The 67,531-nt window shown below is 63.9% G+C and overlaps 1 protein-coding gene across 2 annotated transcripts; it reads left to right on the forward strand.

Moving 5' to 3' along the window:
- Positions 1-13,811: 13,811 nt before the first annotated feature.
- Sh3tc1 (SH3 domain and tetratricopeptide repeats 1) lies at positions 13,812-46,725 on the forward strand. Of its 2 annotated transcripts, none has more exons than XM_026395343.2 (17): positions 13,812-13,922; positions 18,729-18,946; positions 25,170-25,297; positions 26,089-26,194; positions 27,202-27,348; positions 27,966-28,173; positions 29,157-29,233; positions 29,971-30,166; positions 31,991-32,124; positions 33,832-33,873; positions 35,303-36,991; positions 38,830-39,010; positions 40,064-40,214; positions 41,962-42,084; positions 42,682-42,832; positions 43,631-43,827; positions 46,371-46,725. In XM_026395343.2, exons 2-17 carry the CDS (start codon positions 18,775-18,777, stop codon positions 46,626-46,628), a joined length of 3,960 nt encoding a protein of 1,319 aa, XP_026251128.2. In that variant the 5' UTR covers positions 13,812-13,922; positions 18,729-18,774; the 3' UTR covers positions 46,629-46,725. The 2 variants fall into 2 exon arrangements, with proteins under 2 accessions (XP_026251128.2, XP_077659324.1); XM_077803198.1 differs by lacking the exon at positions 13,812-13,922 and adding an exon at positions 14,771-15,024.
- The last annotated feature ends 20,806 nt before the right edge of the window (positions 46,726-67,531 follow it).

Here is a 67,531-nt window from a genome sequence, read left to right on the forward strand (position 1 = left end):
TGTTTGTTTTGTTTTGGGTCCTGGGGGTTGAGCCCAGGTGCTCCACCGCTGAGCCACATCCCCAGTCTTTTATTTTTTGAGACAGAGTCTCAATAAGATGCTGAGGCTGGTTCTGAACTCACGATCCTCTTGCTTCAGCCTCCTGAGTCACTGGGATTACAGGCGTCACCACTGAGCCCAGCCAGGAGCGTTTTTTAATTCCACCAACTGAGTGTTGATAAAATGCCACCTCTGAGTCGGGCACAGAGGCACCTGCTTGTAATCCCAGCTATTAGGGAGACTGAGGCAGGAGGATTGCAAATTAGAGGCCAGCCTCAGCCCTTCAGTGAGATCTTGCTTCAAAATAAAAATAAAAACAGCTGGGGGTGTGACTCAGTGGTAGAGCACTCCAGGGTGTGGATGCTGCAAAAAGATGTGAATAAATAAATAAACACACACCTGTCCTGACACAGTGTTTGCTTTGGGCTGGGTGCGAGGTCACCTCGGGGTGCTCTCCAGCTCTTAGGAGGACATGTGGGTTCTGTGAGATGCTGGGCGGGGGGGGCTCAGGAGGGCCTGGCCCAGTCCCCATGGACAGGAGGCAAGAGGACTGTCCAGGGAGATTGTTTCCCACACAGCTCCCTGGGGCGTGCTGCTGGCCCTGAGGCTGGGTCCACCTGGGGCATGGAGGCCCAGCCCTGTGGGAGCCCAGGCTGTGGTGGGGGCCCCCTCAGCCAAGTCCCCGGGACTAAGTTCAGGTCCTGGGTGGCCCTGAGCGTCACCCAGTCAGGGCCCTTCTCCTCTGTGTGAAGCTGCAGTGCTCAGCTCGGCCCCACCTGTCCCCACTCTGCCCACTGCCCGCCCTTTCTGGGTCTCGCTGCGGCCTTGGGGAACACACTCACCAGGAAGAAGCAGGGAGGCCAGCCATCCCCCAGGAGGAAGCAGGGAGGCCAGCCGTCCTGGGCCCTCGCCTCCCTGCTGTGTTGGCCTCTGGCCCAATCACTACCTGGGATTTCCTGGCCTCTCCTGGGCAGCTCACCACTCAGAGTGGACAGGCCAGTCCTAGGGGCCACCTTTCGCTTCCCATGGGCTCCTCTTTTAATGTGAGACTTGCTTCATAGGGCTCTTGGTGGCCTGATGGCCCCACTGTGACCTGGGCTGGCCAGAGGAAGCGATGCTTGGCTTTATTCGCTTAAGCAAGGTTCTAAAATGGCCTTTAAAAGGCCAAGACATGGAATTCAGCTCTCAGGAGATGGGTGTTTCTTGTTTTTGGTCCCAGGGATGGAGCCCAGGGGCACTTGGCCACTGAGCCACACCCCAGCCCTGTTTTGCATTTTATTTGGACACAGGGTCTCACTGAGTTGCTTAGTGCCTCCCTGTTGCTGAGGCTGGCTTGGAACTCCTGATCCTCCTGCCTCAGCCTCCCGCCTGCCTGTCTTTGTTTTTGCTGGGGATTGAGCCCGCGTGCTCTGCCACCGAGCCACACCCCGGCCATTCTCTTTTTTTGAGACAGAGCCTGAGTTGCCCAGGCTGGCCCTGAACTTGCCATCCTCCTGCCTCAGCCTCCCAAGTCACTGGGGTGACAGGAGGATTTGTGTGTCTTCAAGTAACTCTGGGCCCCACTGTGCCAGTCCCCACCAGGCCCAGCGATGAAGCCCTCATTCTTTTGGGTGAGTTCTGGGCCCAGGAAGCTACCTGAAAAGGGGCCGTGTCAGGCTGCGGTGTCAAAGCTTCTGCCGCTGAGGTGGCGTGAACCCTGGGAAGGACAGACCCTGGATCACAGACTCGTGGCCCCAGTCGTGGCCCTGGGCCCACAGTGCCCTGGGGAGGAAGATGGCATCCCCAGCCTCGCTGGCAGGGGGCACCTGCTCCCGTGCCTGAGCTCGGGTCCTGTCGGAAGCTCGCCCAGACCAGCCCCTTCCAGTTTGAGGTGGAGAAACTGAGGCCCAGAGAGGCCTGCAGACTTCTGGGGTAGGAGCCCAAGCGCAGGCCCCCTGCCAGCCAGTGCTTCAGCTGGTGACCAGCGCTGCTCCAGGGCCCCCAAAGGCCGTCCTAAAGGTCAGCCCAGGGTGGAGCCCGGCCTGCTGAGCTGAGACCTGCGGGAAGGCATGGTGGGGCTCCGGGAATCCCAGGGCTCTGGTGGCCCGGGAGGGAGCCGCAGGGCCTCTGTCACAACAGAGCCCGCAGGGGTCAGCCAGCAGGGCCGGCTGTGGCCTCCTGAAGGGAGTAGCAGCCCTCAGCTCCTGCCCTGTGGGCAGGGTGGGAACGCCACCTGGCCCGGCCTTCTGGATCTTCCAGAGCAGCCAGATGCCTGGTTTGGTTGTGAAATCTCCCCCTCATCACACCAACAGCAGAGGAGGCCTGGCGTGGCCACAATCCCTGGTCCCAGATCGGCTCTGGACCCACGGGTATGTGCACAAGGAGCACCACAGGCAGGAAGACCTGTCGGGCCTGTGGTCATCGCAGCAGGCGTCGGTGAGCAGGGCTCCGTGGGGCAAACACAATGCTCTCAGAAGCAAAAACAGAGAAATAGAGGCGGTGTTCACCCCACTCACGGGTGGGCAGCTCCTGCCCAGTACTGAAGTCCAGCCCAGGCCCCATGGCCAGCATGTCCCACTTCCAGACAGAACTGGCCCTTCCCCCAGGCCCCCACAAACCCCCTTTGGGGACCGAGAGTCAGCACCACCAGGATGCCTGATGTGTGTGCGGGCGCTGTTTCAACATTTATTAACTGTCCCTTCCTCCTTCATATCCCGAGGTTGACGGGTACCTACCTCTTCCCTTTTAAAGGAGGCACAGGGAGGCTGAGAGACCTGCCTGGTGTCACACAGCCAGTCAGCAGACAGCGGCCCCACCCTGTGCTCCGTGGGCCCCCGGTGACGCCCACCTGTTGACATAGGAAGGGACAAGTGCCATTTGGCACTGGATTGTCCCACAGTCTTGGCCTCTTTCCTCCAGGCAGGCAGGTGATGCCTATCCCCCCTGTCCACCTCCCCACTCAGCCCCTGGAAGCCTGGCGGGGCCTGGAGCTCCATTCTGCGCTCCCTGGGGCAGCTTCTCCCCGCCCTGCTCGGGAATGCTGGCCAGAGCTGATAAGGAGGAGGTCAGGAGGTTGGCCCTGCCCAGGGGCGGGCCCTCCACCCCCCCACCCCCAGCTCCAGCCATCCTGGGAGCCAGGGCGGGTGCTGCTCCGCACGACTGAGGGCTGCGAGGGCCTCCGGAGCAGGTGAGGACCTGGAGCCTGCCCCTCGGTGCTCCCCGCCTGGGTGGCACTGTCCTGTGGCGGGTAAGTTCCCGACCTCTGGGCTGAGACCTCTGTGCTGGGCGTCCTGAGGGCCTGACACTCAGGGTCACCTGTGGGGACAGGTGAGGCCGGGGATGGTGTGCATAGGGGGGTGCGCCTGGAACCCCCTGGCCGCGACGAGGGAGGGCTGCAGAAGGGCAGCGGGTGTCCCGTGTCTGAGAAGTGAGGGGACTGTGTGCTGTGGGGGTGGTAGGTGCGACCTCCTGGGACCCAAGGACCCGGGCCGTGGAGAGGGGAGGATCTGGGGGCTCCCTTTCCTGGCTGAGTGCCTTGGGCCCGTGGCTTGCTTCGGAGCCTCGGTCTTCTTGTCTGTAAGGTGGGAGCATCTTGCGTGCTCAGAACAATGTCCACAGCAGCTGCAGGGGACCCTGCAGTGGGGTGGCCCTAGAGAGGATCAGGAGCCCTGGGTGGGGGTCAAGGCTGTGCCCACCTCCAGGGCTGCCAGCCTCCCTGGATGCCAGCACCAGGGTCTTAGGGAATCCAGAGCTCCCCCAGCCCCCAGCAGAGCCCTCCCCTGCTCTCAGGCCAAAGTCCCTGGTGTGGCAGGGGACAGCCCCTCCTTCCTTGGGTGGGCCCTAGAGTGGGTCTACAGGAGGGAGGGTCTGCAGCAGGCCTGAGCAGAGGGGCCTGGCCCGGAGGGTGGAGGATCTCTAAGGCTGGCCCTCGCAGGAGCCTGTGGACTCTGGCAGGAGGCCCTGAGGGTGAGTAGAGCAGCCTGGTGGCCAGAGGGGAAGCGCTGGCCTTCTCTGAGCCTGTTGATCCTGGTGCCCAGTGAGCCTGGGGCCCAGGGCTGGGCCTGAGCTGGGAGGATCTCTGTGTGGACCTGGGTGTGGACTGCATGGGCCCAGGGGCAGATTGGTGTACCTTGAGGGAACATACCCTCCGTCCCAGGCAGGAGTGGCCTAGGCTGTCTGCAGCAGCTGGAGCTGGGGGTTGTTCCAAAGGCCTCTTTCCGTCTCCTCGTCCTGCAGGGCCATGAGGAGACCCGCAGGCTCATCGCAGAAGGAGGTGTGGCGGGGGCTCCTGGGTGGTTCCAAGGCTGGGCACGCAGGTGGCCTGGGGTGTCAGCCTAGGCAGTGAGCTCCAGCCTGGCCCTGTCCCCAGCGCCGTCTCCTTGGGCCTTACTGATCTGCCCTCCAATCTTGTCCAGCTTGCTCCGCGTTGCTGGGTCTTTGTTATTATCATTATTCTGCTGTATCAGGATGGAACCCCGGGGTGCCCTACCACCGAGCCACAGCCCTATTTATTTTATTTTGAGACAGGGTTGGGCTGAGTTGCTTAGGGTCTCACTAAGTTGCTGAAGCTGGCTTTGAACTTGCGATCCCCCTGCCTCGGCCTCCGGAGCTGCTGGGATCACAGTGTGTGCCACTGGGCCTCTTTTGTAGGTTTCATTTGGTGGAATGTGTTTGGTTCAGAAGGCAAGGAAGAGGGGGCGGAGTTCCCACACCCCTGCCCAGGACCCTGTGCTTCCACCTAGTGTCCTTTTCTGTCCCGGGGTCCTCCCTCCCTGTCCCCCTCCTCCTCCTATGGACTGTCCACACATCTAAAAGGCAGGTGAGGAGTGGTCTTGTCCACCTGTACCTCCCGGGACTCCGGCCCTTCCAAGTGTTCTTCTGAACTTTGGTGGGTCAAAGTTCACATGTGCCACAGCGTTCAGGGTCCTTGGTGCCTTGAGCCTGCACCCATGTGATCCAGAAAGTCCCACACCCCAGCCCTCTGCATTTCACAGGCACGTCCGTCCGTCTGTCCGGGCTGGGACGTGGGCGACCCTCCTGGGCTCTTTTACCCTGAAGCCCTGCAGGGGAGGGGGGCTGTGGTCATCTTCGGCTCCTTTCTTTCCGCTCAGCCGTCCCGAGGTCTTTCCTTGCTGGCCCACAAGTCCACCCTCTCTACCACCGCAGCCTGCTGGGCGGGACAGAGCTGGTGAGACGACCTGACACCTCAGTGACTTCCAGGTGTTGTCACTGTCCACAGAGCCTTGCAACCTCCCACACCTGCAGCAATCTGCAGAGCGGGCGGGCGGGGCAGCCGCTGGTCAAAGGGTGAACACAGTTGTGGTTTTCCAGGTGCTGGTCACCTGCACGCCATTGACACCCTGCTCTCTGCAGCTGCCCGGGGTGTGCCGAGGGACACGGGTTGAGGAGGGTCTGCACCGCCAGCCAGCCCTCCCTCACCGCCGAGGGGAGGAGACACCAAGAGCCCAATTGGGAGGTGACAAAGGGTGTCTTGGGGTCAGGTCATGCTCCTTCTAAGGGAAGGACGGAGCCTCATTTCTCATCTTTCAAGACAGTAGGAGGAATGGACAGTCTTCGTGCTCATCTGGGCTCTGTTGGCCACACGTGGACGCCTGTCCTCTCCTGGGTCCCTCCCATCGGCCCTGTCCTCCGTCTCGGTGGTGGGGAGGCCTGGCTGGAGGCTCAGACCCTGCTCACAGGGCTTTGTCCACCCTCCCCCACCACCCCGTCCAGCTCCAGCCCGCGTCCCTCCCAGGACACAACCTCCCTGCCCCTCCGACACCTGCCGAGCACCCAGGCCCTGCTCAGGTGTCACACCTCCAGGAAGAGCCTTCCCTGACTGCCGAGCAGAGTTCATGTCCTCACTTGTCACCGTGCCACCCTGCCACACCTGTCCCCACACAGCTGGGTTTGGGGAGGAAGCCAGGGTGAGGTGCCATCCCTGCCACACGGCACCAAGGCCACACACTAGTGCAGGACTCTCCCTGTGACGCACCAGCCCTGGCAGGAGGGCTGGCCAGGATGGCGGAGCTGGCTCTGCTCCCACACCACAGGGAGGTGGCCCCTCAGTCCACAGGGAGGTGGCCTGCACTGCCTCACATCAGTGTGGCCAGGCCACCTATGCCGTCCCAGGGCTGGGGTGGACACTACCTTATTTTGTTGTTCCAGTTGTCCCAGCGCAGGCCACTGGGAGCCCCAGTGTTTGTGTCGGAGGTGCTGGGGACAGCACCCAGGGCCTCACACATGCGAGAGCTACCCCCAGCTCTTTTATTATTTTCTTATTTATTTTGCAGTACTGGGAATGGAACCCAGGGCCGAGAGCATGCTAGGGACTGCTCTCCCACTGAGCCACATCCCGGCCCTTTTAAAAAATGTTACATTGTCTCACAAACTGGCCCAGCCTGGCCTGGAATTTGCAGTCTCCTGCCCCAGCCTCCTGAGTAGCTGGGTCTACAGGTGTGTGCCACCACACTGGGTGTTGGGAGTTCTTTTATGAGCTCCTACATCCTTAGAAAGACACAGGCTTATCATTTTAGGGAAAATTGATCCATCCATCAATCATCTGGCCTACCATCCCTCCCTCCCTCCCCGCCGTCTGTCTGTCCACTGTGCTTCCTTACTTCCTGCGCTGCCTGCGGACGCCCCAGGCCCCTGCTGGGAGTTTCCACCCAGGGACTGCGTCTGTTGAACCTCTTGTGCTCTGAGGCTGGCTCACAGCACCTCCTCCAGACAGCCCCCTGGCTGACCCCAGCAGATGGGTGGTGCTTGCTGCGCAGTCCCTCTGCCTGCCCTGTCGGCCACCCTGGCTGAGCTGTCTGTCTCCGTCTGTCTCCTTGCCTGTCTGTCCCTTGGGTGTCTGGTTCAGCGATGCCCTGGGTGCTCAGTGCTGGGCCTGGCCCAGAGTAGGGATGGACGAGGCCACTGCCGGTCCTGTCCCTGTGGAAGGCCAACGACAGTAGGTGCCTTCCCTGGTGGAGTCCCCTGTCTCCACGTGGGGCAGTGCAGGGCCCGGGCAGACGGCCAAGGCAGAGCGGAGGAGCAGCCCTCCTGGGGATTCCGGCCTGGCGGCTGCTCCAGAACACTCTCCATCTCCAAGCCACACCTGGGTACCGTGTCAGCCAGTGGAGGTGTGCCACTGCCACCTGTCCTCTGAGTCCTGGGGTGGAGGGCATGCCCCGCCCTGCAGCAGGCAAGGCAGCCTGGGGGCTCATTCCTGGCCTGGCATCAAAGCAGCGCCCTCTGGCCACGCCCCTGTAATGTCACCTGGGAAGCGTCACAGCTGGGCGCCAGGGCTGTGAAGGGTGCAGGTGTGGGTGTTGCCCGCCCAGGGGGCGGAGGACGCCACCCAGTCCCTCTCTCCAGACTCCCAGTGGGCACAGCAGGGGTTGGAGGCCAGATGCTGCCAGGAACTGTCCACTCGCCTCATCCTGGGCCTCACGGAGGCTCCCATGCCTTGTGAGCCCCCACACCTGAGTGACTCCCCCAGCAGCTGCCGAGGAGCAGGAGGGACGTGTGGGGAGGAGGGGCCTGCCTGCACGGCTGGCCTGCAGAGGAGGGGGTTAGTGGGGCCTGACCCACGCCTGCCTGGGGCTGCCGTCCTGTCCAGAGCACATGGGCCCTCTGCTCTCACTACTTGGTGGCCTGTGTGCACTGACATGGCCAGGCCCCCTTGCTGGCACCTCTGCTTATTGGTCATTCAGTGAACACCTGCAGAGTGCCATGCCGGGTCTGGCCAGCACCTCCCTGGAGGACCGCGGAGGAGGCAGGTGTGGCCCCCGATGGAGGTCCTGGATGTGGGCCTTGGGGTGCTGGGCACTGGCTGGTCTTGCATCAGGGGAGGCCTGGAGAAGCGAGGCAGGTACAGGGGACACCATGGGACAGCCAGGTGAGGTTGTGGGGGCAGCTGGATGGACCTGGTGGGGAGAAGGGCCCCGAGCTGGCTGCGTCCTGGGGCTGTGGACCTTGCCCAAGTCCGCTGAGATGTCTTTCTGGGCTAGAGACCGATGGAGAGGAAGCCCAGATGGTACAGCCTCCAGCCCTTGGTCTGAGCCAGAGCCCTGGCAAAGCCAGCAGGGTAGGTAGAAGCTTCTAGAAGTTCCAAGGAGCAAGAACCCTAGAAGGTGACTCTGTGACAAGGTGAGGGAGGAGGTGTCCAGCCGGGGCTGCAGTCGGCAGGGCAGACCCTTGACAGGCAGATGCAGTCAGGTCAGGGAGGGACAGGCTGAGGCAGCATGGACGGTGCTGGGGACCGAGGCAAGACAACTCGGGGGCGCGTGGGGTGGGTGGGTGGCACCAGCTGGCAGGGGTCATGGCACTGGCCGGAGCAGACAGCACTGAGGTTTTGCTGGGTGGAAGCAGTTGAGGGAGTAGGACGGGCAGTGCCCACGCAGGCCAAGGTCACCAGGGTGACCAGCAGCCCAGCCTGTGTTGGCCGCAGCTTGAGGTGGGGTGAGGAGGCAGGGCTGCGGGAATCGGCCTGAGCCCTCGGGCCCAGCTGGCAGGTAGTGCACTGGCTGGGAGCCTGTCTCCAGGGAGAGGGGCCTGGCCAGGAGGACTTGGCTCCCCAGGGAGGGGTCTGGGTGGGGAGGGCTGGCAGGTTAATGTTTGCACAAGCCAAGGTCAAGATCAACCAGGATGACTGCGCTCCAGGGAATGTCAGGAATTCCAGCCAAGCTCTCACCCCTGAGTCAGGAATGTTGGGGCCCCGGGAGTGAGGGTCCTTGGGATTGGGGTGTCAGGATCTTGTCTATGATCTGGGGCCTTCTTTCTCGTGTTCTTGGGAGAACGGCAGCCATGAAGCCCCCAACGTGGCCCCGTTGGGAGCCTCCTACTCCCGCCTCTTCTGTGCACCCCACAACCCACAGGTCGGGTGGCCCGTGGGGTACTCTGCGAGCTGTGAGCTGGGCCTCAGGGACCTGGCCCGCAGGGCTGTCCAGGGCATAGCCTGGCCTGCTCCCTGGGCGGGAAGGAGGCCCTTCTGCTCCTCCTCCTCTGTGGCCAAGCCTCTTTATTGGGGTGTGAGGAGGCCATGTCCCTCTTCTACATGCCCTGCCCACGGAACAGCCCTGTCACCCCAGGGAAGAGCACTGTGCCCAGGGTCCCTGTCATGCAGGAATGGCTGGGCTGTAGAGTCCTCCATCTCCCAGGCTGGGGACACACCTGCCCTGACAGAGCTGGCAGGCCACTGTCCTGTGGTGTTGTAGGGACAGACGAGGCAGGACACCAAAGATAGCAGGAAACCGTTTTATTTGGCTGCAGCCAGGCTCAGAGGGCACAGCATTGGCTGGACTCAGTTAATCCCCTGAACCCCGAGTTCAGGGAGTTTCAGAACTTTATACCCAGCGTGTAAGGGGAGGGGCTCAGAAGTTCACAGTCTGCAGAAGTTCACATAAAAGCAGCTTTTTCTTTCAGTGTTAATCCTTCAAGGACAGCACCTGAGGAGGGGGGAGCTTCTTCTCCCCTTTCTCCCGTCCCCGGCCAGCTGTTACCATGGAGCCCAGTTGTAACTTCTCTTATCTTAGGAATGTGGACATCTCTGTGAAGCCCAGCTCAAGGCCAGAGGCCTGTTTGCACATTTCTACCAACTACTATACTGGATACATTTGTGAAAAACTAGTGAGGGGGTGTCCAGCACCTGGAGTGCTGATTTCTTCCCTGCTAGTGGCCAAGTAAACAGGGGACAGGACAATAGGAAGCTTATCTACATTGGACTCTTTGCTGACAGTCCTAAAATCAGCCCAGTTAAGACTTTTCTGTGGAGAAAGGGGGTGTCACTACAGTGGCTGCTCCAGGTTCGGCCAGACTGCGGAGGGCACCCTTCGCCGCAGGCCTGGGACGTGCTGTCTGCTTCCTGTCAGCCGGGGGCCCGCGCCCAGCCACTCATCCGGGTCCCGGGGGCCATGGGTCATCTGGGAAGCCTGTTTACTCCTGCAGCCTTGTTTTTGCAGAGGAGTTCCTGAAATTCCGGGGCCGGTGCACATTTTTGCTGGTTTCAGTGATAACCACAGACATTACAAACAGACCCCCTGTGCCGGCAGGGGCTGTCCAGTCCTTCCTGTGTGGACCCGGCAGCAGGCACCTGCTCTTCTGGTGCCGAGGCTCCCAGCACTGTCCCTGGGGGTACAGGTGGGAGCCTGGGAGGCAGTCTCTGGGCACGTTTCTCCCCCGACCTCAGGTCTGCCAGGGCTTGGGAACGCGTGTTCCTTGGAAGGTGGGCCTGGCCTCTTTGCCATTCTGGGGAACCCCCTGTTCAGAACCTGGGCAGGGGCTGGTCACTTAGGTCACCTTTAAAATGTAAGGCCCACATAGACCCCAGGAGCTCTCCTCCCGGTGCATGTGGCTGAACTGTCCCCATTTGTTGGTGGAGGCTGGGCTCTTCCTTGCATGGCCAAGGCCAGTGTCTCAGGGGCCCTCGCTGTGCCAGTCACTGGCCCGTCACCAGACGAGGTTCAGTGCTGCCTCCCATCATCTCGGCCCACTCCCATGTCCAAAGCCGGGTCCACAGACCACACCGCGGGCCTTCCAGCCCCGGAGCTGTGGAGTCGTCCTGGCGGCTGCCTCGCCCACCTGTTGACCCTCGTCTGTCCGTCTCCACGCTGGCTCGGCAGAGATGTGAGGGCCCGACAGCCAGAGAGGACAGCACCTTCTCTCTGACCCCCACAGGGGTAGGGGATAGGGGTGGTCACCTGTTCAAGGACAACCAGAGGCTCCGGCAGACAGCGTTTGCCTGGACAGGCCCTGGTGAGGCCTGGGCTGGAATTTCCCCGGGGCCCTGCACTCTTGGGGTCACTGTTGATGGCCTGCTGCAGATCAGCCCTCAGGGCCAGTGTGCCAGGCCTCTCCTTAGCCGCCAGCATCCCGTTGCAGAGTGGCCATGGAGGCTCCGGCCTGTGTGTGTCTGGCTGTCGTGAGCTGCTGCTGGGCTATGTGCTCTCCTGAGCATCCCTATCCCCTGGGGTGCCCTGGGCCCGCCCTCTTTGTCTTTCTCCTTCTAAGAGTTTGTCCAGGAGCCTCCACTTCCAGGAAGCCTCCAGGATTTCGCCCTCTCTTCCTCTCTCCCTGGCTTCCCTCTTCCCACCTGCCTATGGACCTGGTGGGTAGGGACCAGGGGCAGGGCTGGGATAGTAGGGCCATCATCACACGAGGCAGGTGTCGCTCCAAACCCCAGGGAGCTGAGGTACCTGGAGGTGGAGAGGCAGGCCATGGGGGGACGGCAGCATGCATGGGGGTCTGGACCCTCCCCAGCTCGACCCTTCACAGCTGTCCCGAGAACTGATGCTGCTCTAAATGACACAATTAGGAAAGCCATTGTCTTGACTGACCACAGTGGTCACTGTTTTCCCTACTGGACTCAAAACATAAACACAAGAGCCCTCCGCAGCAGGAGGGGGACTGGCACCCCACCTGCCTTGGGTCCAGCAAGGGGTCCCTGTCTGGGGAGTCCTGGGGGTGCTCAGCCACTGGGCCCTCCACAGGAGGGAACCTGCTGCCCACGGGCAGGGTAGACCCCAGGCCGACTGAGGGCAGGAGGGTCCACCAAAGGCGTCCCCAGGAAGCCACGGCTAAGGGCTTGGCTAGGGACTTTGGAGGCCATAACTGGGCCCTGGTGGTGGCTGGGGCTTCCCCGCAGGATGGACTAGGGACAGGTGTGGGCCCTCTCCGGTGCTCCCCAGGCTGGCAAGTCCGTCTCTGAGGAAACCTCCGAGCGTGCTCCAGGTGGAGGACCGGGCGAGATGGGACGGGCAGGAGTGTGCCCTGGAGGAGGCCCCGAGTGTGCCGGGGCAGCTCAAAGCCACGTGGGCCCCCTGCAGGAGGCCCTGCCGGCAGAGGCCTTTCCTGTGTCCTGGTGGGACTTGGAGGCCACCTCCCAGGTGAGCCGTGCTCCCATCCTGGGTGAGTCCTGCCCTTGCATTTTAGCCTTAGGAGACATCCAGGGCGCCCGGGTGGAGCTGTGGCTTCTGCACTGGCTGGACAAGGCCCCCCCCTGGCCTGGAGTACTGGACCCTGTGGCCTCCGGCAGGCAGATGATGCTCCCCAGAGGGTGCTGCTCCTCACAGGAGCAAGTCCCTCCAGGGCCTGTCACTCTGCCCAGCTCCACTGCTTCTGGGGCCTCCCTCCTGCAGCAAGGAGACAGGGACTCCAGAGCCTCTGGGTCCTGCCTGCAGGTCACTGGCTGCCAGGCCCGTAGAGTTGCTAGCGCCGGCTGGCCTCTCTGACGAGGGAAAAGGGACGAGGGGTTGTGGCTTTGGGGTTTGGTGATTGAAGGCCTGGGTATCTGGTTACCTGCAAAGCCCTGCACTCTGGGCAAGGGTGGCCTCCTAGGCTCCCGGGCAGGGCCTGCTGTTTTTCCTCTGCTGGACTTCAGCACCTGAGAGCCTCTGGCTGGGAGGGAGGGTGGGGACATGGGCTGGGCTTCGGCTGGTCAGTCCAACAGGAGTCACGGGAACGTTTGGTCAGGCTGTTTTGACCACCCACAGGGTGAGGGTCACCTGGAGGGTTGTGGCGTCTTCCTGACCAGTGTCAGCTTGTTCTCTTCCCCTGCGCCAGGGTCAGAACCACTGAGCTGGGAGGGCACTTAGTGGTCTCCACAAGGGGGAAACCGAGGCTCTGGGAAGGGACAGGTGGCCCCAGGAACACCAGCTGGGCTGGGCTTCAGGAGGCCGGGCAGGCAGGGCCGTCCATCCAGCAGCCCCAGGAGGGCCCTGGTGGGAAAGTCCTGGACCCAGAACACACCTGCTCCTTCCTCAGCGGCTGGAGCTGGGAGGAGGCGGGTCCCGCACACAGTGTGTGTGTGTGTGTGGGGGGGGGGGTCCTGGAAAAGCCCTGGGCTGCGGCCAAGAGCTCAGCTGTAGACAAACAGGATGCCGGGTCTTGGGCTCCGCCTGGGACAATGGCTGGGAGAGGAAACGCCTCCTGACCCTTGTGTGGACAGGGGGCCATCCAGGACCTCTTTCAGCAGAGCTCTCAGGTACACAGGCCCAGGGAAGCCAGAATGTCGGGGGTCTTCACCCTCCAGAGTCTGGGCAGAGAGCGGGTGGCAAGTGCACCCACGGTCAGCCCCTCACAGAGGGAGACAGGATGGGGGGTGCTCCCAGGGCGTGGAGCAGGCCAGCCCCAGCCTGAGGGGCAGGCACAGAGGGCCGGGGCAGGAGGCTGGCCCATGTTCAGTCCTGCTTCTTTCTGAGTCCCAGGGGGCCAGGCCAGGGGTTCCCTGTCACGGCCGCAGTCTTGGCCAGCTGGGAGATCTCCCGTCCCAACCCCAGGTGGGGCTGCAGCCAGAAGGCAGGTAAAGAGGTGACAGTTCTGGCCAGTCTCCCAGGTGGGACACACTGGCCAGCTGAGGAGCAGGACGTCCCCCTCCTCCCCCAGAATGTTCCTATGACCTGGGCGCAGGAGTGAGGAACTGTCTGTGTGTCCACAAGTGTGTGTATGTCCTTATGCCCACACGTGTGTGCCCACGTGTGTGTGTCCTTAGGCCCACACGTGTGTGCCCACGTGCACAGAACTGGAAGGGGAACAGAGAGCAGAGCCCGAGGGCCGCTATTTGGTGGACTTCCCCAATCCCAGTGCCAAACGGGAGCCTGGGTGCCCCCTGGCCTCCACCCCAGAGCCTGGGGGCTGGCAGTGGGCGGGCGGGGACAGGGCCTGGCACCCACCCAGGAAGGGGCTAATGATCAATCGCGGCCAGTGCTGGCCTCTCATTGCTGCCCCGGGCTCCGGGAGGAAGTGGGGCAGGAAGCAGGGGCGGTGGTGGCTGCTCTGCAGTCAGCCTCTGTGGGCGGCCTCTGCCTGCCCCGGCCAGCTGCAGACAGCCCCGTAGACAGCCAGCACCAAGCAGAGTTGGGACAGGCCACCTGCGCCCTGGGCCTGGTGGGCCTGAGAGGTGTCTCGGGAGCAGAGCTCAGGTACGGCGGGCTCTGGGGCAGGAGGGAGGGCGGTGGACCGCCAGGCGGCTGGGTTGGCAGACGCACAGTGGCCGTCCTTGTGTCTAGTAATAGCCTCCCACCTTCCACTTTCTGGAACATTCTTCAGACTGTCAGCAGTGGGGGTGGGGCAGGACTGCTGTAGGCCAAGGGAGGCTGTCACCAGGCCCCCCAGGGTGCTGCCAGACCCTCTCAGGGATTCTCATGTGATCTGACGTGAGAATTCATTTACAAGCGCCTCACAGTGACCTCATAGCCACACTGACCTCGGGGTGTGCCCCCAGGGTCTGGATGAGACGTGGGAACCGAGCCAGGAACAAGGGGTTCTGGGCCAGTGTGTCCCAAGTGTGGCCAGCCCTGGGTTATCGCAGGCCACATTGGCATGACCGCTGATGCAGCACCTCCGCAGAGCCTGCAGTGCCACTGTGGGTGTGACCAGGCCACTCCGAAGTCACCCTGGGTCTTTTGACATCAAATAACAAGATAAAGTGGCTGGACCAGGGCCACCAACCGAAAATTCCTGGGCCCGCCTTCCAGCCTCACGTCCTGCCCAGGACACGTGGCCTCAGAAGCCCCATGGAGACCTTCTGCAGGCCTAGGGTGACCTCCCCAGGGACCCAGGACCCCCCCACCCCAGTCTGGGATGCGACAACGGCAGGCGGAGCCAGGGCGTGGGAGCATGGGGTTGTAGGGCCCTGTGCAGCGTGTCACGTGAGAGGTCACCGCCCCCCACAAACTCCATGACGTGGGCACCGGCAGCCCCGCCACACAGAAAGGGACGAGTGGTCATGTCCTCGGCTGCCCTGACAGTGACCCTTGGTGGCCCGCAGTGACACTGTGTTCTCAGAGTTCTGGAGGCTGGAGCTGCAGACAGGCTGGGCAGGGCCAGGCTGCACCCAGAGGCCCCACGCGGGTCCTGCTCTTCCTGCCCTGGAGCCCAGGGCTGCTGGGCCTGTGGTCAGGTCACCCCGGCTCTGGCTCTGCATTCCCAGGGCCTCTCCATGGGTCCGCCTCTCTTTCTCATGAGGACACCGGGCACTGGGTGAGGGCCACCCTTGTCCAGCAGGACTCAGCTCAGCTGAAGGTGAGTTCCATATGAAGCTCAGCCCGTGGTCCCTGGGGGGGCATGGTTGGGGGACATGAGCGTTCCCTTACCATCCAGGGAGCAGGACTGGACCACCCTCCGGCTTGCTTCTTGGCAAAGAGCCGAGGTCTGGTGTCCCTAGGGGTCTGCCCAGTCCGAGCCCGGGGGAGCTCCAGCCAGAGCCCCCGCCAGTCAGGGCTTGTGGGCTCCATCTCCCGCTAGCAGCCCAGCTCCCTGGACACTGAGCCACAGGGCCACCTGCTCCAACCACGAGACCCCTCGCGGGCATTTTATTCTCATTTTCTGGGTGGTAACGGAGCACGGAGCACCTCCACCCACTGAAATTGAACCTCGTCTCTGGGTGCTGGCAGCAAACTCTGGGATTGGGTGCTGGACGGGGCCTGGGGCATGTGGTTCAGCCAGCTGACCTCAGGGAGTACGGGACATCTGCTAGAGACCTCTCTCTGGGGTGCCACGCCTGCTGCCCTGGGCAGGACCCAGAAGGCCCGAGGCCGGAAGAGGCTGCTTGTTGCAGGCCGGGAGGGAAGTGTCCTGCAGAGATTGAGCCCACTTCCTCCTCTGAGCAGGAGCCCATGTGTGCAGCTGTCCCGCATCCCTCACCAGCGGGCGGGAAGTCCCCTGAGCCGGGGAAGCCTTCCCTTTTTCTCGGGGACCTGCCCCTGAGCACCAGCTTTGTGCCAGGCCCATGAGGCCCCGGGCACCTCCCCAAATGGGCCACTTCCTGTGCCGGGAGGCGGGTGGGAAGGGAGGCAGACAGCCAGGGCCTCGGCAGGTGGTCCAGTCGCCGCCTGGGCTGCTGAGACACCAGCGCTGCCTGCAGGGAAGGCAGTGACCTGGCTTTTGAAGGAAGAAGTGACTCAGAGGCCAGGACCCTGGGGGGGGCTGGGGTAGAAGCTACAGCCCACCCCCCATCAAAGGGCTGGAGTCGAGCTCTATGGACGTGCCTCTGCGTGCCTCCACCAGGGGGCAGCAAGACAGCCAGCCCTCCACGGTGGGCTTCCTGCGCCTGGCAGACCTGGGCCAGCCAGTGGGCATCACCCTGGCAGGAGCCAGTGTGGCAGCTGGGCAAGGGGGACAGGGGACGGGAGCAGACTCTGAGGCTGGGCTGGACTCAGCACTGGGGGAGGTGGCCAGGGTGCCCAGCTGCATCCTGAATGTGCTAAGGAGCCCCTTGGGCATCCCCAGGTGGGGCAACCTTCCAGGCCGAGGCTCAACCTGGTGGACCCCGCACTGTTGACAGTTCTGCCACCTCCTTGGCACTCTGTGCTCCCGGGGTCCAGGTCCACTTGCCTCTTTGCTAGGGAGTGGGTGTTCTCAGGCCTGCGCTGACCTCCTGGGTTGAGCAGCTCCCTTGGGAGGGGAAAGGGTCTCTTCAGGCACCAGGGACCCTCATTGGAGGCCCTCTGACTTGCTGCCCCCTTCCCATCTACCCAGCATGGTCCCCGTCCCTGTCCCTCAGAGGTGGTTGGGGCTGGGAAGGATTTGGCCATAAACTGACCATCGAGTTTCACAGGGAAAAGGCAGGCAGAGGGCAGTCAGTTGGGCAGGGAACTGGACGAGGCCCTTCACCATGAGCACCTCCTCCAGGGAGCCCTCCCTGCAGTCCACTTCCCTTCCCTCCACCTCCGGGTCAAGGTGACCCTCAGTTCCCGTTGTAGAATTCCCACCTGGAACCATCCAGGACCAAAAGACAGGGACAGGGTCTGCAAGAACCTGGTGTGAGATGACACCTGTGCTGTGACTACTGGGAGCTCAGCTGCCTTTGTTTTGGTGACAAGCCCCCGCACCCCACCACCCACCTCCTTCGGGGACTCTTCAGTACATTCTGTTTTGCAGTATTAGGAACTGAACCCCTGGGTGCTCCACCACTGGGCCACGCCCCCAACCCTTTTTAATTATTTTGAGTCAGGGTCTCACTAAATTGCCCAGGCAGATCTTGCACTTGAGATCCTCCTGCCTCAGCCTCTCGAGTCACTGGGATTACAGGTGTGGCCACTGCACCCAGCTTCTCTAGTCTGTTCTGCACAGATATTAAAACAAACTTTCAGACATTGAGGAATGGCCCCTTCTCCTGGTTAGAGGCTTTGGTGGCCCCTCTGCCCTTGGGGGTACACTGCCTCATCTGTTAGCCTACGTCCTGCATCCTAGAGCCCAGACCCAGGTGCCTCTGCAGCTGCCCTGTCTGATTCTCTGTCTGTCCTCTGCTGATTTCTTGCCCGGGATGAGGGTGGAGGCCAGAGACTCGGGAGCACAGCTAGCTGGCCCTGGCTGGGCACACCTGGGCCCAGCCCAGGCAGCTGGCCACAGTATGACCCAGGTCTGCCTCCAACGTCTGCCAAGAAAGGGGGCAGGTCCGGGGAGACCAGACTTGCACCTTGGTGGATGGAGAGGGGTCAGGGGTTGTTGCCTTGTCCCCCTGAGTGCTCTGGGCAGAGGAGTCCTGGGGAGTTCTGCACCCGCAGGATGGAAGGTTCCCTGCTCACAACCAGCAGATGGTCAGGCTTGAAATTGCAGCCTTCAGGCTGGGCATGCCACCCAGGTGGCTCCCGCCTTCCCTGTGAGCAAGCACGGCTGTCGTTGGGGGTCTGCCCCATGCTCAGCAGCCTTGCCTGAGGGGAGAGCTGAGCCATGTCTCTTGTGCTTGTGTTTGATTCATGAAAGGGGACAATGTGTCCTCAGATGAGTGACAGAGCCACGGACCTGGGCCCAGGAAAGTGTGAGGCCAGCGAGCAGCGCCTGGCCAGGGCTCTGCCTCACCTACCTCCCGCTCCTCCTCCCCCCGCTTCCTTCCCCTCCCAGGGGCCCCTGGGTCCTGGCTCCCGGCCACTGGAAGCCTCAAGATGGGAGGGACCCAGGGACCGTCCAGCTGATTGCACAGGCCTCTGTTGGGGGAGAGACTGAGCCCACGTGGTCCAGCTCCAGTAGGGAGGGGACATCATTAGGAGCATCGGGACCCAGGGCCAGATTCCCCATGCAGCTGAGGTGGACCCCAGGCACAGGCCAGGCCAAGTCCCCTTCCCGGAGGAGGTGGGCTGTGGCGGGGAAGCAGGCTGTGGCGGGAAGCAGCCAGCTGCCTCGGAGAGGAGAGCTGGGAACTCTGCTGTGAGGGGCGGCCAGAGGAGAGCCAGCCCCAGATTCCGAGCCCTGATCCGCAGTTTCCTCGACACTCACAGGCCCTCGTCTCAGGCCCGTCCTATCACTGGGCTTCTCTCCTCTTTAAAACATTCCTAGTCTAGAGGCTGAAGCCGTGCAGGGCCTCTGACCTGGAGGTGCTCACAGAGACGGATGGGAGGACCCGCTCTGCTCACAGGCATCGCCCACGTCCAGGGGGCGCCGTCAGAGCCCAGGGCATCATCCAGCCCCCAAAGGTGGGGACGTGGTCCCTCAGGCTTCCTGGAGAAAGGCTGGGGGGACTGACCCCTCCCCAGGCCCAGGCTTCTTACCACAGTGGTTCTGTGCTTTCACGTCACAACCAGGTCTGGTTTGGCCATCACAGGCCAGACCCTGGCCCCAGCGCTGGGGACACAGGCTGCAAGCAGGGCCACGGCTAGGCCTTGGAGGTGCCGGACACTCTGCCCCGTTGGCTTCTCTCCCCGTCCCTCACCCCTGGCAGAGAGGCCCCTGATGGTCTGGCAGCTCCACCCTGGAGGGGCCTCTGCTGACGCCCACTGCTCTCCCCACAGGCCACCTGGGCATGCCGAGCCCTCAGCACTGGGGCCGGGGCAGGTCATGAAGAGCCCCAAGGAGGAGACCACTGGGGAGCCAGCGGAGATGGGCTGGGGGCCTGCAAGGCCCTCTGGAGGCCACAGCAGCGGGCACGAGGTCCAGAGTGGGGCCATGCACTCACCCTGTGGCCGGGAGCAGGCGGTGCCTGAGGAGGCCAAGGCGCCAGTCCGAGGTGGTGAGTGCAGCTTTGGGGCCACCGCTGTCCAGTCCACCTCACCCCCGCCGTCCACCCCACCCGACCCCCCCCCCCCGTCCATGCCTTCCCCTACCCTGCACACAGGCCCCAGCTCTGGTGTCGGCTCGGGCGTGTTAAGACAAGAGCTGACCCAGCAAGTCATGCTCCTGACCAGGGCCCCGCTCCTATTTGGGGCCTGTCATGATGGCAAAACCAGAGGGGAAGGACCCAGAAGCCGCCCACTCCTCCAGAGGCTGCCCTGAGACTCTGGGTGGCCAGCCTGCGCAGCCCCTCCTTGTTCTCATACCCTGCTCCACAGGGTGTCCCTTGCTCCTGAGGGGCAAGCCGAGGTCCAGAGACAGGGAGGAACTGGCCAGGCCACAGGGGACAGTGGCTGCATCTCCTGAGGAACAGTGACAGGGCAGCCAGCTGAGTGTCATGGGCCACTGCTTAACCTGGGCCTATTTGCCCTCTTGGAAATCTGAGGGGCAGCCTCAGGACCTCCAGGACCCTCCCTCCACCGTCCCAGCAGAGGGGGCAGGGAGAGGTGGACACCAGCTAGTGCAGGGCTCTCCTCTCTCCTACCGAGGGTCCCCAGAGCGTGGCTCACGGTAGAGACTCAAAGGCCATCTGAGGGGTCAGTGGGTGAATGGCACAGTGGGAGAGCGGAATGGAGACCCCCTGAGCTCCTGCTGGGTCCAGTCCCAGTCACTGCGGCCCTGGGCTCCCAGTGTGTCACGCTGTCATCTCAGTCCTCCTGCTTGTGGGTGGACATGGGGAGGGACCAGGTGGGCTTTGCACACTGATTCAAAAGGGGAGGAGGTCCTGCTGGGAGGGGTGGCCTAGAGGGCTGGGGACGGGGCCTGGCAGCCCACCCTCCACCGTGGATCCGTCAGCAGGGGTTGGGTCCTGCCCAGGCCCGCAGAGTGCACAGAAGTCCGGACTTAGATGGGCCAGACGAGCAGCAGGAGAGTGCCCACCCAGGAGTGGCTTTGGACCTCAGGGGGAGTCAGGTGTCCCCAGCCCTGTGGCTGCCAGGGGCTTCCTCTGGAGATGTGCAGGCACGCTGCCTCCGGGTCGGGTCCGCATGGGGACCTCTGAGCCCAGCTGGCTGAGTCCATGGACTTCTGTCTGAGGAGGCTCAACTGGCCGCCAGCAGCAAGGCCGGCTCGGGGGAGAGGACTCCACATTGATTCCCCACCTCCTCGTCTTCCTTGGACAATTTCAAGTTGCAAGAAATAGCAGAAACGATTCCCATTTACCCTTCCAACGCTGACATTCTCTATATTTGCTTTATCTCTCCATCCATCCATCCATCATCTACCTACTTACACACTTTTTTTTTCTGAACTGTTTAAGAGCAAACAGGATTCCCTCATCCCAAAGGAATCCAGGATTCCCACAACCAGGGTATTCTCCTACAAAACCTCAGTATGGGTATTTAACGGTAGCCTGTAACCCCAGACACTCAGGAGGCTGAGGCAGGAGGATTGTGCATTCAAGGTCAGCCTCCACAACTTGGCAAGGACTTGAGCAAGTTAGTGAGACCCTGTCTCAAAAAAAAGGCCAGGGATGTGGGTCGGTGGTGAAGTGTCCCGGGTTCAATCCCTGGTACCAAAACCAAACCCCAGCTGAGCTAAACGACTCCTCCTGAGGCAGTGGGCTTACAGAGGGAGGTTCATTCCAGTCCGCTCGGCTGCCCCATGGCTTTTGGGCCAGTGTGGCGCATCCCAGCCAGAACAGGAGCAGACCAAGCTACCCACCTCACAGCCAGAAGTCAAAACAGAAAGGGAGAGACTGGGGTCCCACAGTCCCTTCAAGGGCACATCCCAGTGACAGACCTCCCACTGGGCCCCCCTCCTAAAGGTCCCAGGGGACCAAGCCCTCAACACAGGACCTGGGGGGACAGGGGGGGTCCCATGCCTGTGTGGCGCCCTCCCAAGACTCCTCTGCCTGGCTCCTACTTCCTGCCTCAACGTGGCTGCTGGACACAGCTGCTCAGGCCCCAGCCCAGAGGTTCTGACTCTGGGGGCTGGGGGTCAGCTCTGGACTCTGCCTCTACCTGCAGCTGGAGGACTGGGGCCGGCCAGCCACCACCTTTCCTGGAAAACTGCCCACCTGGGAGAGGCTGGCCCATGACCCTCAAGGAGGACTGCCCAGGTGGGGCGAGGCAAGAGGAGGAGGGTGCCCGCTGCGTTGTGGGGGTGCAGAGGGCAGAAAGGGTTCCCGAGGAGGAACCTCCAAGGACCCCCGCATCTGCCTGGGGTGGTGGGGAGCAGCCTTGGGAGCACAGAAAGACCCCAGCCTGTGCAGCCCCATCCCCAGATACCTGTCCCTGCTCTGAGCTGCAGGGAGAAGATCCCAGCTCTGGGGCTGGACTCCTGCTGTCGCCTTGCCCCCCAGCTGTCCTCGGGCTGTCCCTCCGGGTGGGAGCGCTGCCTGCCTTGGCTCAGGGTGGCCGGGATGTTGGGCAGTGGACACATTATCTGGGACTTGAAGATGCACAGTCCTCCCTCTGTGTGGGAAGGGATTCAGGAGCTGCCAAAGCCCAGGGTGTTGTGACACACTGGGAGGGCAACTCCACCTGAAGTGGCCCTGCTCCAGATTCCAGAAGTCTCCACACTGCTCACACAGGGCCCTTCCCCAGGCACAGGAGGAAAGGTGCTCCAGCTTATCCCAGGGGTGAGGCCCCCTCCACCTTTCCCTCCCTCCTCCTTCCTTCCCCTCCTCCTTCCCCCCTCCTTTCCCTCCCTCCTCCTTCCCTCCCTCCTCCTTCCTTCCCCCCTCCTTTCCCTCCCCTCCTCCTTCCTTCCCCTCCTCCTCTCCCTCCCCTCCTCCTCTCCCTCCCCTCCTCCTTTCCCTCCCTCCTCCTTCCCTCCCTCCTCCTTCCCTCCTCCTCCTCTCCCTCCCCTCCTCCTCTCCCTCCCCTCCTCCTCTCCCTCCTCCTCTCCCTCCCCTCCTCCTCTCTCTCCTTCTCCTCCTCTCCCTCCCCTCCTCCTTTCTCTCCTTCTCCTCCTCTCCCTCCCCTCCTCCTCTCTCTCCTTCTCCTCCTCTCCCTCCCCTCCTCCTCTCCCTCCCCTCCTCCTTTCTCTCCTTCTCCTCCTCTCCCTCCCCTCCTCCTCTCCCTCCCCTCCTCCTCTCCCTCCCCTCCTCCTCTCCCTCCCCTCCTCCTTTCTCTCCTTCTCCTCCTCCTCTCCCTCCCCTCCTCCTCTCTCTCCTTCTCCTCCTCTCCCTCCCCTCCTCCTCTCCCTCCCTCCTCCTCTCCCTCCCCTCCTCCTTTCTCTCCTTCTCCTCCTCTCCCTCCCCTCCTCCTCTCTCTCCTTCTCCTCCTCTCCCTCCCCTCCTCCTCTCCCTCCCCTCCTCCTCTCTCTCCTTCTCCTCCTCTCCCTCCCCTCCTCCTTTCTCTCCTTCACCTCCTCCTCTTCCTCCCCTCCTCCTTTCTCTCCTTCTCCTCCTCTCCCTCCCCTCCTCCTCTCCCTCCCCTCCTCCTCTCCCTCCCCTCCTCCTCTCCCTCCCCTCCTCCTTTCTCTCCTTCTCCTCCTCTCCCTCCCCTCCTCCTTTCTCTCCTTCTCCTCCTCTCCCTCCTTCTCCTCCTCTCCCTCCCCTCCTCCTCTCCCTCCCCTCCTCCTCTCCCTCCCCTCCTCCTCTCCCTCCCCTCCTCCTCTCCCTCCCCTCCTCCTCTCCCTCCCCTCCTCCTTTCTCTCCTTCTCCTCCTCTCCTTCTCCTCCTCTCCCTTTCTCCTCCTTTCCCTCCCTCTCCTCCTTTCCCTCTTCCTCCTCCTTTCCCTCCCCTCCCCCTTTGCTCCTCCTCTCCCTCCCCTCCTCCTTTCTCTCCTTCTCCTCCTCTCCCTCCCCTCCTCCTCTCCCTCCCCTCCTCCTCTCCCTCCCCTCCTCCTTTCTCTCCTTCTCCTCCTCTCCCTCCCCTCCTCCTCTCCCTCCCCTCCTCCTCTCCCTCCCCTCCTCCTCTCCCTCCCCTCCTCCTCTCCCTCCCCTCCTCCTTTCTCTCCTTCACCTCCTCCTCTCCCTCCCCTCCTCCTTTCTCTCCTTCTCCTCCTCTCCCTCCCCTCCTCCTCTCCCTCCCCTCCTCCTCTCCCTCCCCTCCTCCTCTCCCTCCCCTCCTCCTCTCCCTCCCCTCCTCCTTTCTCTCCTTCTCCTCCTCTCCCTCCCCTCCTCCTCTCCCTCCCCTCCTCCTTTCTCTCCTTCTCCTCCTCTCCCTTTCTCCTCCTTTCCCTCCCTCTCCTCCTTTCCCTCTTCCTCCTCCTTTCCCTCCCCTCCCCCTTTGCTCCTCCTCTCCCTCCCCTCCTCCTCTCTCTCCCCCTCCTCCTTTCCCTCCCCTCCCCCTTTGCTCCTCCTCTCCCTCCCCTCCTCCTCTCTCTCCCCCTCCTCCTTTCAATCCCCTCCCTCCTTTCCCTCTCTCCCTCCTTCCTGATCATCTGAGGGTTGCCCCATTCTGTAGAGGGCTGGCAGTAGGGAGGAGAGGGCATCTGCTGGAGATCTCTAGCTGACCTTGACCCCAGGGGTTAGGTGGGGCTGATTGTCTTAGAGTTTCAGCCTCAGAACAGGTGAGGGGGCTGTCCCAGGAGCCTGGATTCTGGTGGCAGCAGGAGCCTTAGAAAGAAAAGGCTGTTGCTTCAGGGTCCCTGTGAGCTGGGTGCACCTAGAGCAGGGCCCAGGGTCCTGGTCCAGGTTCTCAGCCTGCGGAGCAAGGAACTGAGCAAGACTGGAGAGACTGGGGACAAGGAGAGGTGTATTGAGAGGGGAGTGACTCGGAGGAGCGAACACGGGGAGGCAGAAGGTGGAGCTGTGGAGGGCTGGACCTCTGCACAGGGGCTTTCACTGGGCTCTTAGTCTCCCCTCTTCTCCCTGGGGGGCCTGGGGGTCCACTGATACCTTGATGGGCAGCTGAACCTCCCAGGACTTCTTTTATTGCCCACATGTGACCTCCTCCCCGGTATCCTGCCCAGGGGGAGCAAGCCGCGATGCTGGTGACCAGCAACCAGCTAACTTCAGGTGGTCCCTGGAGCCCGTGCAGGACGGGGCTCCTCCTTCCTGGGCTCAAATTCCCTTTTAGGTGGAGCTGAGCTCCCTAAGGGGTGGCCCCTTTCCGTGCCCTGTCTCCTACCTGGCTTTAGGGCCTGGGGTGGTGTCGGAGCTGGGAGCTATCAGGCAACAGCCCCAGGGCAGGGCCTGGTTTGGGAGGCCCTGGGTGCCTGGAGTCTTGGGCAGCAGAGAACCGGCAGGGCCCGGGGAGGGGATCTGCGTTTCATTCTATCTGGGGTGGGAGACTACCGCTGCCCCTCCCACAGGGAAGCCCTGGCCACACGTGGAGATTTTGCTTTCTTGTTGGTGCCTGTGAGCTGTGCAGAGGGGGCGGGCTCCACGGAGGCACATTCACACGCACATCAAAACCCAGTCAGATCAACCTCACCCAAAGACCTCCCCGACATGGACAGGGTTGATGGAAAGCCGGGCCCCTCGTGTGCTCGGCCAGCTCTCCAGAACTCTGCGGCCCCCACACTGCTGGCCATTTCCTGTAATAGTGTAGACAGGCCATGTCCATCTGCAGAAGTTCAGTGTTACCCTAGAGGGTCCAGAGCCAGGCCAGGTCGGGGGTGCTCTCTTGGGGCCTCTGGCTCTGCATGGGCCAGAGGGCCGACTAGGGCAGGGCCTGGCCAGACAGTTGTCCCTCGGCTCTGCTGCCCTGAGCCGTGGGCAGGGGCTGAGGACAGGGCCAACAGGACAGGCTGGTGGGCCCATGCCATGTGTGACGGGGGAATGGAGTGGGCACAGGGTCCCCCAGGAGATAAGGAAGAGGGGACAGGAGCCAGGGTAGAATTGAGGCCTCTGTGATGCCTGGGGGTGTCCCAGGAGGCTGGGTGCCACATCTGGAGATGGGGGCCGGGGGAGAGGTGGGGCTGCAGGTCATGGTGACCCAGGCCGCTAGCTGAATGTCAGCTCCTTGCTGACCTGCTGCAGGGTAAAACGAAAGTCCACCTTTCCATCCCCGCAGGGGCCGGGCCTGAGGATGAACAGGCAGGTCTTTGCAGCTGAGCTGGGCGTCTGTGACTGGAGGTCAAGCTGGTCTCTGGGTCTGGGCGCCACAGTGCTGGCCCAGCCTCCAGCACCAGTTTTGTGACTTGGAGGCTCAGTGGGGGTGGGGGGAGCACTCCACAGACCCAGGTCTGGGCCAGCAGGACCTCCTGACTTCCATCTGCACCTTCCAGACCTGGCTCTGCAGCTGCTGGCCGTGCGGAGCAAGAGTGGACAGCCAGACCCCGGCCTGCAGCAGGCCCTGCGGGGACGGCTGCGCCTGCTGGAGAACGAGAGCCAGGAGGTGGCCCGCGTGCTGGGGGTGAGTCAGCCTGGAGCCTGGGAGCAGGGGAGAGGGGCTCCCTCGAGTAAAGAGAATAGGCACAGAGGGGGACGTCACAGAATGAGGACAGTTCAGGAGACAGGGCCCCCTCTGCCACAGGGCTGGGATGGGGGCAGCACGGACTTGGGGTCAGACTGCCCTGACGGTGGCCTCCTAGCCTGTGTGAAGGCACCTTCGTCCGCCACACTGGAGACGCCCAGAGGTGGGGACCAGGTGAATACCTCACCAAGTGCCCGGCACAGAGACTGGCTCAGACTGCTCAACAAACGGGACTCCGCCCGGGATCTGGGCCACAGAGGAGGGCCGTGGTGGGCTCTGGGGTCCAGTCAGTGGCACCACCTGCCCAGGGTCTGAGCTCAGAATCAGGCCTGGCTTCCTTTGTCAGATGGAGGGGTGTTGGCCGCCCCCGCTTTAGTCAGAAGAGCTCCCGGATGGTGTGATTGTTCCCAACACTGTCACCGTCACCCCAGAGGACAGGGGCAGGAGTGCACTGAGCCTCGGTGGGAGCTGCAGGTGCAGCGAGGCAAGGCGGGTCCCAAGGCAGCGCTGTGGCCGGGCTGAGGGCAGCTGCTGATGGCAGTGGCCGGGGGGAGGCTTGGAGGGCGAGAGAGCAGCGTGGGTGGCCCCTGGGCTCTGGCAGGAGCTGGGCTGTATTCTGCAGGTGCCGGAGCTCCGGTCGGCTTGTGAGCAGGAGAGGATCAGCCGGGGCTGCAAGGAACCGCGCTGCAGGCCACTGGGACTGTCCCTAAATTCTATTTCTTTCCTTCAAGGAATTGTCAGCCAGACTGTTGTCTATCCACAGTGACCAGGATCGGATCATGGTGACGTTTAAGACTTTTGAAGAAATCTGGAAGTTTTCCACCTACCACGCTCTTGGTAAAGCGGCCACCCTCCCAGGGCTGACCCCAGGGCCCCCTCAGAGGACCCGCAACTCACCCTGTGTCCCTGGCACCAATCGGGGCTGGAGAATAGGTTGCTTCACAGCGGCCTCTCCAGAAAAACAGGGAGGGCCCAGGGTCCACCTTGTTCTGGGGGTGGGAGGGCGCTGTGCTGGGCTGTGCTGGCTACAGCCGAGGTGGACAGTCTTGCTGGGGGCTGTGGTGCCTGAGCTCCCAGGTCCCTTCCCTACGGCTTGGTCCTGACCTCTGTGGGGCGGGAGCTGGGCTCCCACTGGCTCTGGAGGCCCAAGGAGCCCAGACAGGAGGCCAGCAGCCTGGGGTGGGGCCCAGCTAGGGGAGCCTTGTGAGCCCACCCCCGTTTGAGGGCCGAGAAGCTGGAGGAGGAGACCCCTTGTTGGAACCCTTGGCAGGACTTGTTGATGCACTGTCCTGTCTCCTGGGAGGAGACGGTTCTCAGAGGAGCCAGTTTGTCCTCAGTCCTCCCTGCAGGACAGCCGTGGGTACTGTGGTGCTCAGAAGGCAGCGTCCTCTGGCCCTGTCCTCGAATGTCCACCTTCAGCTAGAGTAATGAAGGACTTGCTCGCTATCTGCTGTGGCCCTGATGGGGAGCCAGGCTGGTGCTGCCTGCTGGCCAGGCGTGGGGGTGTCACAAGCACCCTGATGGCAAAGCACTGTCTCCATGGAAACAGATAACATGGGCCAGTAGCGCCAGGCCAGGGCTCCCTGGCCTGTTCTGTGTCCATCCTATTGATGGTCAACGTGGCCCTGTAACCTCTGACTTAAGAATGCAAACACAGAGGCACACAGAGGCCCTTAACTTGACTATGGTGGTGGTGGGTGGGTGAGGGTCTGGACACAGCCACTGGTAGCCAGGATGGTCAGACCAGTGGACCGTGCACAGGTAGGCTCCCAGGGCAGGTGGCCCACGCTGGAGCCTTCCCTGCCCCTTCCAGAGCCTGTGGGTGACCAGACCTGGCCTTGCAGGCTTCACACATCACTGCTTGGAAAACCTGTTGGTGGACCGGGCCTTCTGGCTGCTCTGGCCAGGCGAGGAGGAGGAGACGGCCATCCAGGTGCACGTGGAGGAGGACGCCTTGAGGCGGACCCACCAGAGCCTGCTGGCCCAGGAAGGTGGGTGCCGTGCGTGGCGACGGTGACCTTGGTCTGGGGCTGTGGCAGGAGGCAGCTCTGGAGCCAGGAGGTCTGCTCCAGGCGGTGGCTACCTGGCGCCCCCTGGCACACCCTGGCAGTTAGCGGGCCAGGGCAGCAAAGACCCTGGTTGGCCCCCTGGGAGATGAGGTGTCTGGGAAGTGACAGAAGAGGCTGTCTGGTGTCCCCACCTCCAGCCCTGATTCTTGCTGGGCTTCGAGGCCCGATTCTAGAGGAGGGAGGGTAAAACGGCCTTCCCCACGGCTCTCAGGCTGAGCTGCCGGGGCTGGACTCCCAGTGGCCGTCCAAGCAGGAAGTGCTGGGGACCACCCGTCTGGCCTTCGTGGTACAGGGAGGACACTGAGGCCCAGAGAGAGTCTGAGTTTGAGCAGGCCTCAGAGGCCAGTGGAGGCAGAGCTGGGGCCCACCCTGGGTGCTGGCCTCCTGTCTGGGCTCCACTGGTTCCTGGGGCTGAAGCAGCTGATGGGGCCTCCCCCGGGCTGCCTTCACTGTGGGTCCTGTAGGGGCGGGTGGTCCTGCTGGCAGAGTGTCAGCTGCCCGGTCCAGCCACCTGGATGACCACCTTTTTCCTTTCAAAGGGCCTTTCTTTGTCCTGTGTCCTGACCACCATGTGAGACTGACGACGGGCCGCCAGAGTGTGGGGAAGGGCCCCCAGGTCCCCAGGAAGGCTTCGGGGCACTCCCTGGGGGACGTGGCCCTGGAAGCGGACTCTTCAAGCCCCATTCCCACCATGTCTGGGGCGGCAGCAGCAGCGGCGGCCCCGGAGCCCTTGATTCCGTTCCATCAGTAGGTACCGGACTCTCTGTCGTCCCTGTGGTGCTGGGTGGTGCTGGGCCCCACAGATGGTCCCTGGGCCTGGCAGGTCGACTGCCCAGTGGGGTGGGAGGACAGGCAAGGTGGGCACCTCTTCTGCTGCTTCCTCTCTGGGCCTCAGGCAGCGCCTCGACGGGGCCCGTGGGCTCTCCCTGGCAGGGCTGCCCGGGCCTCAGGGCACAGGAGTGTGCAGCACACAGCCCTCATCAGGCCCACTCGGAAGCCGGCCAGGGAGGCTCAGGACAGTTGCACCTGCAGGAAGGAGGCAGACGGAGATCTGCACACACAGAAACTGAGTGCAGGTAAAGCTAGTGAGGACGGTCACCCAGAAGATCCTGCTGGCTTGCTGAATGGCTCATAGACTAGGCTGGGAGCTTCCTAGAAGCCAAAGCAAAGAGAGAAACTCAACCTCCTGATTGACAGCGATGGTGGGGTGGCAGTCAGTGGCCGCTCATGTCTCCTACGAAGACCAGAGGAGTTTCTAGTTTCTCCAAGAAACTCCCCTGTTTGCTGTGCCCAGTGAGGTCCTGGCAGGTGACACAGAGCACGTCCATAGGCCATCCTCCAGGGTCAGGTTCCAGAGGTTAGATGGAGAAGGAGGACGGTCAGTCTCCACTACAGTGTTCTTGCTGTCTGTCTGAGGAGCAGAGGCCCGGACAGGCTCATTTGTGCAGGCCCATGGTGACGGACAGTAGGGTCAGGGCCGGAGGCCAGACTCCTGCGGCCCCACAGCACTGAGCTGCTCCTGGAAGCAGTGGGGGCAGGTGCTTATGGGGGGTGGTCTGCAGGGGTCCAAAGCAGTGATGCAGTCCCTGGGCTGGGTAGTGCCACCGGCCCCAGCAGGTACCTGTGACCAGGAGGTGAGGGATCTGCTCAGGTTGCTGGGGCTGGACCCCTGCCCAGAAGGCGTCTGCCCGTCTGAGGTCCACGGCACAGACCTCCTCTCTCCACTCTAGGTGGGCCCTTAGGGCCCCCTGGGGCCCCGTGGACGACTCCGTGGGTGGACCTGTGACATCTGACAGCTCACTGATGGGTAAGAGTTTCCACCGGCCTCTCTTTCCTGGGGGAGAGGTAGCCCATGAGTCATGGGCACCAGCATTCTGGAAGTTTCTGTGTTTGCCCTGAACCCTCCCCAAGCCCAGGGACAAGGCTGTGGTCCCCTCCTGTCTGCAAGAGGAAGGCTGAGGCTCAGAGAACTCCAGGGCTGATCCCAACTTCACAGCCCTGGGAAGGTGGCTGGCATCCTGTCATCATCCCCAGGAGGCTGGGATGTGGCTCACAGACACCTCAATGAGCTGTCCCAGGTCTCAACGCCCTGGAGGACCTGGGAGGAGGCGGCCAGCCTCTGGCTGAACCTGCTGTGGGTGCCAAGGAGACCCCGAGGCTCAGCCTGGCCCCGTCTTGGGTCTTTGTGAAAAGCTGCCTGCAGCTCCCGGGCTCAGGGGCACCAGAGCTCTCTGCTTGACGCCCAGTGGCTGGTGTTTGCTTGGCTTCTGTGCCAGCTACGTGGACAGAGGCCCTGGGGGCAGGAGGGACAGGTCACAGTCTCCTGGAGGCTGACCCCCCGGCTGAGCGAGAGTCATGGCCGCCATTTCCCATGTTTAGTTTAGGGATAAAAGCGCCCATCTCTGGGGTCCACTTAGATGTCCAGCCCCACACTGCAGGGCCCGGGCTTCCCTTCTCCTCCCCCAGGGGCAAGGCATATTTTCTGCCAGAAGTCCCGGCCTCTGCCCACCGGCCCCAGCTCTGACCGCATGGTCTCCTTCCCAGGGCGTGGCCAAGCCTCAGCGGTGGCGGACTTCCAGGGCTCAGGGCCTGAAGAGGTGTCCTTCCATGCCGGCGACCTCATCGAGATCCTGGGTGCCCAGGTGCCCAGCCTGCCCTGGTGCGTGGGCCGGCACGTGGCCTCAGGCCAGGTGGGCTTCGTGCGGACCAGCCACATCAGCATGCAGGGCCCGGTGTCTGAGTGAGTGGACCAGGCCCCCTTTTCTAGGCTGATCCCCACCACTCCCAGGGGACCCTGCCACCACCTCCACAGAGCTTCCCAGGTGACCACCTGGATGCTGGCCTGGACAGCTCCTTCCCCCTGCTGGGCTCAGGTCACCATGGCCTCTGCCCCAGCACCTCTCCAAGATGCTGCCAGGAGGGCATCCTCTGAGAGGTGACGTGCCCCGACACCTCCTGGTGCTTGTCCCACAGGCGGCTGGCCCTCAGGCCTGGAGCCAGGGGCAGAGAGCAAGGTGCGGGCAACCCCAGGCTGCCTCCCCAGCTCGGGGCCCTCGTGCCCTCCAAGCTTCGGCTGCCAGCAGCGCCCCTTGGCTGGTGGCTGTGTCCCTCCAGCCCCGCCCAGTGTCCACAAGGCCTCCTCCCCTGTGTCTGTGACTGTGTTCTCTAAGAAGGACACTTGCTGTCATGTACACCCCCCTCCAGTGGGTCCCACCTCAACCAGTTACATCTGCAAAGACCTCATTTCCAAAAATGTCACCTTCCAAGGTTCCTTTGAGTTTGGAGTTTGGAGGGTCACTCCTTAACTCAGCACCCCAAGTCACTCCCCTCCATGAACCCCTTTCAAGGTTCAGCCATGGACTTCGAGGCCCCTTACAACCCTGGTGCCTCCCATTCCAAGGGCCACCGCTTGCCTTGAGTCCCCCAGAGTCCAGCTGTGGGGAGGCTGGCTCCTGGTTCCTTGGTTCTCACGGGTTCTGAGTCTTGTCTGTCATGGCTTTTCCCGGGGACACTCTTCCTGTCCCCTAGCCCCCAACCCCAGCCAAAGGACTCCCAGGGACAGATGCTGGTCAATTCTGTGTCGCTGCTGTCCAGCCCTGGCAACAGTGAGGGTCCTTGGGGAGTGTCAGTGGGCACAGCTGTGCCTGTCCTTGTGGTCTCTTCCCTGGACTTGGCCTCTCATTGTTAGAACCCAGTTCAGAGCCTGGAGAATGTGGGTGTGAGGAAAGTGTCCTCCGCTTCCATCCTGTCCCCTCTGTGGGCTCACCTCCACTCCCACAGGTGAGACACATTTTTGGTGGCCCTGTTCTGGGCTGGGCGCTGAGACTGACCAGTAAGCTATACCCAGAGGTCCATGTCCTACAGGCCGTTTAGTCCGGTAGCTACCTCCCCGCTCCTGCCTCCTTCCTGTCCCCCTCCGGGACTTGGTGGCCGCCCGCCAGCCCTGTCCCTGGCTGAGCACTGTGGGACCCTGCAGAGGCTGCGTAAGGACCATGGTTGGCACAGCAGCTGCAGGGGACATTGGATGGGGCTTTGAAAGCTGCGGGGAGCCCCCTTCCCAGGCCCAGTGGTTTGGCGCTGGCCTCCCCGTCTTCGCTGCCGTGCGTGGGGACTGTCTCAAATGAGGGAGTAGAAACGGTCTGACTGTGAAATGTCACTGTCAAAAGACACAGTCACAACCAATTCAGCTGAAGATCCAGTTGGCTGTGTCCATGAGTCACACGTCAGGTGGCCGAGTCCAGCAGGGGCGGGACAGCGGCGGGTGTTGTCAGGTGGGACTAGGGAACCGCGCTGCAGCGGAAGAGCCTTCCCGTTGGCGCCAGGTCCCTGCAGGTCACTGTTTTGTAAGGGGTAAGGCAGCGGGGCCTCGTCCTCACCCTGCCCCTAAAACTGGCCCATTGAGACATGGCCTTCTCTCGCTGGTGTCCTCAGAGGCCAGCGGAGCCATCCCAGCATGGTGATGCAGAACCGCTGTGCCGGGCCTTTGGTGGGGTCCTTGGGGCCCTGCAGAGCAGCCCCGGTCAGCGGCCTCCTGTTTGATTGACACCTGCGTCATGGCTCCCAGGTTGGAGAGCGTGGTCTTCCTGGACGAGGGAGAGAGGGTGTTCTTCAGCAGCGAGGGGCACCTTTCGGAGGACACTGCGCAGCGCTTGCTGAGCAGGATGGCGGGCACCGAGGTCTGCTCCGTGCACAGTCTGGGTAGGTGTGGGGCCTGGCTGACTGTCCCTGCAGGGGACCTGGGAGAGTGCTGGGTGGATTCCTGGAAGCACGGTGACTGCGCCCACGGTGGAGATAAAGGCTTGGGACTGGGTGAACCGGGTGGCATCCGGCCAGTGCTGAGGCCACCCGTCCCCCACCCTATTGGCACTGGGTTTGTAGGTCTCCCAGTGAGTCCTTGGGGGCAGGTGTTTCTGCTCCCCCTCCTTTCCCAGCAGCCCCCAGCTGCCCACTCCTCATGCCTTCATGTGGGCAGAGAAGGCCAAGCCCTGGGTGCCCAAAGGTGAGCAGGCGACAGACGGCCACTGCCTCTGGGCATGTGGGGTAGGCACAGAGAGAGAGGTGTGACGAGCTGGGGACGCAGGAGGTGCTGGGGCCCCCGAGCCCAAGGTCATGAGGAAGCCTTTCCTCACTGGTCTCAGCCCAAGGCATAGGCACCCTTGGCCTTGGCTGGGACATGGAGCTTGGCTGGGCTCTAGGGGGACAAGCTCCAGGAGGGTCCCACCCTGGCGGCCTCTGCGCAGCCTTGCCAACCCCCTGTGGAGAAGGAGCTGGAGCTCTGCCACTGTGGAGGGCTACCCAGCCTGGCTGCTGGGGAGGCAGGCAGGAGCCAGGGTGCCCACCTACGGAGCAGTGCCACTCCCCACCTCCCCACAGAAAGCATCTCCCTGAGGCCCAAGGTGCAGTGCAGCGGAGGAAGCCAGCCGTCCACACCAAGAGCAGCGAGGCTGAGCCAGGGACATGTGCACGCCCACTGGTGGGCCCTGATGCCCGAGCCCAGCAGAGGCATGCACACCCACGCACATACTCACACTCACACTCATGAGGTACGGGTATACACATACACACGCACGCCCCGTGCATACGCAACCACACGTGTACACACTCACATGTATGCACAAACACACTCATGCACACACACCCACATGTACTTGTGTGTAGCATGTGCACACGCACACAGACGTTTCTTCCCATATTTTTCTTCCTGCTCAATGACAGGCATCGAAACACCTTCCCGCCCACATTAGGTTGAAGCTTTCTAGGCCTACAGAAGAACGTCCTCCTGAACAGCTGCCCCTTGGCCCTGGCCTCTCCGGGCTCCAGCCCCCAACATGGCTGTCTTTCTCGGGGAGCAGACGCTGTGGGCTGGGGCACCGCAGTGACCTCTGTGCCCTCCCTGCCGGGCACCCAGGAGCACGTGCCTGCCATGTCAGGTCCAGGCACCCTCACGTGCCAGTGGTCACAGCTGTCTTCATCCCTGCCCGCTGTGGTCCCGGCCAGGGGGTGTCAGCCCCTTCTAAGGAGGTGGCAGCTGAGGCCAGGAGGTGCCTGCCCCAGTCTGAACAGGGACGTGCCCACAGTGGGTGGCTCCGCCCCAGCCTGTGGGACTTAGGGCTGCTGTGGCTCCATCCACCCTGCTCCCCAGTGGAGCTCACAGGGCCAGGGCACCCCTCCGTGGCCACGGTCCCTGTCCAGAGGGCAGGCTGGAGTTCTGCGTGGGCAGGGGAGGGCAGGGGCAGACCACCATGCTCTGTCCCTGTCTGTAGGTCCTGGGGGACGTGGACTCCTGGCTCCTGAGCCACACCTCTCCCTCATGGGTGCTGGTGGCCAGAGGGTCCCTGCCTGGACATGGCCTGGGACCACAGGGCACTGTCTGGAGTCCTGATGACCTCTCTTCCTCCCTCCCAGACCGCCTGGCAGAAGCAGAGGGTGTGCAGCCTGAGGAGCGAGGTGGGTGCTGCCCACAGCTTGGGGTCCGGGGACTTGTGGTCAGAGGCGGGCTCCGTGGCAGGAGGGCAGGGCAGAGGTGGCAGTGCTGGGCACCAGGTACTGGGCGGGGGTGCCACTCCTCTGCCGTGAGGGTGCAGGCGGGTGTGGGGGGCTTATGGGGTGGGCCTGAACCCCCCTTGCACCTCGAGGCGCTGGGCCCCACACTTCCTCTGAGGGATGTGTCAGCCCCACTGGGCCCCACGGGGCAGACGTCCTGCCCACGGCCTGAGCCCACTCTGGGCTACGGCTTCCTCTGGGTGACTCAGAGCAGCTGAGGCCTGTCCTGCTCTGTGCCAGGCGGCCAGGTCACACTGCCCGCAGGGAGCGGGGACAAGGAGGGTGGAGCTGGAACATTGCTCTGGGGAGGAAGCCCTCCCCCAGTGAGGTCCCTGCAGGTCCTTCCTGAGGGCCTTCTTGGTTCAGGAACACCCTCTTTTCGCCCGTCTGCAGCTCAGCTGGCTCCCTGCGCCCCTCCCCAGGGGTCTGAGTGGCAGGGCTGGGGCATTTGGAAATTCCCTGGAGAACCAAGCACCAACTCACAATGCAGACAGGGAGGCCCTGAGATGGGGCCTGTGGGAGGCTGGTGCGGGAGGCTGGGCCTGCCTCCTTCCCACCTGGAGCCTCAGCAGACCCTCCTGGCTCCTGAGCCAAGGTCCCGTGGGCCCCTTAGCTGCCTGCGCTGGGCTGGAGTGGAGGCCAGCCACGGGGGCTCTGTGGGGGGCAGATTCCTAGATAATCCAGGGCAGTCGGGTCGGCAGGACCTCTGCCCCTAAACTGAGTTTAATTTTTTCTTGTTCTAAGTCTTTGCCAACTGACAAAGAGTTTGCTCTGGGAGCCATTCCCGATCCCTCTGGCCAGAGATGGTCCCTTTCCTGTGGCGGGGAAGGGCAGATGGCCAGCCCTCCTCTCCAGCTGGCTGGCTCCTGGGGATGGAGCCGGCCTGCCTCCCCCTCGGAGCTGCACCCGGCTGTTCTGCCCGTTCTGCATGAGGACTTCAGTGGGCAGATCAGCAGTTCTGACTGGCAGTTGGGGCTTCCTGGATGGGCGAGCCCAGCAGGCTGAGCAAATCACACCTTTGGGGATAGCCCAGAGGGTGGACAGGGCTCCTTATGTGGCTTCGATTATTTCTGAAGGGAAAGGGACCCGCCAGTCACTGCTGAGCTCTGAAGCACGGATCTCTCATGATGGTGCTCTCAAGAGGGCGGAGATGGAGGGAAGAGGGTCACGGGGAAGGAACATGGAGCCACCAGACCCTGCTGTCCCTGGAGCAGCCTGGGGGGAGGGTCACCTGGGTGGTGCTGCTCCAGGGCCGGCGGGGGAGGGGAGAACTATGCAGGCCAGTGGCCTTCACACTGGACGCTAATCCACTGGGCCTTTTTGTGACTTGCAGAAATGCCTCTACCCGGCCTCAACCCCGAGCCCCAGGAGACCCTGCGGACAGTGAAGGATGTTCTAGAACAATGCAAGACCTTCCCAGGCTGCCCTGAGGAGGAGCCCGAGGCCAGGGGTCTCCAGGAGGCTTCTGGCAGTGTGAGCTCCCCCGACACCGCCGAGCCCCCCTTCTGCCTGCTTCCCGAGGACAGTGGGACGGACCCAGAGGCCCTGGGCTCGCTGCTGCAGACCCTGAACGCCCCTGGGTACCAGGCCTGCTTCCGTGGCCTATATGACGCCTGTCTGCCGTGGCTGGGCAGCGTGTTCTGCAGCTTTGCTGATGAGGAGGAGCTGGCCGGGCTCCTGGCACGGGCCCGGGAGATGGCCAAGAAGGCTGGCCTGGGCATGGCACTGGCCAGACTCTGCTTCCTCCTGGGACGGCTGTGTGCCCGGAAGCTCAAGCTCTCCCAGGCCCGCGTGTACTTTGAGGAAGCCCTGAGGGCCCGCGGGGGCTGCTTTGAGGACCTCTTCCTGGTGGTGGCCGTGTATGCAAACCTGGCCACCATCTACCTGAAGCAGAAATCCAGGGAGAAGTGTGCCCAGGTGGTGCCCAAAGCTGCGGCCCTGCTCCTGGGCACGCCCAGCCACATCTGTAGCACCGAGGCAGAGGCGGAGCTCCTGCGGTTCGCGCTGCGGAGGGCCATCAGTGGCGGGAGCCCACAGGCCGAGGCCCGGGCCTGCTTCCTGCTGGCCAGGCACCACACCCACCTCAAGCAGCCGGAGGAGGCCCTGCCCTACCTGGAGAGGCTGCTGCTGCTGCACAGGGACCTGGGCGCCCCGCCCTCCGCCTGGCCTCTGAGCTGCTACCTGCTCCTGGCCGACACCTACAGCAGGAAGTGCCTGCCCCACCTGGCTCTGAGCTGCATCAGGGTGGCCTCGCTGCGGACCCCAGGCTCGCTGGCCAGCTCCCTGAGGAGCGTGGACCTGGTCCTCTGGAACGCCCCCCGGCTGCACGGCCAGAGGACGGCAGCTCACAGCCTCCCTGCCCAGGCTGCCCACTACCTCAGGCAGGCGCTGGCCTCCACGGCCACAGGCACGGGGCGGGCCCTTCGCAGCCTGCTGTATGCCAGCCTGGCCCAGCTGCACAGCCACCATGAGCAGCACGGGCAGGCCATCGCCTTCATGATGCGGGCGGTGGAGGCCGACGCCACGGCCGGTGCGCGCCCCGTGGTGGACCGCCTGGTGGTGCTGGCCTGGTTGCACCTGCTCCACGGGCAGAGCCTGGTGGCCCTGGACATCCTGCAGTCCATCCTGGATGCAGATGTGGCCAGCGAGGACCAGGAGGGTGTGATTGTCAACATGGCGGCCATCGCCCTGAAGAGGACGGGCAGGACCCGGCAGGCGGCCGAGGGCTACTACCGCGCCCTGCGCCTGGCTCGGGGCCTGGGCCAGCTTCGGAACCAGGCAGTGGTCCTGGCCAACTTCGGGGCGCTGTGTCTGCAGGCCAGTGCCGTCGGGCTGGCCCAGCACTACCTCCTGGAGGCCATCAGACTCTTCTCACAGCTGCCCGTCGGGGAGTGTGGTCAGGACTTCACCCAGGTGCTCCTGTGGACGGGCCACCTGTGCACCCGCCGGGCCCTCGCCCAGCAGGGCAAGTGTTACTACCAGTGGGCCTTTCTGGTCGCCGTGGAGACTGGCCACCTGGAGAGTAAGTGGTGACCGCAAGTGCCACCCGCGTCCCTCCTCCATGCCTCCCCGGCGTGCTTTGGCAAGCCGGCGTCCTGGAAAGAAAACTTTCCATCTCTGTTCAGAGCGCCTGGGCGTGAGTCCGAGGCCCGGGGGGGGGGGGGGGGGGCTGGTCCCACCGGGAGAATGCTGAGTGCGGACACCGCGGGTTCCCACGCTGGGCCGGACCAAACGTCCAAGAAGGCGGGCGGGTGGCACCCAGGGCTGCCAGGTGCATACTCGGGCCAGGTTTGAGCCAAGTGGGTGTCAGAGGTGTCCCTCCTGGAGCCAGCGCCTCCCAGGGTCATCTGACTTGCTGGCACAGCGCTCCTTACAGCCTTCCTCTCTCGGAGGTTGGCAGGAGGTTCGCCGCCACATCCCCTCTTCAATTCTGATTTTAGTAATTTCCATCTTCTTCGATTTTCTTTGTCAGTCTGGTGAAAGATTTGTTAATTTTGCTGATCTTTTGGAAGAATCAACTTTTGAGTGGACATTGGTGGCACACACCTGTGATCCCAGCTACTCAGGAGGCTGAGGCAGGAGGATCACAAGTTCAAGACTAGTATGGGCAACTTAGCAAGACCCTGTCTCAAAGCAGGGCTGGGGACGTGGCTCAGGTCAAGTGCTCCTGAGCGCAATCCCTAGTAGGCAAAACCCCAAACAAACAAAAGCAAAAAAAAAAAAAACAGATTTTGGGTTAGTTGGTTTCTCTTCTATATTATTTTTTTATTTGCACTCTACTCTTCATTATGTTCTTCCTCTTTGCTTGTTTTAGAATTATTTAACTCTTCTTTTTCTAGTTTCTTACAGAGGAAGTTTAGGTTTGGCCTTTGAAATTTTTCTTAACAAAGGCATTCAGGGCTATGAATTTCCCTCTACATTCTTGCTTCAGCTGCACCCCCTAAGTCCTGGTATATTGTGCTTCTGTTTCTGTTCATATCGGAGTGGTTTTAGTTTCCCTTGTGAGCTCTTCTTTGACTCACTTGTTATTTAGGAATGTGTATTTTAATTTTCACATATTTTGGAATTTCCAAACTTCCTTCTGTGACTGATTTCTAACTACATTTCAAGGTAACTGAAGAACATATTTCTCAAAACTTCAACCCTTTTACACTTACTAAGGCTCACTTTGTGGCCTGGCATGTGGACCATCTTGGAGGATGTTCTATGACACTGAAACTGAACTCTGCTAGTGTTGGGTGGAGTGTTTTGTGAGTACCTATGAGGTCTAGCTGGTTTTTGGTGTGGGTAATTTCCACTTCCTTGTTTTCCTCTGGATTACTTTTGACAGTTGGAAGCTCTCCATAACTCCCAGCCCCTGGTTTGAGGAGAGGCCCACAGGCCTGTGGTTTGGAGCCTGCTCCTGGACAGAGTGCAGGCCTTGTGATGCCGGGGCACAGCGGAGTCCCATTCCATTCTAAGATTCCAGTAAACTCCAGGCAAACACTCTGGACTCTGTGTGTCCATCTGTAAGGGGAGGTGATGGTGCCACCTGGCCATCAGGTCAGGATGGAGGCAGCCCCTGTTCTGGCTAGGAGCTTGGTGAGGCAGAAACAGGAGGCCTGATGGGACAGGACTCTGGCTCTGAGGGTCATCAAGATGGTCAGTGCTGTCTCTGGAGCCTCCACAGCCTGCTGTTCCTGGGCTGTCCATGCTATGCCCCTGAGATGGCCACTTGGACTATCCTGGCTCAATTTCCCTATCTGAAGGACCTGGCTTATAGAGGTGTGGAAGAGGTGGACATTCAGCAAGGGGCCTTTGACCCCTGCCTATGGCCACTGTGGAGTCACAAGAGTGACATCTTCCTTTTGTTCCCCTCAGGCCAACTGCAAGCCGTCCAGCAGCTGTGCCACTTCTATAGCAGTGTCATGCCCAATGAGGCACAGAGCGTCATCTACCATGAGTTCCAGCTCACACTGGCCCGCAGGAGAGCCGACAAGGTGTTGGAGGGACAGCTCCTAGAGGCCATCAGTCATCTGTACCTGTCACTGGGCACCGAGCGGTAAGGGTCGCACCCCAGTGTGGGGTGGGGCCAGCATGGAGACCATGCCCCATTCCTGGGCAACCTCCCTTTGGTGACCGTGGGGTTCCTGCCATCAGCTGATGGGCCTGGGGTCACTCTGTCCATTACTCATGACTTGCGAGTCCCAGCTTGGGCACCCTCCCCTCTGCTCTCACCCCCAGACAAGCCTTGCCCCACAGATGCAGGCAGCCATCGCTAGGTCACCCTTCCTGCCATGGTGGCTTTTGTGAGCTGAACTTTGCCTGCCCTGAGTCTTCAGCCACAGGGTGGCCGGGCCTCCTTGTCCCCCAGACATGACAGTGGCCATGTGTTCCCAAGGCTTTGCACCCAGAGAAGCAGAGCCGATCGTGCCACCTGCTTCCCTGGGACAGCATCTTGGGACACATCCCTGTGGGGCTTGCAGCCCACAGGCCCCGTGGGGTCACTGCAGTGAACCCCACCTGTCACGTAGGACTCACTGATAGCTGGGCAGGAGCCAGATGTCCACGAGGACTTGGGGGACGGGCTCCTGTCCAGGCGTTGAGTTCACAGCAGAAGAAATGGGCCAGTGCTCTAGAATGCTGCTCTCCAAGCGTGGACCTGGGCAGGCAGAGCCCTGGAGGCCGCTGGAGGGGCTCAGCCTTGGCTCCCCTTGGGGCAGAGCCTGGAGCAGGGCCCAGCGATCTGCCTGTGAACAGCCCTCTGCACTCTGGGGCAGGCGCAGGGGTGAGAACCACCCGTCTAGGCCATCTTTGAATCTCTGCCCTGTGCTGAGGGTTCCTGGTGTGCCCAGAGACGAAGCTGCGTGGGCAGGGACGGGAAGAGATGGGAGAGAAACCGAGGAGCCACGGGAAGCAGGCTGCTCCTGCCAGGTGTCTGGCCCAACGCCGCTTCCCTCTGAACAATTTGCCTTTTCTGTACCTGATGACCATCTCCCAGCAGCCCTGGAGGGGCGGGTGCTGCACACGGCAAGGTCCACCCCCGTGCAGACCCACCGTGGAGGAGCCCAGGCGGGTCCCAGGGCTCTTGCCTGACATCTGCGTCTGACTCCAGGGCCTACAAATCCGCTCTGGACTACACCAAGCGGAGCCTGGGGATATTCATCGACCTGCAGAAGAAGGAGAAGGAGGCCTATGCCTGGCTGCAGGCGGGGAAGATCTACTACATCCTGCGTCAGAACGAGCTGGTGGATCTGTACATCCAGGTGGGTGGTGCAGACGGGCAGCCTGCCCGCGCTCACCCGCCACACGTCCACTCCACTCACCCATGTACCCATCCATCCAACCACCCACCTGCCTATCCACCCACCCACGCTCTCACCTACTATCTATCCACCAATCCACTCACCCACCTGCCTGTCCATCCACTCACCTGCCCACCCACCCACCCACCCACTCATCCACCATCTATCCACCAATCCACTCACCCACCTGCCCACCCACCCACCCACCCACTCATCCACCATCTATCCACCAATCCACTCACCCACCTGCCTATCCATCCACCCACCTGCCCATCCACCCACCCATACATCCACACATCTATGTACCCACCTGCCCACCCACCCACCTGCCCACCCACCTACACACTCACCTACCATCTATCCACCAATCCACTCACCCACCTGCTTACCATCCACCCATCCACCCATCTATCCACTCACCTACCCATCCACCTACCCATCCACCCATCCACCTATCCTCTCACACGCCCACCCACTCACCCACCCATCCATCCACATATCCATCCATTCACTCATCCACAATCTATCCACCAATCCACTCATCCACCTGCTTATCCATCCACCCATCCACCTATCCACCCATCCATCCACCCATCTATCCACCTACCTACCCATCCACCCACCCATCCACCCATCCACCTATCCACTCACCCACCACCCACTCACCCACCCATCCATCCACACATCCATCCACTCCCTCATCCACCATCTATCCACCCACCCACCATTGTCCATCCATTCCAGAGCCAATGTTGAGCACCTGCTGTATGCCAGGAGCCCTTGTCTCTCCCTCTCTGCCCTCCTGGTTCCCTGATAGTCTCCCCCAGTGCCCAGCATCTCCAACAATGATCTGAGCTCCCTGGGGGCAGCATGATGGCCCCTCTGTGTTGGTGCCCAGGAAGTGCTTAGTCCATGTACAATCGATGTGTCCCCTCAGGTGACGCCCAGAAGGTCTTGCTTTAGCAGCCCAAGGCACATTTCCTCTGAAACGACATTGTCATATAAGCTCTTTCTGGGGGCTTCCCAAACACCACAGGACACAGTGGGGGGGCCCTGAGGCTTTTGTTTTTGAGCACCACTGTGTACCTTCCCTGAGCCAGGCCTGAGGACTCAGGATGAGGAGCTCTGACTGAGAGGAGAACCTGTCCTGCTTTGGGCACCGGGAGGGGGCTCCAGCTGGCTGTGGGCAAGAGGGCTGGAGCCGCCTGGGCAGCAGGACCCGGGGTCCAGAGGCCCAGAGGTTCCAAGGGACCTGGCACGTTCTGGGGCTACAAGCAGTAGGGTGTGGCTGGACTCACTGAGCACCTACTGTGCACTAAGTGGTGGGCACAGTGTGGCCTCAGTTCCCCTTCCTATGGAGCTGGTGGGAGAGAAGTGGACGTGGTCAGGTCAGGGGGGCTAAGGACCTGGAGAAGAAGTGGAGACAGAGGGGCAGCAAGTGGCAGGAGCCCAGGTGACGTGGGGTAGGGTGGGTGGGACTGGAGGCCCGCTGGGCTCTGTCCTGCCCACTGCCAACGCCTACACCGGCCAGGGCCCTGGGGCTTTGGCTGGGCAGGCCCCTCTCGGCTCTCAGGGGCTCAGGGCTGTGGCCCCCGGGTCCCAAGAGCACAGCGAGAGGAAGCAGGCTGCGTCTGGGCGGGTGGGGAGGCTGCCGGGCTGAGCACCCTGGGTGCCTGTCGGGTGTGGCCTCCAGAGCTCCATCTTGCAGGTGGCGCAGAACGCGGCCCTGTACACTGGGGACCCCAACCTGGGGCTGGAGCTGTTCGAGGCGGCAGGAGACATCTTCTTCAATGGCAGCTGGGAGCGGGAGAAGGCTGTGTCCTTCTATCGGGTGAGCAGCGCCACCCGTCTGCCCTTGATGGGCCAGGCGTAGGCGTGGCTGGGTCAGCCTTCCTGGAGGCCGGGCTGCCCTGGGCACCTGCTTGGCTTCCTGGAATGACCTGGCATGCCCACCAGGGCAGGGCAGAGGCCCAGCCTTGGTCTCTCGCTGGCACCCAGTGGTCTGAAGCAACCCTGGGTGGGAGGGTCTTGTCTGCCTCTTACGGATGAGGAAACAGGCTGGGGGCAAGGGGAGGTGTCAAGGGACATGCACAAGAGACCTGGCCTCCTCCCTCCCCGTCCCCAAGGCTCCTGGGGTGCAGCTGGGCCCCGTCCACATCAGTGTGTTTCAAGTGGAGGGTGCTGGAGCCTCCCCCTCAGGCCCTGGTGGCTGGGGGCAGGAGGCGCTGGTCCAAGACTGGGAGGGGGCGAGTCCGGATGGCCCCCAGCGCCCAGTGTAGCTGTCGGGACCTCGACCGTCCTCCTCCCAGGACTCGGCTGTGGGAAGACCCTAGAGGGGGAGGGGGCGTGGGAAGCTCCGGCCCCGTGGGCTGAGGGGCACTTTGCACCTGGGCGCTGCAGAGGTCTGAGCCACCTCCCCCTGTGACAGGACCGGGCGCTGCCCCTGGCCGTCACCGTGGGGAACCGGGAGGCGGAGCTGCGGCTGTGCAACAAGCTGGTGGCCCTGCTGGCCGCGCTGGAGGCCCCGCAGGAGGGCCTGGAGTTCGCCCACGAGGCCCTGGCTCTCAGCATCACCCTGGGTGAGCCCCTGTCCGCTGCCCAGGGCCAGCCAGTGTCCCGCAAAGGGCAAAGCCCTCTGGGCTCCTCTGCCTCTTCCCTGCCAACTGGGTGCAGGCCAATGGGCACCTGGGGCACTCCTGGCTCTGGGCCTCCGCGGCCTTGGTCCTCCCTGCCCTGGTCACCCTCCCTGCCCTGGTCAGCCACTACTGTTCTCTGGCTGGGGAAATCCCTGTCCCCTTCCCAGAAGCCCCTCCCTTAACTCTCGGTGTCCCTCACCGTGCTGAGCCAGGCCTTCCGTCTCCCTGCAGATGTGGGGAGCCCACAGCAGAGCCTCGTGCACTGCCCACAGGCTCCAGGCGCTGGCCCCGAAGGGGGAGGACGCTGGGGACCACCCAGGCTGGCCTGCCTGTTTGCAGGGGAAGGCCTGGGGCTCCACTGGACAGAGAGTCCCCAAGGCAGGAGGCTCTGCTGGTGACACACTCAGGAAGAGGCCGCAGCAGGTCTGCAGGAGGCCTGAGCCCTAGAGCCCAGGAGCACAGGATGGCACGGCCATCAGGGGTTCCTGGTTACAATCCAGGGAGCTCTGTGCGGGCCCGGAGCAGGGTGTCCAGATCCACCCTTGGCCCACTCCTGAGGTCCAGGGGAAACAGGCGTTGTCCACCCACGTGACAGAGAGGAAAAGCAAGGCCTGGGGGAAGTAACCAGCTGGAGCTGCCCAGTGCTGAGAGGCAGAGCCCGCCCTTGGTCCAGATCGCCCTGCGTCCTGCCCACCCCACAGGGCCATGTCCTCACACCCACCCCCCTACGCCTGTCCCCAGGTGACCGGCTGAATGAGCGAGTGGCCTACCACCGGCTGGCCACCCTGCACCACCGGCTGGGCCACGGCGAGCTGGCCGAGCACTTCTACCTCAAGGCCCTGTCGCTCTGCAGCTCTCCGCTGGAGTTCGAGGAGGAGACGCTGTACTACGTGAAGGTGTACCTGGCGCTCGGCGACATCATCTTCCACGACCTGAAGGTGGGGGCTGCGCTCCGTGGGGGGGCGTGGGCCCTGGGGCCTGGGGCCCAGCCCTCCAGCAGCACCAAGTGGTCTCCCTGGAGCCCCAGGCCTGGCTGTGAGGAGCTTCTAGAAAGGCAGATGCTGTCCAGCCCCTAGGGTGGCCAGGTCAGCCAGGAACTCATGGGGTACAGGACACTCAGTAGCGGGTGTAGTCAGGGGTCTCCTAGAGGTGACGCCAGGCCAGTCTTGATGGTCAAGTAGGAGTTAGCAAGAAAGGGCAGAGGGGGTGGGCTGCCGGGGGGACCCGGATCCTGGGAGACCCGCACTGCAAGATCCGGCCCACCCTGGCCCCCGCTCCAGGCCTGCCCAGGTGCCAGCCGCCTCTCAGGATCCCTCCCAGGACCCTGGGGGAAGGTGACCTTCAAGGCACCCAGGCTGCGCTTCCCAGAGAGGCAACAGGCTCAGGGAGGGGTGCAGAGACCCCCGCAGCCGGGCTGCCCTTCCAGGCCCTGAGCCGGGCCTCTTTCCTGTCCCTGCCCTCAGAGCTCCCTGCAGGTCTCCCAGCCCAGGCCACACTTCACACCACAGCGCAGGGCCTCCTCCCGCTGCGGGCGAGGGAGCCCCAGTTCACGGGCTGAGCTCTCGGGCCCTGACAGGAATCAGGGAGCTGGGGCGCCTGCCCACCCACCCTGAATGCCCGCCCACCCGAACGCCCACCCCTGCCTGGGCTCCTGTGCCCTGCTGTGCGCTGGCGGCACCTGGTGGCCAGACATGGTCCCTGCAGCCTCCTGCTGTGGCCAGGTCCCCATGAACTCAGGCTGCATCTGGCAGCCCCGAGGGACACTCACGTGCCCACCTGTGATTCTGGGGCCAGGGTCTCTGGGAAGGGGCCTTTACCTCCTCCTGGGTACACCCGCCACCTGCCCCGCCCATGGGAGGAAGGAAGGGCAGCCAGAGGCCAAGGTCGGGCCGGATGTGGTGGGGTCAAGGACAGAGAAGTCCCTCTGTTTCCTTTCTGCGCCTCTCGCCCGGCTGTCACCACGGCCTCACCTCGACCTCACGGCCAGCCTCCCACTCCCTCGGGGAGCCTGTGTCCAGGGGCTCAGGGCAGCTGGTCCCTCCAGTGCGCAGCACTTGGCCTGTGGTGCCCCTGGGAAGGGGACAGCAGAAAGCGGAGAGAGGGTGCCCCTGGCAGCTGTCCCTAGCCCCGTCTACCCCGGGGTCCTCGCAGCCAGAGGGGCCAGGCTCAGTGAGGACGGAGGGCCGGGCGAATCCTGAGCTGCCCCCACGGGCACACCCACGGGCTCGCACATGGTCCATGCAACAGGCACACACAGGGGCTTGCACACAGGACACGGGCTTACACACAGGGACACACATGGGCACACACACAGGCTCGCACACGGGCTCGCACACGGGCTCGCACACAGGACACGGGCTCACACACAGGACACAGGCACGCACATGGGCTCGCACATAGAACACGGGCTCGCACACGGGCTCGCACACAGACATGCACACGGGCTTGCACACGGGCTCACACATGGGCACACACACGGGCTCCCACAATGGCTGGCTCCTTCCTGTTCAGTTGGGACGCCTCCTCTTCCAGGAAGCCCTTCCGCCCCAGCCCAGGCGGAGTTGGGGGCCTCCCTGTACCTTCCTCCAGGTCCCCGGCCTGGGAGCCCCAGGCAGCAGGGAGCACCTACTCGCTGCCACACCATCTGTGGTTTTGTCCTCGGGTCCCTGCTCCAGGGGGCAGCAGGGGACAGAGAGGAGAAAGGGCTGTGTGTCTTGTCCCTGGCCCTGGGGACAAGTGAGAGCCAAGGAGGAGAGGGACAGGCCAGCCCAGGTCTTAGGAGGCCTCTGGGGCAGTGGGGGAGGAAAACCTCGGGGGCAGAGGTGGAGATGGCCAAGGGTGGGCGGGCAGGTCCTCACAGGTGCTGGGTGAGGGGCAGGAGGCTGGAGGTGGGTGGGTGTCAGGGGTGCACCCAGGAGGGCCTGGGGAAGATGACATCCGGGAGGTGGCCTGGCCCGGGTCACTTGTCTGCCACCCGCAGCACATGGCCTGGGGGCCGCCAGAGCGGGGACAGACCCTGCAGCCCAGGGGACCCAGCCCAGCCTGGGAGGGAGGGGCCCGAGGGGGCGACCAGTGGGGGACAGGGTGGGGGGAGGGGGGAGAGGAGCTCACAGAGCGGCCGTCCTCCAACACCAGGCAGCGGGGACGCTGCTCCAGGCCCGACTCTGGGTCACACTGGGAGCGCTTGGCCCCACCCCGCCATGGGAGCTGCTGGTCCTCCTGGGGGAGCTTCCAGGAAGCGCGTTGGTTGGTCACGAGGACCCGGGAGTTGGGCCGCCCACGGGGCAGAGCTCAGAGCCCCCATCTGCAGGCTCGGCCGTGGTCAGCCGTGACCCTGTGGCCAGCAGACACGGAGCCCCGGGGTGCCGCGGAGGTGGGCTGTGGGCAGGCCAGCGGGTGGAGGAGCCGCGGGCCTGGGGCGGGGACCTGGGGCTGGGCTCCGAGTGGGAAGCCGCCTGCTCACACCACCTCCCTGCCTCAGGACCCCTTCGACGCAGCGGGCTACTACCAGCTGGCGTTGGCCGCGGCCGTGGACCTGGGCCACAAGAAGGCCCAGCTGAAGATCTACTCGCGCCTGGCCACCATCTATCACCACTTCCTCATGGACCGCGAGATGTCCCTCTTCTTCTACCAGAAGGCCAGGACCTTCGCCTCCGAGCTCAACGCCCGCAGGACCAACCTGGTGCCCCAGCGCTTCTGCAGCAGGGCCCCCTGGCTGGCCCCCGGCCACCTGCCCTGACGCCCAGGGACTGGCCCTGGGAAGGACCTCTGCCTTCCTGGGGCTCTGGGGGCTCCTGGCAGGCTGGACGCAGGGAAATAGCAATAAATCTCTCCAGCGACCAACTGGCCTCTCCCGGTGTGGCCTGTGAGTCTCCTTTTCAGCCTCCGCCTCCCGGCCTGTCAAATGATGAAGAGGTGGCGGGAGCCAGGCAGGATCCTTTGTCAGCCCTGTCCTCCCTCCCAGCGTCTGGAGCTGCCCTGTCCTCAAAATGCTCAGTATGTGAGGAGTTGGGACTGTTATGACCCCAGTTAAAGAAACGTAGGCACAGAGAGGTTGAGTGTGTTACCCACTGTCACACAGCAGGTAGGGGCTGAGCCCCTGAGCCCAGGGCAGTAACTACCACACCACCCTACCAGCCTGCCTTTAGGCCTTGCTGGTGGCTCCCGGACCTTCTCACTTCTCAGGGGTCACAGGCTAGGGGAGAGAGGCCTAAGTACTGTCCACTGAGTCCTGTGGCCCAGGACCTTGCTGGGCTGAGCCTGGTGGGGCAGCCCCAGCCCCCTCAGCCCTGCAAGAAGTGGGCAGTTGGTAAAAGGCTCTCCACCTCTCCCTTCTGGCCACTAGCCTCAGCCCTGTCCCCAGGAACTCTGGGTGCCATGGGCATCCAGGCCCCTGGGAAGGGGACCAGGTGGTGTCTTCACCGACCTCCAGGCAGGGAGACCGAGGCTCGGAGGCGCAGGGTCCTGGGAGGGCCTGCCCCTCCCCACTGTGCTGCCTGAGCCCCTCTTGCAAGCATGATTTCTAGTGAGGGGGGTTTGGAGCAGACTGGGCCATTGTGAGGTCAGCCAGCCCTCCCTGTGCCCAGAGCCTCTAAAAGAAACCTCACTGCCTCCCCAGCCTCCTAGGACAGAACGGGCCTGGAGAGGGAGGGGCTGTAGGCAGAGCCTGGGGTGGAACTGGAGGGGCTGCTGACCGGTCTCCACCAGCCCACGCGGCTCCCAGCCTCGCCCACCAGGGGGCAGCAGAGAGCGCTCCCAGCCCCCTCAGGGGGCCTTGGCTGGGGAGGCAGGGGGCCTCCTGCTGCCCTGTTCTGTGGGACCAGGAGGAGGGCACGGGCAACTTGGGCCAGAAGTGCTGTCGCAGCCACCCTGAGGACCAGGTCTCTGAAGTCACCGCCCCTGGACAGCGTCCACCTCTCCACATGGGCTGGGTCCACAGGCCCAGCTGTCCTCTGCCACCTGCCTGGGAGCACAGGGCCTCAGAGAGCTGGTACCTCTGGGCCTCAGCCCAGTTACCAGGAGATGAAGGCAACATGTGGGGTGCAGAGAGCCTGAGCCAGCGCTGCCCAGCCTGGCCACAGCTGCTGGGATGACCACAGGACTGACTCCAGCCTCCACGGAACACTAAACCAGAGGCTGAGTAACTCTGGTCAACTTGCTTCACCTCTCAGACCTTCTGTCTCTTCATCAGTACCAGAGGGAAACCCTTCCTAAGGTCCCGGGAAGAAGGGAGAAAGCGTGAAGAGTGAGAGCTGAGCCGCGTGCAGCTCGGGCCGCGGCCTCTGTGGCTGAGGGACAGAGCTCAGCTGGCTTGGGCACAGGCCTGCTGGACTTCAGCCCTGCTCTGCCCTTCGAGGCCAGGCCCAGGCAGCACATGCCCCCTTCCAGCAGAGTGGACATGAGGCCACCCAGGGGCCTGTGCCAGGGCCTCTGCAGCACAGGCTGCCTGTGCAGACCCCGTGCCTCCCGTGCGCTCACCACCCACTGACCAGTCTGTGGGCCGCTGCAGGCCAGGAGCAGCTGAGCCACGCCCAGGGCTGGGGATGAGTCCCCACTCCTTCTAGGGCTCCCTGGGATTGTCCTCTGGACACAGAAGAGCAGCCTTCTGCCAGGGCCACAGAGCCCAGCTCTGTCCCGCGTGGCCGGCTGCCTGGCAGCCCACCAGGCACACGTCCAGGCTGGGCTCTTGCTCTGGACGGGGCCTCTGAGGTCCAGAGAGGGTGGGAGCCCCCAGCACGTCTGCTGTCATCTGCGTCCACCACAGTGGCCAGTGGCCCTGACCAGGCACAGGTGTTAGGAAGGTGGTGCTGCCCAGCAAGGCAGCCGGCTCTCCCCAGGGCAGGGGGGAGAGGGCACCTGGAGGGACTTCCCAGTCCTCAGGGGGCTTCACGCGGGCCCTGGGGTCCCCGTCCTGCAAATGCAGAGTGTCCAGGTGTCCCTGCTGGGGCTTGGGGTGCCCTTGGGCTCTTGCCTGCACCATCTGGGACCTCAGCTTTGTGTTCTAGTGGCTGTCCACTGGCACGTCCTCGGGCGTCCAGGGCCTGACCTCACGCCTGGGGAGCAGGTGACGGGGAAGTCAGCTGGGCTTTCCCCAGGAGCCCAGCAGTCCCCTTCAACTGCCCACAAGGACAGGGGCCCCATCTGCACAGCGCTGAGCTCCGCCACAGCCACGTCCCCTGACCCTGAGCCTGGACCTCTGACCACCCACACAGACCACAGCCTGGCCTCCAGGCTCGCGATCCGCCGCCTGGGCTGGTCTCCTTTCTGAAAGGAGGGACTCCAGGGCCGAGCCATGTGGCCAGGCATCAGGGCCATGGGGACAGCAGGGGGCGGTAAGCGCTGGCCGCAGAGTGAGGAGCCCTCCCTGGGGCCGGGGGGAAGTCTGTCCGGGAGACACACAGTCCCAGTGCCCCGCCCGTCCCCAGAACTCAGCCCGAGGCCAGCAGGGCCTCCCCTGCCCTCCCAGCCGCTGCCCGGGCCGCCCAGCATCCCCCTGCCAGTGGCTGGAGAAGGCCGTCCAAAACCCCTCACACTGGACAGCCCGCTCCAGGGCAGCGGCCGGCGGGAGGCCCACTGGGTGGGTCATCAGCACCAGGAGGAGCTGCAGACGCACCCATTCCCGCCACGGCCTGGTCGCGGGCCAACGCGGCCGGCTGGCCCTGCCTTACCCAGGGTCCCCGCCTGGCCGCAGAGACTTAGGCCTCTGTCCCTCTGGGGACAGCCCTCCCTGGGCAGGAAGAGCCCTGGCTGTGGACGGGACCCCTGGTGGGCCCTCTGTGTGAGTCAAGGCTGTGAACAAACCCAGGCAGACCCCAAAAGGACACAAAGGCAGAAGGCCCCCGTCTGTGCCCAGTGGGCAGCGGCACGGCCCCTGGGCCTGCTGGGGTCCCGCCAGGCTGGCAGAGGACACAGAAGCAGCCGCTGACAGAGGGCTCAGGGTCCCCCTCGCCCAGGCACAGCAGGACAGAGGGGAAGAAACACAAGTGGGCACCTTCGGAGGTGACCTTCAGAGGTAACCCCAGAGAGTCCCCGTCTCAGGCGCAAGACCAGGTGCGGGGAGAGAGCCCGGCTCCTGCAGGAGCTCAGGGAGGCCGGCCGCGGCCCCACCACAGAGCTGGACTGGAGAGGAGGCCGTCCCGGGACCTCAGCTCACCTACTGGCCCACGGCAGCAGAGCCCCGCGGCTCCTCCCACAGGGTCCCCGGCCTGCGTCCGCTTCAGAACCGGATCCTCGGTCGTGTGGGAGACGGAAGGGCCGGGCGTCCACACTCCAGCTCCCACAGGGGGCAGGGGGCCTGTCCTGTCAGCGGCCATCCTCCCTGTGACCAAGGCCTGCCCCAAGCCACCTGCGAAGAGGGGCTCGTCCTGGCTCAGGCTCCGGGGCAGCCGGCCGTGGTCAGTGCCCCGTGCTCCAGCCTCACGGTCTCAGCGAGCGGGCACGGGGCGGGCACGGGGCGGGCACGGGGCGGGCACGGGGCGGGCAGGGCAGCCCAAGGCTGGGGCTGGAGGAGAGGAAGGGCGGTTGAGTTCTTGCGGGGTTCCGAGAGTGAGTGCGCACGCAGCCCGGTGTCCGGGAGAGCTGGGGGGGGGGGGGGTTCTGGTGGGGGTGTGCTGTTGCTGGGGGCCTCGTGGGTGGCGTTCGGGAGAGTCCCGGGGAGTGTGCGTGGAGTGCTGCTGCAGTTCAGGCAATAAAGTTTCCTGTTTGAAGATACAAGTGCTGTGTGGCGGCTCGGTGATCTGTGCCCAGCCAGACTGCGGCATTTGGTGGCCCGTACGAAGGGGGGAATAACATGGGCAGGTCCAGTGACCAGGCCTGACGTCCAGCGGTCATTGTCGGATGGGGAACTGAGCTGGCATGGCAGAGCTGGGCTGTGCCCACTTCCTGCCTCCCCTGGACTCAGAGCAGCCCCAGTGAGCCCAGAGGGTCCCTGCCACCCACCACTGGGCAAAGGAGTTGCCACCCTGGGGCCCTGGAGGTGGTGCCCAGGCCTGGGCATCTGGCAGACGCTGGGAGCTGGGGCCTGGGATCCACAGGGCTAGGGCCAGGGGCAGAACTTGGCCTTGTGGAGGCAGATGGACAAGGGCTGAGGCCAGCGTCCTGAGGCAGCTTCGGTTCTGGAAAAGCACCTTAAATAGGAGACTCATAAGTGGTGGCACCTTGGCACCAAGGTGTGTGAGGTCCCAGCCCCCGCCGCCTGACGCCCTCCTGCCAACGTGGGCTGCCCTCTGCGACTGCTGCCTGGCGAGTGGCCCCCCGTGCCCCTCGGTGTTCCTGAGGTTCCCCCCCCGTGCCCCTAGGTGTCCCTGAGGTTCCCCTCCCCGTGCCCCTAGGTGTCCCTGAGGTTCCCCCCCCCCGTGCCCCTAGGTGTCCCTGAGGTCCCCCCCCGTGCCCCTAGGTGTCCCTGGGGTTCCCCCCCCCGTGCCCCTCGGTGTTCCTGAGGTTCCCCCCCCCCGTGCCCCTAGGTGTCCCTGAGGTCCCCCCCCCGTGCCCCTTGGTGTTCCTGAGGTCCCCCCCCCGTGCCCCTAGGTGTCCCTGAGGTTCCCCCCCCCCGTGCCCCTAGGTGTTCCTGAGGTTCCCCCCCCCGTGCCCCTCGGTGTTCCTGAGGTTCCCCCCCCCCGTGCCCCTAGGTGTCCCTGAGGTCCCCCCCGTGCCCCTAGGTGTCCCTGAGGTTCCCCCCCCCGTGCCCTTCGGTGTCCCTGAGGTTCCCCCCCCCCGTGCCCCTCGGTGTCCCTGAGGTTCCCCCCCGTGCCCCTAGGTGTCCCTGAGGTTCCCCCACGTGCCCCTCGGTGTCCCTGAGGTTCCCCCTCCCGTGCCCCTAGGTGTCCCTGAGGTTCCCCCCCCCGTGCCCCTAGGTGTCCCTGAGGTTCCCCCCCCCGTGCCCCTAGGTGTCCCTGAGGTTCCCCCCCGTGCCCCTAGGTGTCCCTGAGGTTCCCCCCCGTGCCCCTAGGTGTCCCTGAGGTACCCCCCCCCGTGCCCCTAGGTGTCCCTGAGGTTCCCCCCCCATGCCCCTAGGTGTCCCTGAGGTTCCCCCCCGTGCCCCTAGGTGTCCCTGAGGTTCCCCCCCCGTGCCCCTAGGTGTCCCTGAGGTTCCCCCCCCGTGCCCCTAGGTGTCCCTGAGGTTCCCCCCCGTGCCCCTAGGTGTCCCTGAGGTTCCCCCCCGTGCCCCTAGGTGTCCCTGAGGTTCCCCCCCCCGTGCCCCTAGGTGTCCCTGAGGTTCCCCCCCCCGTGCCCCTAGGTGTTCCTGAGGTTCCCCCACGTGCCCCTAAGTGTCCCTGAGGTTCCTCCCCCCCCCGTGCCCCTAGGTGTCCCTGAGGTTCCCCCCAGTGCCCCTAGGTGTCCCTGAGGTTCCCCCCCGTGCCCCTAGGTGTCCCTGAGGTTCCCCCCCCCGTGCCCCTAGGTGTCCCTGAGGTTCCCCCCCGTGCCCCTAGGTGTCCCTGAGGTTCCCCCCCGTGCCCCTAGGTGTTCCTGAGGTTCCCCCCGTGCCCCTAGGTGTCCCTGAGGTTCCCCCCCCCTTGCCCCTAGGTGTCCCTGAGGTTCCCCCCCCGTGCCCCTAGGTGTCCCTGAGGTTCCCCCCCCGTACCCCTAGGTGTCCCTGAGGTTCCTCCCCCCCGTGCCCCTAGGTGTCCCTGAGGTTCCTCCCCCCCGTGCCCCTAGGTGTCCCTGAGGTTCCTCCCCCCCGTGCCCCTAGGTGTCCCTGAGGTTCCTCCCCCCGTGCCCCTAGGTGTCCCTGAGGTTCCCCCCCCCGTGCCCCTAGGTGTCCCTGAGGTTCCCCCCCCCGTGCCCCTAGGTGTCCCTGAGGTTCCCCCCCGTGCCCCTAGGTGTCCCTGAGGTTCCCCCCCCCGTGCCCCTAGGTGTCCCTGAGGTTCCCCCCCCCGTGGCCCTAGGTGTCCCTGAGGTTCCCCCCCCCGTGCCCCTAGGTGTCCCTGAGGTTCCCCCCCGTGCCCTTCGGTGTCCCTGAGGTTCCCCCCCCGTGCCCCTCGGTGTCCCTGAGGTTCCCCCCCCCGTGCCCCTAGGTGTCCCTGAGGTTCCCCCCCCTTGCCCCTAGGTGTCCCTGAGGTTCCCCCCCCCCGTGCCCCTAGGTGTCCCTGAGGTTCCCCCACGTGCCCCTAGGTGTCCCTGAGGTTCCCCCTCCCGTGCCCCTAGGTGTCCCTGAGGTTCCCCCCCCATGCCCCTAGGTGTCCCTGAGGTTCCCCCCCCCCGTGCCCCTAGGTGTCCCTGAGGTTCCCCCCCGTGCCCCTAGATGTTCCTGAGGTTCCTCCCCATGCCCCTAGGTGTCCCTGAGGTACCCCCCCCCGTGTCCCTAGGTGTCCCTGAGGTTCCCCCCCCATGCCCCTAGGTGTCCCTGAGGTTCCCCCCCCCGTGCCCCTAGGTGTCCCTGAGGTTCCCCCCGTGCCCCTAGGTGTCCCTGAGGTTCCCCCTCCCGTGCCCCTAGGTGTCCCTGAGGTTCCCCCCCCATGCCCCTAGGTGTCCCTGAGGTTCCCCCCCCCCGTGCCCCTAGGTGTCCCTGAGGTTCCCCCCCCGTGCCCCTAGATGTTCCTGAGGTTCCTCCCCATGCCCCTAGGTGTCCCTGAGGTACCCCCCCCCGTGTCCCTAGGTGTCCCTGAGGTTCCCCCCCCATGCCCCTAGGTGTCCCTGAGGTTCCCCCCCCCGTGCCCCTAGGTGTCCCTGAGGTTCCCCCCGTGCCCCTAGGTGTCCCTGAGGTTCCCCCCCCCGTGCCCCTAGGTGTCCCTGAGGTTCCCCCCCCCGTGCCCCTAGGTGTCCCTGAGGTTCCCCCACGTGCCCCTCGGTGTCCCTGAGGTTCCCCCTCCCGTGCCCCTAGGTGTCCCTGAGGTTCCCCCCCCCCGTGCCCCTAGGTGTCCCTGAGGTTCCCTCCCCCCGTGCCCCTAGGTGTCCCTGAGGTTCCCCCCCGTGCCCCCTAGGTGTCCCTGAGGTTCCCCCCCCATGCCCCTAGGTGTCCCTGAGGTTCCCCCCCGTGCCCCTAGGTGTCCCTGAGGTTCCCCCACCCCGTGCCCCTAGGTGTTCCTGAGGTTCCCCCCCGTGCCCCTAGGTGTCCCTGAAGTTCCCCCCCGTGCCCCCTAGGTGTCCCTGAGGTTCCCCCCCCATGCCCCTAGGTGTCCCTGAGGTTCCCCCCCCGTGCCCCTGAGGTTCCCCCCCCATGCCCCTAGGTGTCCCTGAGGTCCCCCCCACGTGCCCCTGAGGTTCCCCCCCATGCCCCTAGGTGTCCCTGAGGTTCCCCCCCCCCCGTGCTCCTGTGGTTCCCCCCCCCCGTGCCCCTAGGTGTCCCTGAGGTTCCCCCCCCCGTGCCCCTAGGTGTCCCTGAGGTTCCCCCCCCCCTGCCCCTAGGTGTCCCTGAGGTTCCCCCCCCTGTGCCCCTAGGTGTCCCTGAGGTTCCCCCCCCCGTGCCCCTAGGTGTCCCTGAGGTTCCCCCCCCCCCCCGTGCTCCTGAGGTTCCCCCCCCCGTGCCCCTAGGTGTCCCTGAGGTTCCCGCCCCCCCGTGCCCCTAGGTGTCCCTGAGGTTCCCCCCCCTGTGCCCCTAGGTGTCCCTGAGGTTCCCCCCCCCCGTGCCCCTAGGTGTCCCTGAGGTTCCCCCCCCCCGTGCCCCTGAGGTTCCCCCCCCATGCCCCTAGGTGTCCCTGAGGTCCCCCCCGTGCCCCTAGGTGTCCCTGAGGTTCCCCCCCGTGCCCCTAGGTGTCCCTGAGGTTCCCCCCCGTGCCCCTAGGTGTCCCTGAGGTTCCCCCCCCGTGCCCTTCGGTGTCCCTGAGGTTCCCCCCCCCGTGCCCCTCGGTGTCCCTGAGGTTCCCCCCCGTGCCCCTAGGTGTCCCTGAGGTTCCCCCCCCTTGCCCCTAGGTGTCCCTGAGGTTCCCCCCCCCCCCGTGCCCCTAGGTGTCCCTGAGGTTCCCCCCCGTGCCCTTCGGTGTCCCTGAGGTTCCCCCCCCCCGTGCCCCTCGGTGTCCCTGAGGTTCCCCCCCGTGCCCCTAGGTGTCCCTGAGGTTCCCCCCCCATGCCCCTAGGTGTCCCTGAGGTTCCCCCCCCCGTGCCCCTAGGTGTCCCTGAGGTTCCCCCCGTGCCCCTAGGTGTCCCTGAGGTTCCCCCCCCCGTGCCCCTAGGTGTCCCTGAGGTTCCCCCACGTGCCCCTCGGTGTCCCTGAGGTTCCCCCTCCCGTGCCCCTAGGTGTCCCTGAGGTTCCCCCTCCCGTGCCCCTAGGTGTCCCTGAGGTTCCCTCCCCCCGTGCCCCCTAGGTGTTCCTGAGGTTCCCCCCCCATGCCCCTAGGTGTCCCTGAGGTTCCCCCCCCCCGTGCCCCTGAGGTTCCCCCCCCATGCCCCTAGGTGTCCCTGAGGTCCCCCCCCCGTGCCCCTGAGGTTCCCCCCCCATGCCCCTAGGTGTCCCTGAGGTTCCCCCCCCCCCCCGTGCTCCTGTGGTTCCCCCCCCCCCGTGCCCCTAGGTGTCCCTGAGGTTCCCCCCCCCCGTGCCCCTAGGTGTCCCTGAGGTTCCCCCCCCCGCCCCTAGGTGTCCCTGAGGTTCCCCCCCCTGTGCCCCTAGGTGTCCCTGAGGTTCCCCCCCCCCGTGCCCCTAGGTGTCCCTGAGGTTCCCCCCCCCCCGTGCTCCTGAGGTTCCCCCCCCCCGTGCCCCTAGGTGTCCCTGAGGTTCCCGCCCCCCCGTGCCCCTAGGTGTCCCTGAGGTTCCCCCCCCTGTGCCCCTAGGTGTCCCTGAGGTTCCCCCCCCCGTGCCCCTAGGTGTCCCTGAGGTTCCCCCCCCCCCCGTGCCCCTAGGTGTCCCTGAGGTTCCCCCCCCCGTGCCCCTGAGGTTCCCCCCCCATGCCCCTAGGTGTCCCTGAGGTCCCCCCCCGTGCCCCTCGGTGTCCCTGAGGTTCCCACTCCCCCATCCCCACCCCCGTGCCCCTCGGTGTCCCCGAGCTGCTGTGAGAAGCGTCGCCTCAGCACCGGCACCTGGCGGCCGGTGCCCAGCAGTTCTGAGGCCCCCTGGCTCCCAGCAGAGACCTTGCTGTGTGCTGGCCCCGTGCCTGCCGTGGGCCCAGAGCCCACTCCTACCCACAGCTGGGGCAGGTCTCAACATGGCCACCTCGAGGGCAGCCCGTCTGTCCACTGTGGCCTCGTCCACTTTTATTAACTGGTGTTTGGCGAAACGCTTCCTTCCAGCGCTCGCTGTGTGGACCGCCTGCCCTGAGCACCGGGTGGCGCTGCCTTCCTCCCTGGACCGTCCAAGGCCAGGTCCTCCACTCCCAGGCCACCAGGAGACACCTCCAGGGGCCTCCCTCACAGACCCAAGCTCCCGAGGCCACGAGGCCCCCAGGACACCCTGGCTCACTCGAGGCGTGGGGAAAGTCGATGAGGGAGGCTATTCCGGGCAGAGCAAGGCCGACCAAGGAAGGGTGAGGTTCTCAGGACAATGAGTCGTAGGGTGTGGGCTGCAGGGAGGGTCGATCAAGCAGGCTGCCAGATGAGAGGGCTGCCGGCCAGGCCCGGCAAGCGTCACACTGACGAGAAGCAGTCTGCTCCAGGCCTTGGTCCCAGCTCCCCTCCCAGGGCTCTGCTGCCTCACGCTCAGCACGCCCACCTAGTACCACTAGCCAGTGGCAGCCAGGTAACAAGACAGACGTCCTTTCAAAGCTAATCCTGGGTGACAGCAAGGTGAACCGGGTGGGCCCCAGACTGGAGGGACAGCCAAGCCGTGAAGCTTCCACGAGGCACACGGGCTCCCCCTGGGTCCTGTGGCTCCTCCTTCCTGCACCTGCCTGGGCCGATGGAGCACTGCCCAGGTGGGAGGGGAGGGGACAGACCAGGCGCTCTCCAGCCTCTCCAGGACCCCAGCTCCAGGGACACGCCCCAGGCTCCAGCAATCCCACCTGCCCCGTCCCTGCAGCCCTGGGGGCGGCCCAGCTCCCGGCTCAGCTGCGTCCTGTCCTTCCTGAGCCATGTCCTCTCCTGTCCTGTCCTTCCTGAGCCATGTCCTCTCCTGTCCTGTCCTTCCTGAGCCATGTCCTCTCCTGTCCTGTCCTTCCTGAGCCATGTCCTCTCCTGTTCCCGTCCCCCCCCGGGATTGTCTTTGCTGACTCCGTATTTAGAAGAAGGTGCAGAGTCCCGTCCTCTCCCTGGTCCCTCCTAGGGATCCCATCTCCTGGACCCAGCGCACCTCCAGCCGAGCGCTGACCTCGCAGGGCTCCACGTCCTGTGTCACAGTGGATTGTGTGACCAGCACTGCAACCCAGACGCAGAACCGTCCCCTGCACGAGGACAACCCTGCACTGCCCCGCGGAGCCACCCCATCCCCACCCCCACCTCGGCCCTGGGCCGCCACGGCCCCTCACCCCTGTGGGCCACTGGTTCAAGGTGACGCAGGGGGAAGAGTGTGATGGGTGACATGCAGGTGTCACTTGGGCCCACAGGGATCAGAAGGCACTCGCTCCCTCTCGGGGCTGGGCAGTGGCCCCGGCCTGCACAGGATGGAGTGGCCACACCACGGCTTGCTTGGGGTCCATCCTGCACACGCCCCTATCGCCCGTCTGGGGTGAGGCCAACGCAGCTGCTGTGGGGTCACACTGGTCTCTGGGGGGGACATGGCCTCCATCTCCCTGCTGTGAGCCCCCAGGTGCCCCGCTGGCTCTGACTTGTATGGGTGGCTTTTTAAGAAGCCGCCAGACCCTCCCCCTCTCCCGGGAGGGTTCTGACTGTGTGCAAACCCGAGGAGACCCGCTGTGGCTGGGGTAGCTGCCATGCCCCTGGGTCGGCCCCATGGGGAACCGGCTGTCCAGCTCCTTCTGAGAAAGGCAGAGCCCGGAAAGCACCGCCGGCCGGCCTGACTGTGCCTGCTCTTGTCCCCTCGGCCGTCAGGAGCTGTCCTGGAGCTCGGCTCTGCAGGCTGTGTGCTGCCCTGAGTCGCTCCGCAGAGCGCAGGGCCGCGGGGCGCGGGCTGAAGGCTCACCAGCCACAGCTCATGCTCAGGCGCCCTCATTCAGGCTCATGCTCCACAATCAATCCAGGCAGCTCAGGGGTCCCAGGAAGCCCCGTCAGGCTGGCCCAGGGAGCAAGGTCCCTTCTCCGGCCTGCAGGGCCCCGAGGACCCCCTGCCTGCACCTGCTCCGGGCACCAGGCCCTCTGCAGCCCCTCCTCTGCCCACCACCCTCCTGCGCCCCTCACAAGGGCCTCGCGGTCAGACCCAGGCCCCGGATGGCTCCAAGCCACCCGGCTTCCTCACAAGGTCCCCTGGCAGGGTGGGCTGGGCCTGTCTTCTCGGGCCACTGTGCCGCCTGCTACCCAGGTGACCTGAGAGTCTCTGTGACCCTTGCTGCTCCCTGATGGTCCCCAAGGAGAACGTGCAGGTCCGTCACCACAAGCGTCAGCAGTGACACTACTGATGAGTCACTTGTGAAACAAGTTCTTCCCAGTGTAGAAACAGAAAGGCACAGATGGCGTCCCTGCGTTGGTGCCCCCTGGGCCGTCCCTGCGTCGGTGCCCCCTGGGCCATCCCTGCGTCGATGCCCCCTGGGCTGCACTGGTGAACAATAAAGGAAGCGCTCCTGCCCGGGTCATGGCGGCTGGCCTCCTGGGAGCAGAGGTCAGCCCCGGGTCCAGCAGCCCAGGCCCCACAACAGCTGGAGTGGCCTCTCCCTGCTCCATCTTGCCTCCAGGAAGACTCTCAGGGTGGCAAGGGTGGAAGGACGTCCATCCTGGCTGGACATGCCTGGGGGGCAGGACTGTGGGCTGGACGGTGACAGACACACAGACACTGCAGTCTCCCGCGGAGCCACACGCCACACAAACCACGCACACGCGTGTGCAGCACACATGTCCACAGGCAGTGCAGACACACGTCGCAAACACACGACACGCATGTGGTTCCCACATGACCGTACAGGAAGAGGCCGTCCCTGAGAGCAGGATTCCCGGAGCCTGCAGTGGCCTCACCTGGGCACGTACAAGGACGCCACAGAATGGCGTCACGTGGCCCCGCAGGTTTGTGCCCTGCTCCCTCCCTTGGTGACAGGGTGCCTTCCGCTGTGGCTAGAGGTAGCTGCCATGCCCCTGGGTCAGCCCCGTGGGGAACCGGCCGTCCAGCTCCTTCTGAGCAAGGCAGAGCCCAGGCCTGGACAGCGGGGACAGGCGATTGGGAGGGACCCCTGTGCCCATGTTGGGTGCCCCCCTCCCAGGAACACGGGCCTCCTCAGCAGACTCGGAGCTGCAGGGAGGCAGTGGACACCCTCCACGTGGCTCTTGGGCATCGAGAGGCGCTGGCCCACCTGCACCCTCCCGTCCCTGGGCGGCACCCCACTCCCATCCCAGCAGCCCCTGTGCTTGCTGCCCAAGCCCAGGCCATGTCCGTCAGGCACCGAGCAGACACAGCAGGCCCCACCACCCTGGGCTTCCCCCTGACAGCCAGGTGGCCCTGGGCAGTCCACCGGATAGCATGTCCTGCAGGTCCCCTAGACCTCCCCAGAGCTCCGGGGGCCTCCCAGATGGCCAGGAGAGAGGTCATGTTGGAGATGGGCATGCACACTGGCCATGTACCTGGGTCCTGGGCAGACCAGGGGTGAGAACCCTTGTCCAGGGGACTGCTCAGGGGAAGCCCAGGGACAGTGGGTCCAGGGGCCATGGCCGTCCCAGCCTTGGGAAGATGATGTCCAAACCAGATATTGAAAGAAGAATGGAGAGGGCACCCGGGGGCAGGGCACAGGACAGGGAGTCCACAAGAGGACGGTGGAGAAGGGACGGGGCCCGAGAGGACAATGTCACCCTGGAACCTGGGGTGGCGGGGAAGCAGCGGCCCAGAGCCGTGGGAGCTACAGGGGTGGGAGAGCCCTGTGCCCCTGCCCAGGGCCTGCCCCACACCGCTGGGCCACCCTGCCCTGCTGTGTCTGCACAAGCCCCAGAGCCTGGTGCAGCCCCTGGAGCACTGCTGCCAGTCCTCCCACGCGCCTGCCCACCTGTGCCTCCAGGGGCCTTCCCAGGGACTCACGCTGAGGGCCACATGCTACCCGGCCTCTGCCGGCCTGTCACTCAGACCTACCCCTGCACCCCACTGGGCAGCTAGAGTCCACCAGCACCTGGGACCAGGAGGGCTCCATAACTCTCCACCGTGGCAGCCACCCGGGTCCCAGGCCCCTGCCCTGCACCATGCCGCCCGTTCACAGCAGCCAAGACGGGCCACATGAGGGCCACAGCACCGTGTGGGACCACAGCACAGCTCCACCCAGCCTCAGAAAGGGGACAAGCCAGGAAGGCCGTCCACTGAGAGGAAAGGGCCAGGTGCAGGAGGCCCCTGGCCCGTGACCTTCTGGTGCCAGGCAAGGCGCTGATCCCCTGGACGCAGGAGCAGGAGCGGCTCCTCACCCTGCAGCCTTGGAGATGTCAGGGGACAGCAGGTGGCCATGGTCAGCGACCTCTGCGCTTCACAGTGATGAAAATCAAACTTCCAGTGTGTCACCCCAAGAGGACAGCGAGTGTGTGACGGGGTCATGAGCTTCATGTGTCCTTCACCTTGCACAGTCCCACCCAGACACCAGGCCGAGTCCCGGGTGCTCATCAGAAGTGACACCGCCGACCCACAGCACGATGGGAATTTCACCAGGGGCTGCTCGGGGGAGCCCAGGAACAGTGGGTCCCTCTGCACAAGGGCCAAAGAGCGAGACCAGGTCCTTGGCTGAGCTCGGGCGGAAGTGGGGGCTGCGGAGGGTGAGGACCCAGGAGCTTCTGCCAAATCCAGAGGGACGGGGGACAACACAGCCCCGAGGCTGGGGGCTGACACTCACTCCGTGGCCCCAGGGTGACTCCAGCCAGGCAGGATGGGGAGAAGGCAGCAGCTCAGGGTCGGTCAGCCCCTGGGCCTGGACAGGGAGCGGGAGGAAGGCGGGGCTGGGGACGGGGACCGCAGTCCTGTTGTAAGAGTGGACATCGAGGCCTGGGCTACCCAGAGGGGAGAGAGTGGCCATGGGGCCTCGCGCCAGCTGAGGCTGAGGGGTCGGCTGTGACAGAGGCTCGGGTCAGGGAGCAGGCGGCTGGGGTGCAGGGACCCCACAGTGGGGAGGTGCTTCACATGTAGGTGGACAGAGTGGCCCCTGCCTCACACCACAGACATCACACAACCTGAGCCACCAGACCCTCGGGCAAGACGGAGGGTGACTTCTGTGACATTGGGCCGGGCGGGGCCTTCTCAGAGGGACCTGGAAAGCACACATAGCCAGGAGCCTATGGGAAAGCCGGCCCCCACCGAGCTGACCGCCTGCTTCAAAGAGGACGGCGGAGAAGGGACGGGAGCCCACAGAAGGGAGGGGATCAGGTGCAATCCGTATGTTTGGTAAGGGGCTGTGGCCAGAATCTACAAAGAGCTCTCCCAAATCAACAACAGAGACAAACCACTCAGTGGAGAGGAGAGACGTCAGCAGGCTCAGGAAGAGGCTCCGTGTGGTTGGCCGTTAGGGAAATGCAGATCAGACCACATCCCATCTAGGAGCCTGGTCGTCTCGGCAACCACGTCCCTTCCTGGGCCTCAGTTTCCCCTGCTATAACATGGGTGCGCAGCAGTGTGGAGCTGGGGTCGCCGGGTGCACTCTGGGGTCATCTCGGGTCTGTCACCTAGGGGCTTGGGGGCCTGGGCGGGACGCGTGAACCCTCCTGGCCCTGTTCGCTGCACCCTAGAACTGGGCGTAGGGATATTCCTGGGATTTGGACCAGCACTGGGGGCGCCCTGCTGGTGGGTGGGCGGAGCCTGGGGCTGGCTCACCCCTGGGCCAGGGGCACAGGTGCAGTGGACCTCGCTCCTCCAGGCCCCCAGGCCCCTTGCCCGATGGCAGCCTCAGCCTCACCTCTCTGCACCCAGAGGCCCTGCCTCCATTCTAGGGGCCCGGGGGCAAGTCCTGTTACCGCTGTTGACGAGTTCTTGCTCCCCGATGTTGAAGAATAACACCAAAGAAGCACGCAGAGGCAAGGCCAGAGTAGAAATTAGAAATTTATTAAAGGACAGAAGAAAAGACTTCTCCCGGAGGAAGAAGGGGACCCAAGAGGTGGAATCCAGTTAGCGGGCAATGTGTTCCCCTTTTTATAGGTTTGGTGATGGAATGTAGGTGGGAAGGGTTTGGGACAAAGAAGTAATCTGGTCATTTCCGAGTCAAGTTTGCTGTTCATTAACATTTCTTTGGGATGGGCTATCTCCAAATCTGTTGGGGGCTGTATCCTGGGCTTCATTAACACTTCTTTGGGATGGGCTGTCTTCAAATCTGTTGGGGGATGTTCATTAACATTTCTTCCAGGTGGACTTTGGCCTAGGGCCTTTTCGGAACTTTATTAACACTCCATGAGTTGTCCTGTTTTCCCTGAGTCATTTCCAGCATGGCCTCCATTTTAGATTTCACTCGATATTAGACCCGATTTACCTAACTACACTGACTACCTAACTTTAAATCTGGCTTCAGTCCCACAAACCCCGCCGCTGGACTGCCGTCTGTGGTCCTGGCTTCTGTGGGGGGAGGGCCATCTCGGCCAGGGACCCCGGGCTGCCATCAGCTGTTGGTGGCCTACAGCTTCCAGGCTCTCTGGTGGGCAGATCTGACCTCCCTGTGGCTAAGGACTCAAGTCCCCAGTGTCCTCTGGCTGTCAGCTAGGGACCACCGGCTCCCTGAGGCCCCTGGGCCCTGCCTGGGGTCCCTGCCACACCTCCTGCCTCCAGCCTCTCATGCCGTGAACCTCTCCCCTCGAAGGGCTCAGCCTCTTTTTATTTATTTATTTATACCAGGGATTGAACCCAGGGCCTCTTCTCAAATCCCCAGCTCTTTGTTGAGAGCCACAGCCGAAGAGGCCCCAGCAAACTTCCAGCTGATTGTTTCACAGCGGCCCCAGCAAACTTCCAGCTGATTGGCTCACTGTGGCCCCATCAAACTTCCAGCTGCCAGCTGATTGGCTCCTCTGCAGTGATGCTCATTGGGCTGTTTCCCCGCCCATTCAGACCATGGAGCTGCTTATTGGGGGACTCTTTTGGCTCCGCCCACGTGACCCAGCCAATCAGCCTCAAGAGAGGAGGAGTGGGGGTTGAGAGGCTCTTTGGAAGCCGGTGGTGGCACTTGGGCTCTGAGGGAATTCCTGAAGAGCTGTGTGGTGCAGCGTGTGTGTTCTAAAAATAAAGTTCATTTCTGCTGGACAAGTGGCTCCTGAATTGTTCCCAGCCAGACTGCAACAGCCCTTCTTATTTTTAATTTTGAGATAGGCTCTACTAAGTTGCTGAAGCTGGTTTGGAACTTTAATCCTCCTGCCTCAGCCTCCTGAGCTGCTAGAATTACAGATGCCTGATGGGGCTCGTCTGATAAGGTCAGGCCCACCCACACTCCAAGGAAGAGGCTGTGGTGGCTGTGCACACAGGGTGGGGCAGGGGTCTCTTGGTATCTTGGTACTTAGGGACCCCTGGAAGAAGTTCGGTTCTCATTTTCCAGATAGATGGGAAACTGAGGGCAACGGCCACTCAGAGCAGACAGACAAGCAACAACTCGGGCAGGCTGAGGTCTGCAGGGTCCCCCAGCAGAAGGGGGCAGCAGGCCCGCGCCCCCAGGGCCCGGCCACCTCCAGAGGCAGGAGGCAGGAGCAGAATGTGGTTCTGCAGAAGGCACAGCCCCCTCACCACTCGAGGGCCAGTCTTGATGGGGAGAGGGCAGAGGCCGGCCCTCAGGAGGCCGTAGGTCCACCTGCCTTTCCGGTTCCTGGATCCACACAGCTTCTGTCCATGGAGTCCCAGGAGGAGGGCCTCAGGGGCCCAACAGGAGCTGGACTGGAGGTTGTACCCTGTGGTTGTCAGGGACGGACTGAGCACCAGGGTCAAGGTGGCTCACTGCTCTTGCTGGGACTGGGGGCAAGGCCCCTCAGAGGGCAAGGGTCTGGGCCACTGGCAGCCACCTGTGACCACTGGAGCCTGAGAATGTGACCAGCACCATGGAAGCAGAGTCCAGAGGGGCTGGAGGACACAGAGGGCCTGGATCAGGCCGCGCCTGATGCAGAGCCAGGGCCCATCAGGAAGAGGCCTGACAGCCCTCTGCTAAGCCGTTTGAGCTGTGCGTGACACGGGGGGCGGGGGGCTGAGGCATGTATGGGACCTGCAGCAGGTGCCAACCCAGCCCCGGCAGCCCCCTGCCGGCTGGTCATTTCTTCTCCCTGCCAGAGCACGGGAACCCAGCAGAGGGCCACACTGTGCTGCTCTGCCCTGAGGGCTCCCCAGGGGACAGGCTCTCACCTGTATCCTGGCTGGTCCTCCTTGACCCTCCGCTCTTGCCCCCTCTGCCCCTGCACCCAGCCCCAAGCTCTGCAAGACTCTCAGAGAGGAGGCAGGCCTGGGCCCAGCACCCTCCCTGGACGCCTGCCCTGGGCCCTCCCGAGTGCCCACTCCAGGAGCCCCTGCAGTCCCTGCTCAGTCCCTGCTCAGTCCCTGCTCCCTTCCACCACAGTGTCCACTGTGCCTGGGTAATGGGACAGCAGCCAGATGGACCACAGGCCAGCCTAGAGCAGGCGTTTGGAGCCAGGCATCTGGATCCAAATCCTGCGTCTGCCCTTGTGGAACCACGCTGTGCAGCCTTGAGCAGGTTACTCCACCTCTCTGTGCCAGGGCTGCCTCACCTGCAAAACACAGAGAACTTATATTAGCTACTTTACAGGGCTCCTGGGGCAGTGAGGATCTCCAGCCACGGCCATCACTGAGGGACAGCATGGTGGGCACAGAGAGGGTTCCAGGGACTGTTGGCAGGAGGCCTGGACACACCCGGGAAGGAGGGCTTGGGGTGTCCTCTCGGAGGGAGTCCAGGGAGGGGGTGTCAGTCTGTGTCCTCATCACAGCTTCTCCACCCCAGCCCTGAGCAGGGCCACCCTCTGAGTCACCCACTAGCACAGATGGAGACATCTTATCGCAGGCTGAGGTGTGGCCAGGGACCGTCTTTGAGGTCCCCAAAGTGACGTAAGCCATGACTTCACCCACTGTGGGGTCTGGGCTCGGGAAGGGCCACGTGGAGGAGGCTGGAGACAGCAGCCGAGGCCCCGACAGGGCCCTGCTGTCCTGCCCTGGGCCCACCCGAGGGACGGTGGCCCCTGGAGGAAGCAGACTGGCCAGGCTGGAGGGGCCATGGGCTCCTGTGGCCTCCCGGGTCTTGTTTTGAAGAATGTCTCTCTTGGGGGGGGGCGGGGAGCAGGCACACACGTGTGATGGGTCTGCGTGCACCACAAGGTCCCCACCATGGCCCGGGGGACAGGGCTGACATCAGGCAGGGGCCTGCCAGGACCTGGGTATGCTGACTGCAGCAGAGGCTGTCCCATGCCTGTGTCCCCTTATGTCCTGGGAGTAAGAGGGGCCCCGACCAGGCAGATCCCCTGCAGATGCCAGGCCCTCAGGACAGTCCTGCCCAGGAGGCCAGGGCTCTGGGAGGGTCAGAGGCAGCAAAGGGCAGGAGCAGCAGGGGGTGCCACTGCCCCTACAGTCCACCCTGGGCTCCCCTTAGGAGCCCGCAGGGCGGGGCCCCTTCAGCAAAGAACAAAGCAAGTCCCTGCCGCCCGCTCAGTGGGAAAGAAAACCAGACCTGTCGCTGCACTCCAGCCGCGGTCTCTGCACTAGGGGACTAAACGTTCCCTTTGCAGAGTGGCTGTAATTCAGGTCAGGGGGGGACGGTGTGGTCCAGAGGAGAGAGCACGCACTTGACCTGAGACAGGCCTGGACGGGAACCAGCTGCAGAACTCTGGCCCCCTCCTGCCCGTCTTTCCGATGCCCACCTCTCAGGGCAGGTATGGCACTGAGGTGGATAATCCACCTGGGGACCCTGGAGGACCTGGGGCCAAGAGTGTGCAGCCCCGCCCCCTGGACACTGCAGAGGGCGTGTAAACACCTGTCTGCAGAGCAGGCCCAGAACTGGGGACCGTCTCCCCACCTGCGCGTGAAAAGGCTGAATCAAGGAGCTCGGGTGCTTCCAAGGCCTGATTTTCTGTGTCCTGGAGAATCCTGGCAGGGAACAGTGTCCACCTTCTGGGCTGGGCATCCATAGGATGCCAAGGGCCCCCAAACAGCCTGCTCTGGGTCCCATGCCCACAGGCACACTCGGAGGCTGGCATCCTGACCCTCTGTCCCTCGGGCCCGCGTCACCCTGTAGAGACGGGGTGCAGGAGCCTGGGTCAGGGTCAAGGGTCGCCCAGCCCTGAGGCCCCCACCCAGGACCAGAACTGGCCACAGCTTCAGAGCAGCGCGAGCTTCAGGGTTTCAGAGGCAGCGATGCAGCTGTGGTCCTTGGCGGAAGGCCCTTTGGGAAGGGGAGGCCCTGGCCCCCTCACTCCAGACCCCTGCCTTGGCCTTGAAGCCTACCTCACCTCACAGGCCACTGCCACCCTGGGGCTCCTGGGGCTCACGGCTGTCTGACGGGCCACTTCCCTGCCTGAACACCAGCAGAGCCAAGCCTGCAGGGACAGGAGGCCCCAGGAGTCTGGCCCACCCCTCCCAGCGGTGCCCCTGCACCCCTGACCTGGATGTCCATAAATTGGATGGAAAAAAATCCTCATTTTCGCCAACTCCCAGTGAAGACCAGCGTTCCCTGGTGGTGAGGCAGCCAAGCCCCTGCCGTCCCTGGGACTCCTCCGCCTGGAGGACGGGGTCTCCATGCGCACTGCTGGCTCAGTCAGTGCTGCCTGGCAATCCCATGGGCACCCGCGGCAGCGGTGAGGTAGGCGGCAGGGTTACTGGCTGCGAGGTGCTGCTCTGCGGAGTCTGAATCTGCCTTAGAGGAACTGCTCCCGGCCACCGCCACCATTTGTCTGGGGATTTGAGAACACGCCGAGGGGCTCTGCAGGCTCTCCAGGTGGCCAGAGGTGAGGCCCTGGAGCTGCGGGGTCTGTGAGGCACAGGACCGTGGTCTCCTGCCGCCGGAGGCACTGCCTGTTTGCTTTCCCTCGGCCTCAGCCCAGGTGGTGGGCAGCGGCCATCTGGGCCTGCACCCTGCACACCCAAGTTTCAGCTCAGAGGGGGAGTACTCTCTCTGATTCCTGCAGCCTCAAAAGGGTAGCCTGATGTCCCGGTCACCAGAGTGAGCCCCTGTGGCAGGCCCTGGGTCTGAGGTGGCCTTTGGAGAATGCATGAGGGACAGTGAGACAGGAGCCAGCTTCCAGACCCCAGCACCGAGTGCCAGCAATGTCAGCAGGGACTTCAACGCCTCTGCCACGTGGGAAGTGCTCCTAGATCCTCCTCACAGAGGGGAAACTGAGGCCCGGGACTGCCAGGCCATTCCAGAGTCGCCGAGGACAGAGACGGGCACTCCTCCCAATGGGCAGACTGACACACAGACCGGGAAGCCTGGAGGGAAACCACGGTCCAGGACACCTGGGGAAGCTTCCGGCAGCTCTGACCCAGTGTTTGTCCCCAGGGGCGGCGGGAGCCAGGAGGGCAGTCTGCCCAGACCTGGTGGTGCTGGCCAAGGAGGGCCGGGAGGGGCGGGGACCATCTTGACTGTTAGCCCCTTTTGAGGGGTAGCCTGCGGTTGGGCCTGGAGTGCTCCCAGCGGGTTCCCTCCCCAGGTCCTCACCCATGGGTTTGTCACTAGGAGTTTCCGGAACAGGCAGGCAGAGTCCCAGGCCGGCGGGGCCTGTCGCGGGGCGGGGCCGGCGGGCGCGGGCGGCAGTCCAGCG

Source organism: Urocitellus parryii, chromosome 10 (assembly GCF_045843805.1).
Source record: "Urocitellus parryii isolate mUroPar1 chromosome 10, mUroPar1.hap1, whole genome shotgun sequence".
NCBI lineage: Eukaryota > Metazoa > Chordata > Mammalia > Rodentia > Sciuridae > Urocitellus > Urocitellus parryii.

Excerpts from the sequence above, each read along its gene's own strand:
- Sh3tc1 (XM_026395343.2), top strand. The coding sequence starts at position 18,775 with ATGAAGAGCCCCAAGGAGGAGACCACTGGGGAGCCAGCGGAGATGGGC. Across the intron at positions 29,234-29,970 it reads ATCTGACAGCTCACTGATGG|GGCGTGGCCAAGCCTCAGCG; the intron begins GTAAGAGTTTCC and ends TCTCCTTCCCAG. Across the intron at positions 42,833-43,630 it reads GGCTCTCAGCATCACCCTGG|GTGACCGGCTGAATGAGCGA; the intron begins GTGAGCCCCTGT and ends GCCTGTCCCCAG.